General features: G+C 34.8%; 4 protein-coding genes across 4 annotated transcripts; all 4 read right to left on the bottom strand.

The window, feature by feature from the left end:
- Positions 1-29,070: 29,070 nt before the first annotated feature.
- On the bottom strand, positions 29,071-59,540 carry LOC113505858. The gene is made up of 16 exons (XM_026888699.1): positions 59,277-59,540; positions 51,193-51,845; positions 50,956-51,087; positions 48,704-48,882; positions 46,180-46,319; positions 45,696-45,832; positions 38,800-38,985; positions 35,610-35,750; positions 35,185-35,326; positions 34,730-34,930; positions 34,228-34,396; positions 32,680-32,881; positions 32,419-32,595; positions 31,320-31,485; positions 30,698-30,813; positions 29,071-30,594 (listed from the first exon to the last, which is right to left on the bottom strand). The coding sequence occupies exons 1-16, from the start codon at positions 59,323-59,325 to the stop codon at positions 30,085-30,087; spliced, it is 3,300 nt and encodes a 1,099-aa protein (XP_026744500.1). The 5' UTR covers positions 59,326-59,540; the 3' UTR covers positions 29,071-30,084.
- On the bottom strand, positions 39,159-41,355 carry LOC113505860 (cilia- and flagella-associated protein 157-like). The gene has a single exon (XM_026888701.1). The coding sequence runs from the start codon at positions 41,226-41,228 to the stop codon at positions 39,297-39,299; it is 1,932 nt and encodes a 643-aa protein (XP_026744502.1). The 5' UTR covers positions 41,229-41,355; the 3' UTR covers positions 39,159-39,296.
- Positions 42,672-44,810, bottom strand: LOC113505859 (cilia- and flagella-associated protein 157-like). The gene has a single exon (XM_026888700.1). It carries the CDS (start codon positions 44,713-44,715, stop codon positions 42,754-42,756), a length of 1,962 nt encoding a protein of 653 aa, XP_026744501.1. The 5' UTR covers positions 44,716-44,810; the 3' UTR covers positions 42,672-42,753.
- A 576-nt stretch (positions 59,541-60,116) lies between the features above and the next one.
- On the bottom strand, positions 60,117-62,271 carry LOC113505882 (esterase E4-like). The gene is made up of 4 exons (XM_026888739.1): positions 62,171-62,271; positions 61,927-62,083; positions 60,543-61,855; positions 60,117-60,322 (listed from the first exon to the last, which is right to left on the bottom strand). The coding sequence occupies exons 1-4, from the start codon at positions 62,206-62,208 to the stop codon at positions 60,157-60,159; spliced, it is 1,674 nt and encodes a 557-aa protein (XP_026744540.1). The 5' UTR covers positions 62,209-62,271; the 3' UTR covers positions 60,117-60,156.
- Positions 62,272-72,089: the final 9,818 nt, after the last annotated feature.

The following is a 72,089-nucleotide window of genomic DNA, read 5'->3' as shown; positions in this document are numbered from 1 at the left end:
TATTGTATGAATGGCCTTTATTTGGTCGCCAGGTATTATAATGTAGACAATTTATTATCTGCATAATGTTGGCTGAATGCCGCGAGGCGGGAATTCCGAACTTGGAACGTTCAGTTATTTAGTCTTTTTTTAAATGGCTTTGAGAGAGGTGAGTCTTGAATGCTTGGCTTCTTTTTCATAATACTCTTTTAGGCATGTTGAAGTATTTAAACTTGTATGTATACTTATGGGAGGTATCAATGACGTGTTGAATGAGTTTCTTTTTGTTTAATCCGAAAGCATTTTTTAATTTAATAAATATAAATTATTTTTTAAAATTATTAATGTATTTATCTATTCATTTGTCCTTTTGCAAGACTGCTGGAAGAGATTTCTTAAGAAATAAGCAAAACCTTGTACACCTCAAGTGTAATTTTAGGTTGTTTGTATACATAAATGGCAAATAAATAAATAAATGTTGAAGTATTTTCGAAGAATTCAATTTACTTATTTAATAAGCTCTTGATATTTTGCGGACTTTTTAGTCAAAATAACAAAGACGAAACGAACGACTGTTTGACTGGTAAAGAATTAAGCACTTTTTATTGCTACAAAAACCGATACATTTCTAAAATATAAACGTAAACTAGATAAAACTATGCAAGCATATCTGACACTCATCCAATAAACAAATAGCCATCCATCACTCGATTGAATCATCGCACATCGAACTTTTTCATCAAGCAGAGAGCTTTCTTACAGCTTTATGCATCAACGGATAACAAATAACACAATATGATATTAACTTCTGCAAAAGATTTTGAAAAAATATTCTGTAAGTGCTTTTTTTTTTTTGGCTTTTTGGAATTGGCTGTATGTTAATGACGGTCGTGTTCAAGACCTGAGAGAAAATTAAAATTCACCCGAATTGTGATGTCTTTGTAACAACAAAAGTTTAAATAAAACACGACTACCGTACTGAATTTATAATCGTTGTTTAACGTTTTCAGAAATATTCAATTCACTTGCTTAAGAACAAGCATTCAAGGATTACTTGCGTGGAGATAGATACCACGATATATCGTTTGTGTCCAAAAAAACGCCAATTTTCAACCTCAATTTTTATCCCAGATATTTTTAATAACCTTAATTACAGTGAAGGTTTTACTTTAGTTTGAAAAGTAGGTCAAAAAAGTAATTAATTTAAACGTTGCCTACCTAAAATTTCAGGTAAACATTTTGTTTAAAATAATCTGTTCTGAGATGCAAATTAAGATTTTTACTAAGAACTGTAATTAATTATTTTGGGGGAATCCTTATTTCACAATAATTTATTATGTCTCATAAGATTAATAATTATTAGAATGAATTAAAATAGAAGCAAAGAAATAATGAGACAAGATAGAAATAAAATACTCTTTTCAGAGATTTTTAGTAGGTACTGTTAACCAGTTAGACTAATCAGGATTCAGAAATAAACACCATACCTATGTACTAGGTCTTTTTTAACCCTTTATAGAAGAAAACAGTTCGTGTAAAAACTACGATATCGTGAAATATTTCAGTAGAAAAATCTTTGTAAGTAGGTAAATAGTTACAATTGTCAAATGGTACGGAATCCTATAAATATTTTTTGTACAATAGATTCTATCGACGTTGGTTGTAGTATGGTCGGAAACGAAAGTCAATGAACTAATCAGATATTTAAGCTAAGGACTTTTCAGTGAAATGCCTTTAAATAAATTTACGAAGTAACTTTTAAATTAAGTAATCTTTGATTGAGTGGGCTTTACCTGTACTTAAGGTCTCAAGGCTAATTGATTCGTTAATAGCCTGATAGCACAACTGAAACTCATTCTATTCTGTAAAACTGTTTTGTAAATTTGATTGTTTTAAACAGCTTGTGTTGCTGTCCGTACATATAATTCGTGCAAGGCGACAGTTATGTCTTCTAACCAATATCCCGCCGAGAAAGGCGAAGGAAATTACATTCTGATCCTACCTCTTTACGACACCAACAAACGGATTTTTCTTTTATTCTTCAGTTCAGTTTTTACACAAAAAACATTACAGATATTTTATAGAAATGTATGATTATATTGTGAGTATTATAGTATTATGAGTGAAAACTGATATTGCTTTGGCATAGCTTCTATATTTAAAACGTTAATCCAGTTAAGTCACATTAAAGTATCATGCTGTGTTCGTCATTATAAACAGGCAAACAGACTTCACTTTTCTGTAGATACGGCTGTAAGTTTTATATTTACCAGCAAAAGAAGTATCATAAAATGTAATATTTTTATTCATTTTCTGGATTCACTTAACTAGTTTTAATTTATGAGATCCTGAGCACAGCAGTAGGTACCTACACCTACGTACCTACTACCTAATTCCTGACTCCAAATTCTGCGTACTATTTCTATCGTTACGGTTATATGTTATTGGTATTTTCCTACCTGTTTCAATAAGTTAGTGACGGACCAATATCAGATCATAATTCAGCGAGTGACGATTCATGTGTACACTGTACAGTCACACTACGGTACAACTTTTCATTGAACGAGCAACAACTTTCCTTCAATAAATCATGCAGCATGTCAAAGAGTTGTGTTTAAGCAACCATAGCAGGGAGATGAATGTTTAACTCTTTAACCGTCTATAGCCCATGGCCCTCAAGCGCCTGTCCGGAATGATACGGGTCGCCTTTGAAATATCATTACAATTAATTTGTTGTAGCTTCTAATGGAAAATGTTCGGGCAGTCATTCTTATTTCAGTAGAGTCATTCATCAACATATGTAGAAATGTATCTTCTTTGAGTCATGCGGTAATGCAGCTCAGAAATAGTTACAGGAATTTTCTGGAAGCTGGCATTTTAAAGAAAGTTGTCAGTTTTACTTGAACTGACACTGATTATACACTTTTCCCGTGATTACAATAAATAATGGATAGCTATGAATTAGTGTGTCAGTGATGAAAAAGCATTGGAAAGCCCAAAGTGAGATAAATTCCTCCTGCAATATGATTGTTATTTAGAAACTACTATCATCGGCAATAACAATATCACTTTAAAAAGACAGAAACTTAATAAAATATGGTAAGAAAGACGGAATTCATCGCCTCGTGAGTTAATACCCGAGGATAAAAAGTGAAACTTCTACAATAATTTCAAGGAAACAAACCAACCAACCAAAGGCCCATCAACAGAAAGAACAATTCAACAATCATTCACGCACCCAATGAAACTTAAAAACAAGTAAAAATGTTAATTACTTTAAAATTAGGAGCTAAAAACTCCGTGCACTTAATTTTTTAAGCTCATAATGAGAGCGGTGGAGTCGAGGGGCCATTTGACACCATTGATCTGGATAAAAACGGTATCACCAGCCTCCTACAGTTTAGATTTAGGGGTCTTTATCCTAACTGTTGTTCTGAGTTGTTATTTTGATTTGTAATGTCGAAATTCTGGGTTCAAACCTAAATATTAGCTGAAACATGTTTTTTAAAAACGTTAAACTATAATGTTTGTTGGATTACGGGAAAAATATGCTATCTGTTTATCAAAGCATTTCCTACTTCCATTTTATTACATTTGTAAGATTCTTAGAATTAACTTACTGTGCAAACCGGTGCAAAAAAGACGAAAGCACATGATAAATTTATCCAAACGGGCCCTTAACATCTAACACCACATCCAACCAAATACTGATACGCAAATCAATTTCTAAGTATACACCGTTGAGTACCGGTTGTCACTTTCAGCCACTTCTTACAGAAACAAGATCAACTTAAATTGTAATTCAAGGAATCAAAGGAAATAACGACGACTTCTACCAATGAACTCAACTCTTCTAATAGAAAAACTCATTCCTAATACATCACCCGCTCACTACGCACTATCACATTTATTACTCATTTGGGAGTTGAAGAAAAACGCAATGTATCTGAAAGTCCCCTGAGGGAAGCTTTATATTTGGGTGTTGTCGCTTTTCAATTGACTTTTACGAGTCCTCGCGAAGATATGGGTGATACAGTCTATTTATTCTCAGTACTATATCTGTTTTACGATGAATAGGAATTGTGATGGCAATGGAGAATACTGTTTGAAAGTGGAGATTCTGATTGTTAGTTTTGTGAACGTGATAACTATTGAGTATTGGGCGCTTGTTTAGAACAATATTAAAAAACGGAGAAATTTTATTAATGAACCCTTTCCCAAATGTGAGCGATTCCGGTTTAAAATGACCAAATCAACTAGATCTGAAATGCGATGACTGATTGGTTGACCAAAAACCTAACTATTGATAATAATGTCATGAGGTTTGAAGACAAGAAGTGATCGGCTTCTCGTCTTCATCTAGTCGAAATTAGCGTTTTTAATGCTGCAAAGCATATTTGTACAAGCAAAATATGAAATTGTTTGCTTCTTCTTATTTTCGCATTACTGATTGACAACCCGATTGAGCCTTGCTTAACTTACAATAAAAAACCTTTCCCTGGTTTTATCACAATATTATGTTATTTGGTGATAGTAGCAAGTTTAAGTCAAACATAACCTAACATTTCATGGATCATACCGACAACCCGACATCGTCTTACCATATCGATATCTATATCTAAAGATACATGTATAAACCAAGGTTAGTTGTATAGAAATCAAACTACATGTTGAGGTTATATCTGAGCACGCTCCCAGAGGAGGCAGTAGGATTGCTTTATTTCTTATTGTAGGGACGGCACGCACCGAGCCTTAACTAGAGTTAACATCCATTTATGGAATGTAGCCTTCAAGATGCTTTTTCAGTTAATGTAGATGTACTTAGGACTGTACTGATGTACTTTCGAGCTTTTGAATAAGAAATGTTAAAATGTGTCTTTGTGCATTTGACTTGAATATCTGTGAAATCCCCCGCGAGTTTAATTTAATCCTTGTGATAGTAACAGAACGTTTAAGCTTTTTCTGAATTTTAAATCCCACAAAATTAAAGTGTTAACATGTAACTCTTAAACTGGTCTGATATGAGTACGAGCGTTTATGAGCGCGTTTGTGAGCAATAATCATTATTCATTAATGTACCATTAAAATTATGACGACCTCCGTGGTCGAGTGGCGTACGCACCGGTTTCAAGGTGTCGCTAGCTCTGCGGTCCCGGGTTCGATCCCCGGCCGGGTCAATGTAAAAATTCACATTTCTACATTGTCTCGGGTCTGGGTGTTTGTGGTACCTTCGTTGTATCTGAATTCCATAACACAAGTGCTTCAGCAACTTACTTTGGGTTCAGAGCAATGTATGTGATGTTGTCCGCATTTATTTAAATATCAAAATACTAAACTCAGTTTAATCGCAATACTTAATCTACGCTTGTCTCCGACACAAGGTAACCGGGCCGTCTAGTCTCAACCCATACGTACATGTATTTGTCACCTGTGTCTCGACGCATATTGTCAGATATCTCATCCACTCTGTTACAGAATTGAACATCACGATGAGAACTAGAAAAAAAATTAACTTCTGTCTCATTGAAATATATCCTGTATTTTTCATTTGTTTAGTTTTGGTCTTTTATTTCACAAAATGTTGAGATTTTTTTAGTGCCTGCTCAGTACACTTGAAGTGTGTATATGACCATTGCATTGTGAACAGAAGTATTTCATACATGCATTCCGGATAGCCGAGTGTTCCTCCGGTTTTCGGATGAATTATTTGTACCCACCACCAAGGATGCTTGTCCTGAGTTTGGGTGTCTTGTGCAGAAGATATATTTATGAAAAAAGAAATGTAAGTGAAATAAAATATCAAAGAAAAGGTTAACAAGTGTTCAATTGAATGAAAATATTACACTGAAAATATCAATAAATAAAACGAAAAAAAGCGAGCTAAAGCGCACTCACGCCTTATTTTACGAAGAGGTGATTATGAAGGAGATGAGGTCCGGAAATCTTTTGTTTTGCCTTAATTTTGTCGCAAGTCAGTTACTTGTCACCTATAAAATATGTTGGTTTCATACGTACTGTTTAAATGTATGTGCCAGTTACGGTTGCACCTGCTTGGCTGATAGCGAGCTTAGTCTAGCTTGAATAATGCATAAGTAGTTTTAGCTTCAAACTTGACCTACGTAGGTCTATAGCGACACTTTAGTTAGTTACCCTTAAAGAAAAATAATGATAGAATAATGGTCTTAGATGATTGCGTTCCTTAATAGTGTCGTATTATTTTCTTTTTATTATAAACATTAGCGGCTTTTAAATGCAGCATCGATTGACGCAATGGGACTCTGTTTGATAAATTTATTTCGAGTTAGCTGTAGGTTGATATCAGTTATAGCTGAAAAAAAAATAACCTTTAATAAAAAAAATACCCTTTATTAGCGTATAAAGGTGTACCCAAACTGTCAAATGCCTGCATACCAAATTTCATCTAAATCGGTCCAGATTTTTGGGCGTGAAGAGGTAACAAAGACACACACACATACTTTAGCATTTATAATATGAATGTAATCACATACCTTTATAGTATTTAGCTAGATCAACGAATAAAAAAACATTTGATGGGCTATATTTTATTTATATTTACTTTAACACACGGAAAAAGGTGACTCATAGCGTTAGTTTTCCACGAATTCGGTCTTATGTCAAGAGTCTCACCATCAAAAGACCTGCCTTTCCAACATAATCTAAGTATGTCTGCCCATTAGTGGAAGAAGCTTACTTTCATAAAAGTGAAAGAAATTAGGACACATTAATAATTCTGGCGAAAAATCTTTGAAGAACATGTTTAATTATTTTGTATAAGAGATTTGATATCACAGGTTATTAGTTAAACTGGTATAGTGATAAGGATTTTGTGAAATATTATTATTTTCATTATCCTTACATATTATAAAACAAAGTCCCCCGCCGCGTCTGTCTGTCTGTCTGTCTGTCTGTCTGTTCGCGATAAACTAGAAAAGTACTGAACGGATTTTTATGCGGTTTTCAACGATAGATAGAGCAATTCTTGAGGAAGGTTTTAGTGTATAATAAGTTTAGGTTTTGTGTAAACTGACGATATTACAGCGATATTAGTTAAACATGTCGGAAAAAATTAAACCATTCGAGAGCTTTCATCGAGAACGCTGCCAAAACCTTTTGAGTTACAACAAAACAATGTATGGCAAGTTTGTACCTCTTTAATAGATCTACAAAAAAGTCTGCGGTGGTATATGTCTATCTTCCAAGGATAACCCACAATAACCATTTTTATGTGTTTTCTTAATACAGTAAAATTATTGGTTACTTACGAACCTCTTTTTAACAATACAGTATTAATCCTTATCCAAAGAAATAAGTTAGATATATTATGCATGTAATATAGAACAAATTGCCTTTTACACTACCCCAAAAATGTTAATAGGTAATGAGTTATCGTAATATTAAAATCTCCGCGCGAGAAATTAAAAATCGATGAAACGTAGCGAAGATATCGTTGGCATCTATATACTAATTGTACTATATATTATATACTAATTACTATGTATATACTATGTATGTACTATGTATATACTAATTGTTTGTTTGATTGTTTGTTTGAACGCGCTAATCTCAGAAACTACTGGTTCAAATTGAAAAAATATTTTTGTGTTGAATATACCATTAATCGAGGGAGGTTTTAGGCTTTATGTATATCATCACGCTGCGACCAATAGGAGCGAAGAAAAAGTCATAACTTATATCTTCTAACCACGCAGACGAAGTCGCGGGCAACAGCTATCCTTATCCTTACATATTATAAAACAAAGTCCCCCGCCGCGTCTGTCTGTCTGTCTGTCTGTCTGTCTGTTCGCGATAAACTAGAAAAGTACTGAACGGATTTTTATGCGGTTTTCAACGATAGATAGAGCAATTCTTGAGGAAGGTTTTAGTGTATAATAAGTTTAGGTTTTGTGTAAACTGACGATATTACAGCGATATTAGTTAAACATGTCGGAAAAAATTAAGCCATTCGAGAGCTTTCATCGAGAACGCTGCCAAAACCTTTCGAGTTACAACAAAACAATGTATGGCAAGTTTGTACCTCTTTAATAGATCTACAAAAAAGTCCGCGGTGGTATATGTCTATCTTCCAAGGATAACCCACAATAACCATTTTTATGTGTTTTCTTAATACAGTAAAATTATTGGTTACTTACGAACCTCTTTTTAACAATACAGTATTAATCCTTATCCAAATAAATAAGTTAGATATATTATGCATGCAATATAGAACAAAATTGCCTTTTACACTACGCCAAAAATGTTAATAGGTAATGAGTTATCGTAATATTAAAATCTCCGCGCGAGAAATTAAAAATCGATGAAACGTAGCGAAGATATCGTTGGCATCTATATACTAATTGTACTATATATATACTAATTACTATGTATATACTATGTATGTACTATGTATATACTAATTGTTTGTTTGATTGTTTGTTTGAAAGCGCTAATCTCAGAAACTACTGGTTCAAATTGAAAAAATATTTTTGTGTTGAATATATCATTAATCGAGGGAGGTTTTAGGCTTTATGTATATCATCACGCTGCGACCAATAGGAGCGAAGAAAAAGTCATAACTTATATCTTCTAACCACGCAGACGATGTCGCGGGCAACAGCTATCCTTACATCCTTATCCTTACATATTATAAAACAAAGTCCCCCGCCGCGTCTGTCTGTCTGTCTGTCTGTCTGTTCGCGATAAACTAGAAAAGTACTGAACGGATTTTTATGCGGTTTTCAACGATAGATAGAGCAATTCTTGAGGAAGGTTTTAGTGTATAATAAGTTTAGGTTTTGTGTTAACTGACGATATTACAGCGATATTAGTTAAACATGTCGGAAAAAATTAAGCCATTCGAGAGCTTTCATCGAGAACGCTGCCAAAACCTTTCGAGTTACAACAAAACAATGTATGGCAAGTTTGTACCTCTTTAATAGATCTACAAAAAAGTCTGCGGTGGTATATGTCTATCTTCCAAGGATAACCCACAATAACCATTTTTATGTGTTTTCTTAATACAGTAAAATTATTGGTTACTTACGAACCTCTTTTTAACAATACAGTATTAATCCTTATCCAAATAAATAAGTTAGATATATTATGCATGCAATATAGAACAAAATTGCCTTTTACACTACGCCAAAAATGTTAATAGGTAATGAGTTATCGTAATATTAAAATCTCCGCGCGAGAAATTAAAAATCGATGAAACGTAGCGAAGATATCGTTGGCATCTATATACTAATTGTACTATATATTATATACTAATTACTATGTATATACTATGTATGTACTATGTATATACTAATTGTTTGTTTGATTGTTTGTTTGAACGCGCTAATCTCAGAAACTACTGGTTCAAATTGAAAAAATATTTTTGTGTTGAATATACCATTAATCGAGGGAGGTTTTAGGCTTTATATATATCATCACGCTGCGACCAATAGGAGCGAAGAAAAAGTCATAACTTATATCTTCTAACCACGCAGACGAAGTCGCGGGCAACAGCTATCCTTATCCTTATCCTTATCCTTACATCCTTACATATTATAAAACAAAGTCCCCCGCCGCGTCTGTCTGTCTGTCTGTCTGTCTGTCTGTTCGCGATAAACTAGAAAAGTACTGAACGGATTTTTATGCGGTTTTCAACGATAGATAGAGCAATTCTTGAGGAAGGTTTTAGTGTATAATAAGTTTAGGTTTTGTGTAAACTGACGATATTACAGCGATATTAGTTAAACATGTCGGAAAAAATTAAGCCATTCGAGAGCTTTCATCGAGAACGCTGCCAAAACCTTTCGAGTTACAACAAAACAATGTATGGCAAGTTTGTACCTCTTTAATAGATCTACAAAAAAGTCCGCGGTGGTATATGTCTATCTTCCAAGGATAACCCACAATAACCATTTTTATGTGTTTTCTTAATACAGTAAAATTATTGGTTACTTACGAACCTCTTTTTAACAATACAGTATTAATCCTTATCCAAATAAATAAGTTAGATATATTATGCATGCAATATAGAACAAAATTGCCTTTTACACTACGCCAAAAATGTTAATAGGTAATGAGTTATCGTAATATTAAAATCTCCGCGCGAGAAATTAAAAATCGATGAAACGTAGCGAAGATATCGTTGGCATCTATATACTAATTGTACTATATATATACTAATTACTATGTATATACTAATTGTTTGTTTGATTGTTTGTTTGAAAGCGCTAATCTCAGAAACTACTGGTTCAAATTGAAAAAATATTTTTGTGTTGAATATATCATTAATCGAGGGAGGTTTTAGGCTTTATGTATATCATCACGCTGCGACCAATAGGAGCGAAGAAAAAGTCATAACTTATATCTTCTAACCACGCAGACGATGTCGCGGGCAACAGCTATCCTTACATCCTTATCCTTACATATTATAAAACAAAGTCCCCCGCCGCGTCTGTCTGTCTGTCTGTCTGTCTGTTCGCGATAAACTAGAAAAGTACTGAACGGATTTTTATGCGGTTTTCAACGATAGATAGAGCAATTCTTGAGGAAGGTTTTAGTGTATAATAAGTTTAGGTTTTGTGTTAACTGACGATATTACAGCGATATTAGTTAAACATGTCGGAAAAAATTAAGCCATTCGAGAGCTTTCATCGAGAACGCTGCCAAAACCTTTCGAGTTACAACAAAACAATGTATGGCAAGTTTGTACCTCTTTAATAGATCTACAAAAAAGTCTGCGGTGGTATATGTCTATCTTCCAAGGATAACCCACAATAACCATTTTTATGTGTTTTCTTAATACAGTAAAATTATTGGTTACTTACGAACCTCTTTTTAACAATACAGTATTAATCCTTATCCAAATAAATAAGTTAGATATATTATGCATGCAATATAGAACAAAATTGCCTTTTACACTACGCCAAAAATGTTAATAGGTAATGAGTTATCGTAATATTAAAATCTCCGCGCGAGAAATTAAAAATCGATGAAACGTAGCGAAGATATCGTTGGCATCTATATACTAATTGTACTATATATTATATACTAATTACTATGTATATACTATGTATGTACTATGTATATACTAATTGTTTGTTTGATTGTTTGTTTGAACGCGCTAATCTCAGAAACTACTGGTTCAAATTGAAAAAATATTTTTGTGTTGAATATACCATTAATCGAGGGAGGTTTTAGGCTTTATATATATCATCACGCTGCGACCAATAGGAGCGAAGAAAAAGTCATAACTTATATCTTCTAACCACGCAGACGAAGTCGCGGGCAACAGCTATCCTTATCCTTATCCTTATCCTTACATCCTTACATATTATAAAACAAAGTCCCCCGCCGCGTCTGTCTGTCTGTCTGTCTGTCTGTCTGTTCGCGATAAACTAGAAAAGTACTGAACGGATTTTTATGCGGTTTTCAACGATAGATAGAGCAATTCTTGAGGAAGGTTTTAGTGTATAATAAGTTTAGGTTTTGTGTAAACTGACGATATTACAGCGATATTAGTTAAACATGTCGGAAAAAATTAAGCCATTCGAGAGCTTTCATCGAGAACGCTGCCAAAACCTTTCGAGTTACAACAAAACAATGTATGGCAAGTTTGTACCTCTTTAATAGATCTACAAAAAAGTCCGCGGTGGTATATGTCTATCTTCCAAGGATAACCCACAATAACCATTTTTATGTGTTTTCTTAATACAGTAAAATTATTGGTTACTTACGAACCTCTTTTTAACAATACAGTATTAATCCTTATCCAAATAAATAAGTTAGATATATTATGCATGCAATATAGAACAAAATTGCCTTTTACACTACGCCAAAAATGTTAATAGGTAATGAGTTATCGTAATATTAAAATCTCCGCGCGAGAAATTAAAAATCGATGAAACGTAGCGAAGATATCGTTGGCATCTATATACTAATTGTACTATATATATACTAATTACTATGTATATACTAATTGTTTGTTTGATTGTTTGTTTGAAAGCGCTAATCTCAGAAACTACTGGTTCAAATTGAAAAAATATTTTTGTGTTGAATATATCATTAATCGAGGGAGGTTTTAGGCTTTATGTATATCATCACGCTGCGACCAATAGGAGCGAAGAAAAAGTCATAACTTATATCTTCTAACCACGCAGACGATGTCGCGGGCAACAGCTATCCTTACATCCTTACATATTATAAAACAAAGTCCCCCGCCGCGTCTGTCTGTCTGTCTGTCTGTCTGTCTGTTCGCGATAAACTAGAAAAGTACTGAACGGATTTTTATGCGGTTTTCAACGATAGATAGAGCAATTCTTGAGGAAGGTTTTAGTGTATAATAAGTTTAGGTTTTGTGTAAACTGACGATATTACAGCGATATTAGTTAAACATGTCGGAAAAAATTAAACCATTCGAGAGCTTTCATCGAGAACGCTGCCAAAACCTTTTGAGTTACAACAAAACAATGTATGGCAAGTTTGTACCTCTTTAATAGATCTACAAAAAAGTCTGCGGTGGTATATGTCTATCTTCCAAGGATAACCCACAATAACCATTTTTATGTGTTTTCTTAATACAGTAAAATTATTGGTTACTTACGAACCTCTTTTTAACAATACAGTATTAATCCTTATCCAAAGAAATAAGTTAGATATATTATGCATGTAATATAGAACAAATTGCCTTTTACACTACCCCAAAAATGTTAATAGGTAATGAGTTATCGTAATATTAAAATCTCCGCGCGAGAAATTAAAAATCGATGAAACGTAGCGAAGATATCGTTGGCATCTATATACTAATTGTACTATATATTATATACTAATTACTATGTATATACTATGTATGTACTATGTATATACTAATTGTTTGTTTGATTGTTTGTTTGAACGCGCTAATCTCAGAAACTACTGGTTCAAATTGAAAAAATATTTTTGTGTTGAATATACCATTAATCGAGGGAGGTTTTAGGCTTTATGTATATCATCACGCTGCGACCAATAGGAGCGAAGAAAAAGTCATAACTTATATCTTCTAACCACGCAGACGAAGTCGCGGGCAACAGCTATCCTTATCCTTACATATTATAAAACAAAGTCCCCCGCCGCGTCTGTCTGTCTGTCTGTCTGTCTGTCTGTTCGCGATAAACTAGAAAAGTACTGAACGGATTTTTATGCGGTTTTCAACGATAGATAGAGCAATTCTTGAGGAAGGTTTTAGTGTATAATAAGTTTAGGTTTTGTGTAAACTGACGATATTACAGCGATATTAGTTAAACATGTCGGAAAAAATTAAGCCATTCGAGAGCTTTCATCGAGAACGCTGCCAAAACCTTTCGAGTTACAACAAAACAATGTATGGCAAGTTTGTACCTCTTTAATAGATCTACAAAAAAGTCCGCGGTGGTATATGTCTATCTTCCAAGGATAACCCACAATAACCATTTTTATGTGTTTTCTTAATACAGTAAAATTATTGGTTACTTACGAACCTCTTTTTAACAATACAGTATTAATCCTTATCCAAATAAATAAGTTAGATATATTATGCATGCAATATAGAACAAAATTGCCTTTTACACTACGCCAAAAATGTTAATAGGTAATGAGTTATCGTAATATTAAAATCTCCGCGCGAGAAATTAAAAATCGATGAAACGTAGCGAAGATATCGTTGGCATCTATATACTAATTGTACTATATATATACTAATTACTATGTATATACTATGTATGTACTATGTATATACTAATTGTTTGTTTGATTGTTTGTTTGAAAGCGCTAATCTCAGAAACTACTGGTTCAAATTGAAAAAATATTTTTGTGTTGAATATATCATTAATCGAGGGAGGTTTTAGGCTTTATGTATATCATCACGCTGCGACCAATAGGAGCGAAGAAAAAGTCATAACTTATATCTTCTAACCACGCAGACGATGTCGCGGGCAACAGCTATCCTTACATCCTTATCCTTACATATTATAAAACAAAGTCCCCCGCCGCGTCTGTCTGTCTGTCTGTCTGTCTGTTCGCGATAAACTAGAAAAGTACTGAACGGATTTTTATGCGGTTTTCAACGATAGATAGAGCAATTCTTGAGGAAGGTTTTAGTGTATAATAAGTTTAGGTTTTGTGTTAACTGACGATATTACAGCGATATTAGTTAAACATGTCGGAAAAAATTAAGCCATTCGAGAGCTTTCATCGAGAACGCTGCCAAAACCTTTCGAGTTACAACAAAACAATGTATGGCAAGTTTGTACCTCTTTAATAGATCTACAAAAAAGTCTGCGGTGGTATATGTCTATCTTCCAAGGATAACCCACAATAACCATTTTTATGTGTTTTCTTAATACAGTAAAATTATTGGTTACTTACGAACCTCTTTTTAACAATACAGTATTAATCCTTATCCAAATAAATAAGTTAGATATATTATGCATGCAATATAGAACAAAATTGCCTTTTACACTACGCCAAAAATGTTAATAGGTAATGAGTTATCGTAATATTAAAATCTCCGCGCGAGAAATTAAAAATCGATGAAACGTAGCGAAGATATCGTTGGCATCTATATACTAATTGTACTATATATTATATACTAATTACTATGTATATACTATGTATGTACTATGTATATACTAATTGTTTGTTTGATTGTTTGTTTGAACGCGCTAATCTCAGAAACTACTGGTTCAAATTGAAAAAATATTTTTGTGTTGAATATACCATTAATCGAGGGAGGTTTTAGGCTTTATATATATCATCACGCTGCGACCAATAGGAGCGAAGAAAAAGTCATAACTTATATCTTCTAACCACGCAGACGAAGTCGCGGGCAACAGCTATCCTTATCCTTATCCTTATCCTTACATCCTTACATATTATAAAACAAAGTCCCCCGCCGCGTCTGTCTGTCTGTCTGTCTGTCTGTCTGTTCGCGATAAACTAGAAAAGTACTGAACGGATTTTTATGCGGTTTTCAACGATAGATAGAGCAATTCTTGAGGAAGGTTTTAGTGTATAATAAGTTTAGGTTTTGTGTAAACTGACGATATTACAGCGATATTAGTTAAACATGTCGGAAAAAATTAAGCCATTCGAGAGCTTTCATCGAGAACGCTGCCAAAACCTTTCGAGTTACAACAAAACAATGTATGGCAAGTTTGTACCTCTTTAATAGATCTACAAAAAAGTCCGCGGTGGTATATGTCTATCTTCCAAGGATAACCCACAATAACCATTTTTATGTGTTTTCTTAATACAGTAAAATTATTGGTTACTTACGAACCTCTTTTTAACAATACAGTATTAATCCTTATCCAAATAAATAAGTTAGATATATTATGCATGCAATATAGAACAAAATTGCCTTTTACACTACGCCAAAAATGTTAATAGGTAATGAGTTATCGTAATATTAAAATCTCCGCGCGAGAAATTAAAAATCGATGAAACGTAGCGAAGATATCGTTGGCATCTATATACTAATTGTACTATATATATACTAATTACTATGTATATACTAATTGTTTGTTTGATTGTTTGTTTGAAAGCGCTAATCTCAGAAACTACTGGTTCAAATTGAAAAAATATTTTTGTGTTGAATATATCATTAATCGAGGGAGGTTTTAGGCTTTATGTATATCATCACGCTGCGACCAATAGGAGCGAAGAAAAAGTCATAACTTATATCTTCTAACCACGCAGACGAAGTCGCGGGCAACAGCTATCCTTACATCCTTATCCTTATCCTTATCCTTACATATTATAAAACAAAATCCCCCGCCGCGTCTGTCTGTCTGTCTGTCTGTCTGTTCGCGATAAACTAGAAAAGTACTGAACGGATTTTTATGCGGTTTTCAACGATAGATAGAGCAATTCTTGAGGAAGGTTTTAGTGTATAATAAGTTTAGGTTTTGTGTTAACTGACGATATTACAGCGATATTAGTTAAACATGTCGGAAAAAATTAAGCCATTCGAGAGCTTTCATCGAGAACGCTGCCAAAACCTTTCGAGTTACAACAAAACAATGTATGGCAAGTTTGTACCTCTTTAATAGATCTACAAAAAAGTCTGCGGTGGTATATGTCTATCTTCCAAGGATAACCCACAATAACCATTTTTATGTGTTTTCTTAATACAGTAAAATTATTGGTTACTTACGAACCTCTTTTTAACAATACAGTATTAATCCTTATCCAAATAAATAAGTTAGATATATTATGCATGCAATATAGAACAAAATTGCCTTTTACACTACGCCAAAAATGTTAATAGGTAATGAGTTATCGTAATATTAAAATCTCCGCGCGAGAAATTAAAAATCGATGAAACGTAGCGAAGATATCGTTGGCATCTATATACTAATTGTACTATATATATACTAATTACTATGTATATACTATGTATGTACTATGTATATACTAATTGTTTGTTTGATTGTTTGTTTGAAAGCGCTAATCTCAGAAACTACTGGTTCAAATTGAAAAAATATTTTTGTGTTGAATATATCATTAATCGAGGGAGGTTTTAGGCTTTATGTATATCATCACGCTGCGACCAATAGGAGCGAAGAAAAAGTCATAACTTATATCTTCTAACCACGCAGACGATGTCGCGGGCAACAGCTATCCTTACATCCTTACATATTATAAAACAAAGTCCCCCGCCGCGTCTGTCTGTCTGTCTGTCTGTCTGTCTGTTCGCGATAAACTAGAAAAGTACTGAACGGATTTTTATGCGGTTTTCAACGATAGATAGAGCAATTCTTGAGGAAGGTTTTAGTGTATAATAAGTTTAGGTTTTGTGTAAACTGACGATATTACAGCGATATTAGTTAAACATGTCGGAAAAAATTAAACCATTCGAGAGCTTTCATCGAGAACGCTGCCAAAACCTTTTGAGTTACAACAAAACAATGTATGGCAAGTTTGTACCTCTTTAATAGATCTACAAAAAAGTCTGCGGTGGTATATGTCTATCTTCCAAGGATAACCCACAATAACCATTTTTATGTGTTTTCTTAATACAGTAAAATTATTGGTTACTTACGAACCTCTTTTTAACAATACAGTATTAATCCTTATCCAAAGAAATAAGTTAGATATATTATGCATGTAATATAGAACAAATTGCCTTTTACACTACCCCAAAAATGTTAATAGGTAATGAGTTATCGTAATATTAAAATCTCCGCGCGAGAAATTAAAAATCGATGAAACGTAGCGAAGATATCGTTGGCATCTATATACTAATTGTACTATATATATACTAATTACTATGTATATACTATGTATGTACTATGTATATACTAATTGTTTGTTTGATTGTTTGTTTGAAAGCGCTAATCTCAGAAACTACTGGTTCAAATTGAAAAAATATTTTTGTGTTGAATATATCATTAATCGAGGGAGGTTTTAGGCTTTATGTATATCATCACGCTGCGACCAATAGGAGCGAAGAAAAAGTCATAACTTATATCTTCTAACCACGCAGACGAAGTCGCGGGCAACAGCTATCCTTACATCCTTATCCTTATCCTTATCCTTACATATTATAAAACAAAATCCCCCGCCGCGTCTGTCTGTCTGTCTGTCTGTCTGTTCGCGATAAACTAGAAAAGTACTGAACGGATTTTTATGCGGTTTTCAACGATAGATAGAGCAATTCTTGAGAAAGGTTTTAGTGTATAATAAGTTTAGGTTTTGTGTTAACTGACGATATTACAGCGATATTAGTTAAACATGTCGGAAAAAATTAAGCCATTCGAGAGCTTTCATCGAGAACGCTGCCAAAACCTTTCGAGTTACAACAAAACAATGTATGGCAAGTTTGTACCTCTTTAATAGATCTACAAAAAAGTCCGCGGTGGTATATGTCTATCTTCCAAGGATAACCCACAATAACCATTTTTATGTGTTTTCTTAATACAGTAAAATTATTGGTTAGTTACGAACCTCTTTTTAACAATACAGTATTAATCCTTATCCAAAGAAATAAGTTAGATATATTATGCATGTAATATAGAACAAATTGCCTTTTACACTACGCCAAAAATGTTAATAGGTAATGAGTTATCGTAATATTAAAATCTCCGCGCGAGAAATTAAAAATCGATGAAACGTAGCGAAGATATCGTTGGCATCTATATACTAATTGTACTATATATATACTAATTACTATGTATATACTATGTATGTACTATGTTTATACTAATTGTTTGTTTGATTGTTTGTTTGATTGTTTGTTTGAACGCGCTAATCTCAGAAACTACTGGTTCAAATTGAAAAAATATTTTTGTGTTGAATATACCATTAATCGAGGGAGGTTTTAGGCTTTATGTATATCATCACGCTGCGACCAATAGGAGCGAAGAAAAAGTCATAACTTATATCTTCTAACCACGCAGACGAAGTCGCGGGCAACAGCTAGTCATTATTAAAAGATTGAGATTTGCTGGTTCAGGTTCAAACTCGAAAATTACTTAGAAAAGAAATCAAAGTTTTTCATTTCTACAAAATAGGCTTCTGGAAGGCTTTTTAAACGGAAGGATCGGGAGGAAATAAATCATAAATTACTTAAAAAAATAAAATTTTACAAGTAAGTATTCAAGTACAATTTTCATTCCGACGTTACAAATCTAAACGGCCACACAACACTTCCCTTTCAACTCCTCACAAGTGTTAAAGTGTGAACCCAAATTATTCAAACTTTGTGAAGGATTCTTTCTTTGAACTCTTCATCATTTCCTCACACGTGTCCCAGGTTCGTGTACAACACTTAACCACCTGACCTCTGAAGAATATTCCTTAAGGAACGTAAGTGCTTGGAGAGCGTTTTTCCCGACAATTTAAGTCAAATCCGCATTCCTTTTTGCTTTTCGTGCATTATTTTGTTATGAATCTACAAAATTGGATATGTGAGCTGCTTTTGGAATCTAAGTACCAAGGTTTTTGTGTTTCTGGATAAAAAGAGTAGGCATGGTTTTTAATTCTTCTCTTTTCGTAATTTCTCTTAACTTCTTTCGTTATAAAATTTTATTCTTAGCCATTTTCCAAAGATTTAATCTTGGAACTATAGAAAATTATTCCAGTCTAAAAGTATAGCAGTGATGCATTTTGACCGTATAAATCCTTTCTCTGGACGTTACAAAATACGAGAACACTTAATAAGGCTAAGTGTCATAGTAGTGTAATTAGCAAAGCTTTCAAGTACTTAACGGACCAAGAATTTTAATTCAAGCTAAAAGTAAGAGTAATGGCGCCGTCCGAGGTTCTTATCATACTCGTAACGACCGGGATTCATCTCTCTGATGGTGTTAAGGGTTGTTTCACTGAAATATGTGAAGTAAATAAATGTTTGTTCTAGTGTTTATTTGGTATGCTTGTTTGCGTATAAAAGGAAAAAAAATATCTGCTTTCTTGTCAAACTGTTGGATAATAAAAGATTCATCATCATCATCATCTCAGCCTATAGCCGTCCACTTCTGGACATAGGCCTCCCCATACGTTCTTCAGCGCGACCGGTTCATTGCCACCTGCATCCAACGAGACCCAGCGGCTGTCACCAGGTCGTCAGTAATAAAAGATTAATCGAATATAATTTGAATAGGGTTTATGACAAGAATTTATCTCAATTAAGTTGCTTTTTACTAGAGCGTATAAAATCATCCTTAGATTTTAATGAACAGTTTTTTGTTCTCTAAATTGTCAAAAAAATAGCACAAACAGTTTTTAACAATTCAAACACAAATTCAACCAATATATTATTCATCCGAATCACTATCGTATAGGCCAAGAGCCATGAATCCCCTCAACTTTATATCCATAGAACACCGTCTTTTAGAAGAGTCTAAATAATTCATCACTTTATCAGTTAGGACGTAACATTTGGACCTCTTGGTCTATAGGGACAGTGGTCCTTGGCCGTAAATTTTGCAGGAATTGAAGGGATCCCCTAAACACCGTTACATGAAACTTTTGTTGTTCTTGCTAAGTAGGTTTTATGTTTTCATTGCAAATGTTCAGAGTTCCATAGGATAGAGTACTTTTGTGAAATTATTTTAAGGATAACTTTGAAATCCCTAAGCTTTTAACTGTAGAATGACGCAGTTTTGTTTAGAAAGTTTACTTAAATAATTATCCGTTTAAAAAAGACGAATATTAAATATCGACTGAGTATTCAACGTATTTTTATGTTGGCTAACCTAGAAGTGTGGGGTCATTATTAGCATTTTTTTCAACAACAATAATAATCTAAAACATGTAATTAGTCTTACATACTAATGACCTGAAAATAAATCAATATTATAATATTAATATTTCAATTTATCGACCACCAATCAATCAAATGATTGGTCTTTCCTAGGCCTTAATTTTTCAAATTCATAAAAACAGTCGTTGAATAGAACTAGACATACAAATTCCGTTTCACGCATAACACGATGATGGCTATAGTAAAGTCGAAAGTGCAATTTATTTAAACCGTTGCTTGTTCATGAGTAAAGCGTGAAATGGAGCGTTAACTAATTCCTGTAATTTTGCAAAAATGACTTCCATTGTTCCCACCATTCGTAACGTTGAGATAATTAGTTTACGGGAATATTACTTTGTGAATTACTGTTTCAAATTATTTATGAGGATTGAGATTTTAAGGAAATCTTTTATTCTTGTAGACGTTAATGTTCGGTTAAGGAAATGACTGGTGTATTGAAGAGAACCACCTTGTTATTTAGGTTTTTTAAAGCCATTTTTTAATATTGTTACCTATAATTTTACTGAGCGATTGTATGTCACTGAACTAGTAATAGGTTTTTTGTGAAGTTGCTCATACCATTTATTCGCAAATATGCAGATTCGTCAAGTATGTTCACTAGTAACACGTAACTATTTATCATGCTGATTATGCAACATAAGGTTACGCTCTTTTTACGCTCTATCCATAAAAAAAACTAGATGTCGTCTCAAACTCATTTTTCATTGAAAATTACCTATGATTTATGCGTGCCAAAACACTAATATTTTTCTCCATCATTTCTTTATAATACTTGCAGTAAGCGGTTGGCTAAGCAACAAAGTTTAAAATTGAACTTCATAAAGTTGCGAGCGAGGCTTGCTATGTTGTGGCGCGGAGGCTGCATCTCTGCTCCTCAAATTACCCACACTCAAGTTTGTCGCGTCAACAGTACTTAGATGCTTACTTTATAAGGGTGATATTACTGTCATTGTATATGTCTGGGTACCACCTCAAAAAGAAGGTAAGTTCTTCATCAATGGTGTAAAAAAAAGATTCGTGAAAATAGACTATTGAGACCTTTTTCAGTATTTTAACTGTCCATTTATTGATTTATGATGATATATGTACATATATGAGAGCATGATTCCGTTAAATTCACACCGGTAAAAGTGTGGCTTCACATATTAAATCCTTTAAAATTTCCTTTTCAATATCGAAGCATTACGACGATTTGGTCATGATTAAAATGTCAACAATAGATATTAAATGCTCGTAATGTCGGTTGAAAATCACAGCAACATAATTCATCGCTATTTTCATAATTACAGTCATCGCTGTAACGCCTAAATAGAAGGTGAATCTGAATAAACAAACTACTAGAATTAAAAACATTTTGATTTGGGATATAATTTGAAAAAGTAGCACCAGGATTTCGAAAGCCATGCACACAGAAAATTACTTAAGACCACAAAATTCATACAAATAACTTCTCACTCCCCTAATTCTACATGGCGATGTAATCAATTTCAAAAGTTAGCAAGTTGAAAATTGAATCGGGCTAAACATTGCTGACTTCGGCACTTTGTACAATCTCGTAGCGAGCAACTTCTAAACGTATCGGGAGTGCAGCCGATGGCATATCAATTACTTGATTTAGCCTTTATAATGGCGAAGAGGTGTTTTCATCAAACTTTTGTTTGGTAAAAAGTGAAAATGATGAAACGATTTTCCAATCTATTTTGTACGCAATCTATTCTATTATGCACGTTTGAATTGACGTGGATAAAACATCAGTTAAATAAGAAAAATAAATAAGTAAAGTCACTGCATAATATACTATTATTACTATTACTAGCTGTTCTGCCCCGTGGGTAGAAGATATAAGTTATGATTTATACCTGCCCTGTTTTTTTCACATTTTCCATTGTATCTTCGCTCCTATTAAAATTGGACCAGTAGTTTCTGAGATTAGCGCGTTCAAACAAACAAACCAACTCTTCAGCTTTATATATTAGTATAGAAGTATAGATAATGACGTGCAACAGTTTGTGGTTGAAGGACAGCTGAAAGAGTTATCCAAAAAAGTTTTTCCTTTACCAAAACTGTACTTACAAATGTTATTTTCTATAGTTATTTCTTTTACAAAATTTTAACCATTTAAGTTGCTAAGAGAAAAAATATACAAATCTTTTACGATCTACGTAAGAGTTAAAAACATATTCCATAGAATCCCGATCTAAGGGAAAATTAATGAATGCAGTTCAATCCGGATCGAAAGGGTATTATCTAAAGAAATTGCTGGACGGAGCGTAGTACGAGTTTACTATAGAAAATTAGCAACTACGGACAAGGAAATTGCTTTTTTAATCTGCGTAGAATTAAAATTTATCATGTCCAGTGTCTAAAGTAAGTTCGATGCGGTAGCTTAGTTAGCACATAGTGTTCTGTTTTGAAATTGGCAATGTAGTATGGCAAAGGAAAATACGTTCAAAGATGTTGAACTTACTTCAAATGGAAAATTAATGTGTCGGAAACGAATGAAATTTAAGATTCCTCATTATTTTAGTTTAATTTAAAACTGGTGCGCGTTTTTGTTTATAAAATGGAATGTATGCCACACACCCTTTATAGCGGTAAAAATAGTGTCATTAATAGTCAAAACTTATATAAGCCTGTTCAGTTTTTTCTTCAAGCAGAAAACATTGTTTCGCGCAGTCACAAATGTCTTAATGATTCTTATATGCAACTCAGACAACCAGCCCAATCAGCGTCACCTCAGATCATTGTACCCCCAGTTCAAATCCTCCATCGTCGTGAAGCATAAATCCCGTGTCATTATCCTGGCTCCTGCGTCTTGTGATCCTCTCTTGGTTGTAATTACGTGCAGGTGAGCGACGATTACCCCCCCCCCCACTCGGTAAACGCTTCCTGCTTGCATCCCGCGGAAACGATTTGTCCGGAGTACTTAGAAAGAAGGTTTTGGCTTGTGATGTAAGGTTAAGCCTTTGTTATAGGACTTAGGTGTCTTGAATGATAACTAATAAGTTTTAGACTACATTGATCAGTGGTTCCTTGCCATTTTTATTTACCATTATTTTAGATTTCGAGATCTTATGTTGGTAGCCCTGTTTTCAATGTATTGCTATTAGATAATGAATGCCTCAAAACATTATATTTAATGGAAGGAATTAAAATTATGCATATTTCAGTTCAAAAACAATACAAACATTTTACTGGGCATATTCCATGACATTAATATCTAAAAGATAAGGTAAGTAGAGTACCTACTTCGCAAAAGAGAATGTAAAAATGTACTAACATAACTGAGGAAGAAGGAAAGGAAAGATTCTTTGACTTTCATTCTTATTTCATTTAATAACTAAAGTCCATATTATAATCACAATATTCATACACCCTAACTATCCTATAACTCGAATCTCACGTAAATCTTACGGCCGGTTCGTTCACCTAATTCGTTTAGAAGCATACTGATAATTAATATATGCGGAGATTATTCCGCCTTTAATACTGCTGGCGTAGTTTGAGACGCATTCACTTTGAGTTTGATAAGCCTTGTGTAAGTTTTACATGTTAAATTACAGTTATATGGTAAAGTTATTGAAGTTTAAGAGTTTCCTTAGATCATCTTAACTGAATATTATGTATTAGGTACACGTTGTTTTGTATATTTTGATTAATAAGGTTATGAACCTTATTCGACATGATATAAGAAGACGAAGTCCGGCTTTTGATAAAGCATTTATTCATGTTGAAGTTTTGGGCTTATAATAAATATTTCATTGGTCAAAACAGCTCTAAATGAGAAATGTAGAAACATGTTGTCATATACGTACAGTCAGCTGTCAGTATAACTAAATTTATATTTGTGAAATATTATTATACAGGGACATAAAACTAATAATATAATCTAAGCATGATAATTATACTAGAACTAAAAGAATCTGCTATGATTTTAATGTCTTCTTTATTTTCCCTCAAAGTCTCTTCTTTGATTTTAATATCTTTATTTGTACACGATTCAGTATTATTATCTACCTGGAAAATCGGCCTACATGAAATAAAAACTTCTTGATTTAAATTTTCAAGTTTATTATTCCTAAAAGTCTCTTCTACAGTATTTATGTTGGTAATAACTGGCCATTCGTTGCCGCCAACGTTCGGGAGTTCATTCCGGAAGTAGCGCCTGAATTAGTTCGTCCGTTGGTCACATGTGGAGTTAAACTAACTGCTACTTATTATGCAGTGAGCATTCGGATTGTCGCGTTATAAAATATAGCGGTTTAGTGTATTTATAGCAGTGGAAGGGAATTTCAAATATGCTTTGTGTCACGTTTGTATCTGAAAAGTTCTGATGAGTCTTTAGTGATACCTCGTTGTTGTTGTCATATACTATTATTGTCTATACAGAATATTATTTGGCTAGAACTACGAACAAAAATATCTAAAGTAAAATTTTATGCAAAACCACAATATCGAAACACTCAATCGTCCACGTTTTGTGAAGTCCAAAAAAAAGCACGTACGTTCAATGCGCTTAAAATTTTTTTCAAGGTACAAAACATATTTGTTCTGTTACAATATTTAAAGTGTGTACCTATTTTTAAAATTATTTCAATGAAGCACAAACCACACAGCTCGACCTGAGTCTTGTTTCGTTCTATTAAATAAAAGTAGAAAATCCTCTGTTCATCTCTTTTCTCACGTTATTATAAGCTTAGAAAATGTATTATTTTGTATTCAAAGGTTTATGGAAATACCTTCCATTTATAAAATTTCCTTTGTAAATAATTTGCTTCTATTAAGAAGATATTAGGTTCCTCATTATGATACGAATCAAAATTTTACCAGCTCTCCTAAAATTTAGAGATTTCAGATTCCATTTGGAATCCAGATTTATTCACGAAATTTTCCTTTACAGAGTTTCATTGCTGTTCAAAATAACGAAGAATATTAAGGAAAATACATTGACGTCGGTACAAGCTATTAAATAATTAGAACAAAATAATCGTCTCTTACTATTACTAGCTCTATCTGTTATGATTTATAGTTAATCTTATAAGGAATGAATGTACTGATTTAACATTGTATGAACATAACAAATTAGTTCAGTTAATTTAAAACTATCATAGCGTTTTATTAAAGGAAGGCCTGAAAGGCAAGCAGAACAAAAACAAAATTGAAAATATCGTAAAGTCAAACTATCAGCTCCGAAGTCCATCGGAGCAAACATTTAACACACTCGTAACTTATTCAAAGTCCGGTCCAAAGGCAATTTCGCAGAGCTAATTGAGTACTGATCCCTCGACGGTGGCACAGATTGTATACGAAGCGAGGCCAGTGTTTTGTACGGCTCACCTAACTAAATTCCGAGGGTTTTAAGTAATGTGATGACGGAACTGGTGTGAACTGGGGAGATGGAAATTGACTATCTCTTTGACCATTGGTGGCGAAGGAACGTTTCGGCCAATGGGTCATCATAGGGGTGTAAGAGTTGGAGTATATGCTCAGTTACAGACTAAGCATATATGTAAATTATAAATGTAAATATTTTTTTTCATTTCTGTTCTCCATTCGTTTGATACTATTATATGTGCGGTAACCATATTTTGGATATGGATCGTGGCAGATAGGACAAGGAGTGGCCGCTTAACAACGCTTCACCATTGCTGCCGACAAGTTGTCAAATTCATTACCTCTCTGATAAGATTGAAAAATATATTATGTTCTAGGGCACTTTCTTTTTTTGTTTTGAAACAAGCTTAGCGTCTAGTCTAGAGACAACTGGTTTATTTATTATTGGTAGATCGATTTGGTCTTTCGAACAAAATCTACCCAAAAGGATTTACCTTTATTTTCCCCTTGTTTCCTTAAAGTGCACTAGCCGCCGTTGAACATGCATAAAATAGCAAAAGTTTCTTTAATTACTTTACCTTGTGTCTCTACGCAATCAGAGTAACAACCGTGGAACAGAATTCCTCTAAGCTCTCGAAATAGCGCTGCTGATCTCTGGAGAATGGACCAAATTAACGTTGCTCGTAAATAGTCAGGTAATTACTTTGTAAAGGCAATCTTAATTCTGTGTACGGGACCACTTGATGATGGTCAGCATGTTCAAAAGTGTATTGTATTATTGCAAGATAAAGTTGTTACAAAACGACAGATAGAAACCCTTGAAACTCTCGCATTTTATAACGAACTTACAAAAAAGTAGGATCTAAATTAGTCTGTATTTTTCTATTAGTTTACCTAAGAACATTGTACTGGAAGAAATAAAGCTCCAAACTAACCTTAATATCTACTAATGCATAAAGTTTCTCCAGATCTGGTAGGGTCAGCTTCCAGTCTCACCAGACTGATCGGAATCCAGGTATTTACGTGTGACTATTAGACCTGTATTCAATAGTGTTAACATTCAACATCAAAGTGATCTTAAAATAACACCGATATATCGTTTACATTCTATAATTTACGTTCGCACAGCTTTATTAAATTCCTAGCGAACCACCAAAATAATACCGATAGGCTACGCAGTACGTAAACCTATATTAAGTGGAACTATCATGGTTCACACAGGCCGAGGCATGCAACCTAATTGCTATGACAGGGTTATTAAATTCCTGTCTTTTTAGCTCAACGTAATGCCAAAAGATAAAGTTATCAGATGTTGATTAAAAGAGCGAAAATATACAAAAATGTTCGGTAAATTGCTGGCTGGCTGGTCATTAATTTTGAGATATATGCTTTGGCAAATAAAACAACAGTGGCAAATAAAACGATATTAGCTTTAGCTTATGAACGAAAAAAATAGAATAATTATATTATGGATATGGATTTAGCAAAACAGTATGTTTATCAGTTGTCTATATACATCTTTGCTGAGTTTCAGACTCGATGACGTTGTCAAGTGTGAGTCGGACTGGTGACTTAGGGTTACGAAAAAAAATTAAGAAAATATTGGCCACCCTTCAGATTTCGTACCTACTAAATGTAACGTGAACTCATTATTATTTTATTTACATTTTTCATTTATTTTGTATTCAGTACACTCAGCTTAAATGGTCACAAGGTCAAGGAGAACAGCCTGGTTCTGTTTTTCCCTTTGCTTAACACACTCTATAAATAGTTGTATGTCTTTCTATCCTTTCAGACGGTTTTTATAATTTCAAACTTTTAAAATTCGATCCTCATTAATAACTTCATAATACTTTGTTAGTGGCATCCTATACGATGGGCTGCAGATAAATTCTCGCTGGTATCTCTCGGAATAGTTTTATAGAGTTATGCAACTAGGTCAGCGGATAACTTAGATACTTGGCGTTCTCGCACACTTGAGGCTTACTTCTCAGACTCATTAGGAGATCACTCATTAATAATTTAATTACCAGTAGCAGATTTATCGGGTAGCTTAGTAAGTACACAAATCCAGCCACTTCCACTAAGAAAATACTACAAACTTTATGCCATGGTGGACTTCAGCAGTGTATGAAGGATTGCAACGCATTGCCATACCCCAACACAAAAACGCGGAGGACCTACCTATTGCCTACCCGAGGGAGTGAGTGGCCGTGAGGATTCCCCCGCTGTAACCAAAAAAAAATGGTGGACTTCAGCAAATAATACCTGATAAAAAGGAAATTTTGCGTAGTTACCTGATGGCCTGTTAGATATGTATATATACATTTATACCTAATATATGGTCACCATGCCAAACTTGTAGCTGTGAGCCAAGTTTCACGAATTCGAACCCCACGTAGGTTGTATTTGTGTGTTGCGCGAATGCTTGTTCTGAGTCTGGGTGTCTAAAATCCCCCGCGATACAAGGTTTAAATTCCTTACTGCGGGAGTCGTATAAAAATCATAATGACGACGAAAATATCAGCAGATTATAACCAAAAGAGAAACAAAATAAACATATCCATCTGTGGCGATTATTTACCATAGACTGCTATATTGAGTTTGAACACTCCAAATTTTACCAATAACATATTCACTGACTTTCGGCTATAAAATACAATGCCTTAACCAAGGTTTATTATGCATACAAAAAAATTAAAATCCGCATCAAAACAAAGCTTCGAAAGTCGCTTGGCAAAAGAAACCTCTCTCTTGTAAAACTAAAGAAAAACAACTACGAGTGTTCGCGTAACTTTTACAGCTTTACGTAAGTTCTTAGACCTCAAGTTAGTTTGACAAAGTTATAACTCTCGGTTGACTGTGACTTCAAGAGAACCTGTAATAAGTCATGTTTTTGTTCTCTACTTGTAAGTAAAGACAATGGTTTTGAAAAACTTTTCGTGTCATAATATTGGTACGATACTCCTCCGAAACGTTCCTAATGTTAAAAAAAAATTATTAAATCGACTACTACCTATATTTTTTCATACCCCTAATTAATAAAAAAAACAAAACAACAATTGCCGTGTCAGGTAGTTTTATAATATGGAGATTAGGCAACGTTTGTTGCGGTCATACGATCATACCCTGTCGCAAGTCCACCTCGCAGCTGACTGGTATGATTCCATGAAACTGAAGCTACATCAACAATATAGCTAAATAAATTCGGTGGAAATAAAACAATTATGTCAAATTACAAAATAAAACTGTATTTAATAGAGCTTACACAACTAAACATTAAAACAACATGTTCAACTAAATGTCGACACAAGTACTTAAACATAGAATAATATTAAAAACAATACAATCATGGAACTTATTACTAGTTTAATTAACTTAGTAAATGCAATAAATAATTGCAAATGCATACTATTTCATTTTGCAACTTCTCATTTAAAACTATTTATGAATCATTTCATTTTTATTCCGTATTCAAATTCATATTTTCATATTTCATGATTATTCACGTTTTGTGTTCGATTTTCATTAGTATAATTAAAAATGAAATGATCCGTAAATGTTTTCATTTCAGACTCAAAATAAAATCATAAAGCTCTTTGACACAAATGACTAGAATTTACTGACAAACAGTCGTTTCAAAATTATTGCACTGCCCGTAGTCAGTCTTCTAATTAAATCTTTAAAAATAATATATCATTGACTGAAATTTACTGTATACAAACTACACTTTGGCAGTATGAGCAAAGCTACGTAACTTTAAAGATTAAACTAAAAAGATAAATGCTGTATGAGAATCAGAAAATGCAATATTATTATACAATGCGTGTACATTCATTTACTTAGAATTTATAAAACAGGAATGGCTATACCACCCCATTCACGAATAAAAACGATGAGATTTATGTACCTTACTAATATGTTCATTCCTTTTTACAAAATCCAAGTATGTTACATTATGTGATGGCAAGTGAAGTCTACTATTAACACTACGAACGATTATCTTGATTATAAAACTCTATGATCTAATGTGACTACCTATCGGTTAAATGGTACAATGACATTGAAAAATACGATTTGATGATATGAGCGCTATAATATGTCGGATTTATTCACAGATTGGTCCTTACATTCAACTAATGAGAAACGGTAATATTTGAAATGAAATAAAAATACCCCTTGATAATATAAAACTTCAGTTCAAACGTCATCTCAAAATAAGAAAATTACAAGATTTGTGATGACTTGTAAAGATCGTTGTATTCGAGACTTATCCAGACATTTTTGTAATCTTTAAATAGTAGAATATACACAGGATATCGATACCGACTTAAATATCTAAGGAATGATATTCATTTAAATTTTCGGATTCGGAGAAATATAATTATCTTTACTTCCATTAGTAAGGGGTACATAGTAATTCTATCTATCAGTTTCCAACATCAAGATTGTAGTGGTATAGAAATGAAGTCTCCTAAAACTTACGTTTTAACATTATATTTATCAACAATCCTATTGCTATCTGGTGAATCATCTGCAAATTTTATTTCATTTGACGAATCTGAATTTTCATCTGCAAATCTTATATCGGCGAAGTCACTCCTTTTTAGTGTATCGGCATCTTTTTCTTTCGACTCGTGCACTCTTTTTAAAGTTGACGTGTCATATTCACTTCGAACCTCTTTTCTGTGAACCTTGACCGGAGACCGAGTTAGGGTCAAATCTTTCATTTGTATCGTCACAGGACTTTCAGCCTTCTTCTTCTTATTTCTCTTTGACAATTTGGGTGAATTTTGCAAGTCACTGATACTGAAGTTGAGCGGGTGTATTATGTTCCCCTTTTCGATGACTTTGCGAATCGACTTGATGGATTCGTTAGATCTGTTGGTGCGGTTGTCTGGGTTTCTCTTCAAGCCGCTGGGTACTGGCCTGTCTTCAGGGGACTCCGTGTTGCTACCAGGATCTGGGCGAAGATCTTTTGGCAGAACCTCCTGAGAATATACAATTTAGGTTACAAACTACGTACTAGACTTTTGTACGACTTTACGCTGTCATTATAGATAAAAATATTGTATCTGTTCTGATATTACTGACCTCATAAATGGGCGCGTTGTTCTCATCTAGCTCTTTCAAAATGTCACCATCTTCAAGTGGTGGGATCCACACGAGGAAAGCAGGATCCATTCCCAAATAAGAGCCAGGAACTGAACCTGCAAGAAATGACAATTCAGATTCTTTTTAACAAACTAAAGCTGGGATTATTGTTTGCGTCAAAGAGCATAAAGTTACTCACGACGTCAAAGCATTATTACTTTTTTAGAACTCATTAACCTGGAGGTATAAAGTGCACAATTTTAGAGTTCAGAATATAAACCTGTTCGTAAAACTAATGTGTTAAAGTAACTTTTACAGTAAAGAACGGAAACTCTTTTAAATAAAAATATTAAAGAGAATAAAAAAAATATGAATATTGAGTCAAAATAATTTTCATTACTACTTCATAATGAACTCATGGATAATGGATCACCCATCCATTATCCATGTCATGTCTTTCACAGTGCGATTTTTTTTAATATACATAATATATGTCTTGCTGAGCTAAAAGCTGAGATAATAAGGACGGCACATATCTGCACACATAACTAGCATTTTTAAATTAAAATTACTAACTTTACTACTACTAGCAATGAGAATATATATCGCCCGAAGATCTTACCAGCGTTGTTAACTTCGTAATCATAGTAGTCGATTTCCATTTCTGGGTGTGATGTGAGACTGAGATCGGACTTCAGGAGACGTCGGTTGCAGGACTCTTTGGTGTGTTTGGGGTTGTCGCGTATCCTGGCCGCTGACACGCCGCTGAGTGCAGGTGAGTACCAACCCTATGGAGATATAAAATCACACATTCATCAACAGCAATTAAATAGGTACAAATAATAAATTAAAACACTCAAACGTTTTTATTCGTAACATTATCCGATTGGAAGCGCTTTCTGCGTATTAAAATAATTAAGGTAAAACATCACTGTTCTTATATGAACGCAAAGGTTCAGATTTTTTGCTTTTGTGCTAACACTACGCTCTTTTGGATCTAAAAATAATGGTATTTTTTTAACAAAGGCCTTACATGGGTACTTGACGATGATAATAGCTTAATTTTACTAAACCCTAAAACAAAGGATCCTCGTTCACGCTTTCAGGAATTTACAATAATATTATTCTAAAATCCAGAGTCATAGTGTTTATTAGGCCAAGTCACCGTTTTCCGTCCGCGTTAACTTTGGCAACTCATACTGAGTCATCAAGATACAAATCACATGGGCCCAGAACACCGAGATCTTTATTTAAAGACACATCAATCACTCAGTCACCAGTTAATGCCTAAATTTTTCGTGACAATTTTCTCTCAAATATTTTTAAGCTTAAAATATTTTGCGTTAAAAATTTGGTTTGGTTGTCTTTCGTCATAAATTCACGAAGTATTAAGAATGCTGTTAAATATAAAACAAAATAATTAAAATGGTATTTATTTTAGCAATTTGCTTATTTTTCATTTTCTTTTTTCTCTTCTCAATAAGGTACTTAAATTTCTGAGATTTCAATTATTTTGGTATTTTATAAGTTTGTTCGACCTCGCTTATTTAATATAGGTGAAATTATTTTAGGTTTAACCTTTTACCCAGCTTTACAACACTATATATATTATATAAATACGTCTTTTTTAACTGCAATGCCTAGGGCATATTCATACATTACCAATGTGTAACTTATGTCTTCACAACTAAAGTCCATATTTCCATTACACTACCACTCACGTTGGTAAGCGTAGCTGCCGACGTTGACGACGATGCTCGGCTCTCACTACGATCCTTGTCCCACATGCTGTCCCTGTCTTTCTCGCTACAGCTGTCTCTCTCACTCATGCTGCTGACGCTGGTGCTCATTTCCACAGCCATGGAATCACTTGTCGACTGCTGGGGTGGCGACGAGATCTAAAGGACAGATAATTTTAGAATTTTCCTATTCTTCTTACTAGGAGATAAATTTGGTCTCTTACCACTAATAATTGCTCTTACCTGTGGCACAGCTACATTCGTCACTGATACAGTATGTGACCTTCGTAGAGGCGAGGGCGGTATGTTGCCAGTGACCGGGGCACTGCTCGACGATACTGTTTCAGGGGTCACGGTAGCTTGGCTAGCCACGCTGTCGCTACTGGCCACGCTCATGTTATCGTTAGCGTCTCCATCGTTATCTGAGCCGGCGTCTTCTTCATCCCTGTTTTTATATAGAGTAGTTATATATTAGGCGAGTGAACCGTGCTAGATTGTTTAAAATGTCATGAAATTATTTGCATTTTACAAAACGATCAAGAATTATTTCATAATTAAAATTAGTGTAAACTTTTTATCGTACTAAGATTTACACGTTTTAGACCACTCATAAAAAAACCTCTTGACACAAATGAAGTAGTAGGTAATAAAATTTTCTTACAGCAAACAATGCTATTTTATATATCAAACTCCAAAACAATAACTATAAAAAACATATTCTCAAAATCCCCCATACACATTGAGCATCACCCCAACATATCCTTACATCGTCAAACAACAATACTTAAAACAATTCATGACTTTTGGTAGCAATACGTGCTCAAACAATAGTCTCATAGTTGACGGCGTACTTACAAAGCGTTGAGTGCTTGTTAATTAATTATTCTTTTCGCCCACTTCAACGAAGGGTTCTCAGGAAATTCCGAGTGGACTTTAATGAAAGGCTAAGAATTTGAAAGAGATCCAAAGAGTCTGGATGGATTTATTCTATAAGTACAGTTTTACGTTTGTAAAGAGCCCTTTCAAAAGAAAGTCTCGGTACCCGAGTGATTAAGATTTTTGGAAGACTTGCTCTTTTAATATAGAAATTCAAGGAAGTTCTGAATTTAGTCGAGTCTTTGAGAATCAACAACTCGAAAGCGGGAAATTGAATTGAAAGAGAAGTTGCTACATATAATAGTTTGTTGAAAAGGAAAAAATACTTAAAAACGAATTTGTTTGTCACAATTTAACTAAAATAATCATCCACGAATTCTTGTGACTTGAAAACTCCGCGCGATAGAAGGGTCAAATTCCTGTAAATGAGAGTTGTTTTTGGGCGAGAAAAAATATTTTTAGATTGTTTTGCGATATCGGTCTAATAGAAAATCGTTGGAATTGCAGTAAAAAAACAAATGCTGAAACTCGTACGTTCTGGTTTAAATTTTTTCGGAAACTATATGCATTTTGGCACGCGACACAGACTAGCGAAGTAAAGAGCATTGTAGGTAAAAACTTTCAACCAACATATTTATTTCTTACATTTAATATCCCTACCTGTGTTTTTATCAAATCAAGTGAAATTTTTATGTGTCCATAAAATTGATATTATTTTGTCATTTTCTTATGCAATTATAATTATCATCACCGCAAACAATGTTCACAAATCACTCTTTGTTCACAGAGGCTACAACCAAACTGGAGTCAGTTACGTAGACACAATATACAAATGGATCTATAAGACAAACAATTAACAAAATATGAACTTTCCTATTACGATTTAGCATCTCTAGAAATTTTATCCCCACTCACCTCTGCTCTACATTCTCGGAGTTCCTGTCGGAGTCCCTGAGCCTGGTGTGTCTAGTCTTCCCCGAAGGTAAAAGCCTTCGCAGCGACACTCCACCGCCGACCACTTCTGATAGCAAAGTACTGCGGGAACCAGTCGTTGCTCCCCCCAGTTCCAAAGACGCTGAACATGCTGTAAAGAAATTTGAGGTTATCCTTTTGAAGTTATGCAGCTGTGAATCTAATAATCTCGATTTTTTTTATCCAATGATCTTTATAATTATTGTATCAGTGCAGGCTGTGACTACATCACCTAATTTCTTTTCGTTTTGATTTTTAAAACTAACATATTTTTCCCCTGCGTCTCCCGTGCGGTCTTCAAACAGGTCAGTTTTGGGTACAGAGATAAAGTTTAAAAAAAATCACGAGAATGAACCTATTGAACAGGTGGCTCATATTACGTTCGATACATAATGTTAAGTACAAGAAAAGACAGTAAAAAAGTATACGTATGGTTTGTATATACCATCACTGTCGGTAAGTGACTCCTTATCGGCAGCTCGCTGGTAAGCCCTGGTTCGGTGTGCTGAGTGCAGCGCGAGGCAGAGCGCGGCCAGCGCTGCGGCGGCTGCAAGAGCAACAGCGGCCCCGCGAGCGCCACCACCACTGCGCCACCACAGACCACCGCTCACTGACGCCCATGCCGCCGATGCGTTACGTATGGGCTCTATAATAAATTAATAGAAATGAAATGGACTGATACAAAATAATATATGTTGAATCTTTGGTACATATGGTGGCCAATTAATGCAGCTTGGTATGATTCTAGATCAGATATGAAGTGACTTCAACCCAGGCGACTTAAGAAATGCTATTTATAAATTCTTGTAAGACTAAAAAAGGACAGTTGTTAATTTACTTTTTTACATCACCTTGCATTGCAAAGCCCTCGCTTAAAATGTAATAAGAATGATTATTTACCAATTTGCGTGGCGTGCGCCAGGAATCCTCCAGCACACTTGTCGCTGGTGTCTCCAGAACGCAGCTCTACGAGGATGTGGCGTCCTCCTGCTATCTCCATCATACCGCTACCGTCGGTCGTGGTCTCCACGTCACCAGAAGTCTAAGATCATTAAACACTAGGCTATAAACATTCATAAATTTTAACTTTAGCTATGAACAGTTTTGGCTTTAAAAACCTTACGTGAAGAAAATTGATGAAAACTTCAGTAACTTTCATCACAGTAAGAAGACATGGGTTTCAAAGATTAGATTCGGAAATTGCCAACCAACAGTAAACTTGCGTGGCCACCTATACTCAAATCTTCTCTTTATGGGAGGAGGCCTTTGCCTAGTAACGTGTTATAAATACAACACTTCTTTAAATACCTCAACGCATTGCTTACCACGGCAGTACTATCAGGTCCATCCCAGGAAGCTAGGAGTGGGGATCCCAAAGAATCTCCATCACGAGCTCTCAGCGACTGGCCTGCACAAGGTAGACGAACTGCTTCCATACGCAGACGAACCACAAGGCCTTCTTCAGCCTAGAAAACGAAAACAATAAAATACAAAACGTCGTAATAAAATAGCCTGCATCGTGGATTTTCATAGTTTAGTTGTCATTGACTATTTCATATACAAAGTTTAAATGGTCCGCAACAGCTATTGTTTAAAAGGTTGAAGGTCTATTCCATTTCAAATAATTAAATATATTCTGAGCAGCTAATTGAAAACCCAAATCATAACATTCTCTTGCATGTATTTGAACCTAATTCTGTCGAATAAACAGCAACTTTTAATTAAAACGTAGCTTTAACAGATTGCGTCCAACGGAAACCGTTTAACAAAACCGTTTCGCTTCGGATTAGGGTGAGGTTTTACTGAAAACTGAGCGAGTAATCAAAGATCAACTGAAAAACTGAGCGAGTAAACACATCAACTGTAAGTTATTAAAATAGACGTATAGGCGAAAATAGCCTTAATAAAGATGCAGTTGAAATAGCGCCAACTTATGATAACATAGTTTAGTTGTCTGACACAGGAATTATTACTTAATGATTGAATAAACGATGAATTCCTTGTCTAATGGATTTAACACTTGTGCACAGTGGTCAAAATATTACTCCATGTTTTAAAGTAATTCGAGTGATTAAAATTAATCAGATAACCAAACATAACCATCTAGAAAACGACGGACGAACTTGATCAAATTCTCCAGCGTTATTCGAGTATTATTTTCGTAACATTTGCTGAGCGGAGCTGAGCGAGTACAGTGTCGCCTCAGCCTTACCGTATCCAAACTTTTGATTGAGAGCGTTAAACACTCGGGAATTGGTGATTTGAAGTTGCCATAACAAGTTGCTATGTCGGGGCTTTAAGATTTGCCCCAAACTGCCCAAGTTTTTCATCTAGTCATGTAACAGTTTCCAACATTGATTATAAAGTAGCCGTTTAAATTTGTTGTTTGATTGATCGTTTTGTTAATGCTTGTTTTATAATTATCGTCGAAATTATTAGGATTAGGTTGAATTTGTGTTACTCGGGCGGTAATTCTGCAATTTGTGGGTTAAGTATAGTAAGATGTTGAAATCCTTTGCATAAAAGTTTACTTAAACAGAGATCAAGAGTGGTCGAATAAAATTACTAGGTTTTGATTTTGTAAAGATTTCTAAGAAAAAAGGTTTAACAAAGGATCAAGAAAAAAATTCAGAACCTAAGCAACTTTCTCTACTAGAACGATTTTCTCAAAAGAATCAAATTGCTGAACTTTCTACAGCCTTTGTAATACACTGAATAGTAGCTATTAAAACTTCAGGAATTCTTGTGAAGAATTTAGATTTACCAATTTGGACTTTAGACGAAATAAGGCGAGATTTTGAACAACTCGAATAGTTTTGAAAAAGCTGTGATTAAAAGAAAATTATTCTTTGCACTGCTATAGAAAGATTTATCAAGATGATCCGATGGGAAAAAATACAGTGAAAAACCTATTCATTTTAGGGCGTGTTCAACAATTTTACGAGGTAAGATAGGCAGTTGCTCCTTGTAAAAAGGCTGGTACCTAGCTGCATCCAGTTGGACTGGAAGTCCACAACAAGATGCTTCGGAAAAGGCTAGAAGAATGGTTTACTGCCGCTTATAATATTTGTCGGAATAGCCCAACAAGTTTTGGGGAAAAATAAATAATTCTGATTTCGCCTTACAAAAGTCATTATATTAAAATAATCTATTGGACACCGGTTTCACAGACAACCCCTATTGAGTTCCAGATCATTAATTTTGCCTGTGTTTATCAATAATTCATAACAGTTAACTTTTAGAGAGCTTGTCAACTAATTTAGTTAAACCGGCACATTGCGAGGTAATTGCCTGTTGAGAGAGCAACTTGGACGTCCCGTAAACTGAACCGGGAACAATATTAGTTTGTTAAAATGGGTAGCGATCGGGACGGAGACCTTCGCTCCCAAATGGACAAGTTTTAATGACTTCAGAACGATACAATTTCGAGGTGCGTTTAGACTGACTGCTTTTTGATGGGCGAGTAGATAGAGAAGTAGGTATTGTATTTGTAAACAGAAAGCAAAAATAATGTGTTTAGTACAAAGGTCGCTGAAGTATCCTCGATACATTCTTATGCACTCTTTAAATAAAGGATCATTATTTCATAATATATGTGTCTTATAAATTACCAAATACATTTAAATAAAATACGCCTGAGCTGTTGAACAATCAAAAATTCTGGTCCGATTTACTATCTTGTAACAAAAAATACACCCAACGATCTTTTTCTATACTGTATCTGAATGTTTCCAGTGGTGACAAATACGAATACTTGGAGCATGTCAAGTAAATACTGAATATCAAACAGTCCCGCAACTGCGAACCTCAATGGAGCTACAAATAACCTGTCACATGGTTTAGCGACCACTTCAAACAACTTCGTTACGTCCTCTGCTGTCGTACGGGGATTGGACTTGGTTTTAATAAGAAACTTCTTGATATACCCGTCGGTGGACTGAGCCCATCTATTCCGTCGTTTTGAAGGCAGATTTTTATTTGCACGTGTTCCTTTGCCACCGGCAATGACGAACCTTTACACGTTAGACGATCAACTAGAGACAATAGGTACAAAAGAGAACGGACATAATGTTCTTGATAAAGTTTGAGACAGGATATATTTAAAAGTTTTAGAATAAAAGTTTATCTCATGGCGACTTGTTCTGTGAAGCGATGTAGTGCTCGAGGAAGCTGTGCTGAAATCACAGACTTGAGTGTGAAATGTTATTATAAGCCAGATTAGGTCACGGCGAAAAGTATTTTAGGAATTAAAATAAATGCATTGGACTTTACTTTTTTTTCTGAGAAAAGATAATTTTTGTCAGCATGAATGTTTAATATTACAATATTTTAAAGTCATCATTGTTAAATATGCTGAAAACACGTCCTATGATAACACTTCTTTCTTCGTAATTGTTGGTACCAATGTTTGGTATTTAATGTTTTTTAACCAACTTCAATTTTTCTTCAATTATTTATTTAACGTTACACATTCATCATTTTCCAGTCCCATCAAAATTCAATTTAAAAAATTACCTGAAGTAACCAGAATGATCTGGAAGGGCAAGCCCTCGCTGAGCCAGCTAATAGTCTCGCAGCGGGTGCTAGGTGCAGCACGCAGCCACATCTACACCTGGCACCGACTTCAGCCACCACCATTGAAGAATCTCCGGCCCAGGGTCGAGCGGCACACTCACAAGCCGCCAGCTCCACTGCCTGACCCTGGTGATAAAAATAATTATATTTTTGTTCTTTTATATGGATGACAACAGGGTCATAAGAAAAAGAACTTACACCAAAACCAGAGTCATGTAAGTAGAAGGTATGACAGAGAGTATGAATAAGTAAATTGCGACGAGCTATTTTTTTTTCAATTTAGTAAATGAAAGACTTCAAACATTCAAAAACTATAATAAATTAAACAGATATAATTCAAATTAAATCCATATTAAAAATAACTTTATACCCTACACACAGCTTCATGAAAACAAACTTGAAAAAAAACTTATTTAAAACTCAAACTAAAAATAATGTTATTCTGTGCCACCTTTTTCTTCTCCAGATTTCGAATCTGCAGATTCTCCTTGCCTTTCTTCTCCATCTTCTGGTTTACTAACATCAGATTGATCAGATGGACCATTGGATCCCTCCGTTTGGTCACTGGATATTTGTTCTTCTCCGGTATCTGCTGCGTCCTTTTTACTAGTGTCTTCAGCCTCCTTTTTACCAGTTTCTTCATCCTCTGCTTTCTCCTTTTTAAATGTTTCTTCACCGTGCTTATCACTTGTAATTCGCATATGCGACGATTTTCTTCGTTCATCACTAATACTCAAATGCAATTGCGATTGCATTGCCACTTGAGACATAGCTAAATCTCGCATAAGCGACTTTTGCATTTCTGCCTTACTTATGGCTAGCATCTTCTCAATGTCATTCATATCCTCAAGAGGCTCTTCACCCTCCGATTCATCTTGTTCACTCGAATGCAATGATGTTATGGTGAAAGATGGCAGACTTTCTTTAGGAGACTCTAACTCTTGATCTTCAACAGGTACCAGCTCAATGCTAGGTACGGTCTTGACACTGGCCAGCGATGTAGAACTACTCTTTTCACTACCAACACTGCGTTTGTCTTCAACTGACTCTAATGATGCCGCCAACAAACCTCCTGCAGATAGCATGGATCTTCTAGAAACAGGCTTTGGTGTAAAACCAAGATCACCTTTCTCATATATTTTACTGAGGGAAATTAAAGATTCCATAGATTCCGCTCTAAATGCGTCACGATATTGATTTATAACTTTAAGAATCTTCTTCAAAACAATTTCTCTTTCCAGTATTTCTCTCGTAGGATCCAATGTAGACCAGTGATCTAGTTTCAACGCAGCTTGTACGGCAAACGCGGAGTCTTTTAATATCTTCTTATATTTTTCTATTTCTCTGAGTAGCTTAGCAGTTTCTACTACAGATTTGTTTTGCTCTCCTAAGGACGCGTGTAAGTTTTGTTCCAGTATGCGGACTCGCAGTAAAAGATTTTCATTGTCTGTTGTAAGTTTTTCCATCTTCGCTTGCAGTTTTTCATTATCAAACTGTTTCTTATCATATAAAGCTTTTTGTTTCTTCACATCTTGGAAAGCTGCCGTCAATTGATCTATTACTTTAAGTTGTACGATACTTTTATTGATTGCTTTGTCTCGTTCTTCTTCAGCTACTTCCTTTGCATTACGAGCTGCTCGTTCATCCTCTCTAAACTTATCATTTTGCTCAGCAACCTTTGCTTGTGTCTGCAATAAACTATCTAATTGATTATTTAAAGCTATGTTTTCGCGAATTACTCGATGTGTTGAAGCCGCAATCCTCATTTCACTGGCATCTTGAAACTCCTGAGCTAATTGTAAAAGCCTTCCTTCCATTTCTCGTTTCAACTTATCTTTGCCAATCACAAACTTTTTTTCAGCCTCGTAAAGCATTCTTTTATATTTCATTTCCTGCTCTTCAAAAGAATGTTCTTGTCTATCAAATTTCCTCATTAGATCGTCTCTTATTGCTCTAAACTCTTCAAGCGTATTCAGTTTCCCAGCTAGTAGTTTATTTTCAGAAGTCAGTTGATCTTTCATAGTAGTGAAGTTCTTTTCTAGTTCTGTAACTGTTTCTTTAAACTGAGCTGTTTCGATTTCTCTTAGTTCCTCAAGACCTCTTACTTTCTCCTTCAGCTCTATATTTTCCTCATTCTTGATATTAAGTGTTTTTTTCAAATAGGCGATAATATCGGCTCTGTCCTCGTCGAGTTTATCGTACGCTTTTTGCAGTTCTTCATTACGAACTTCGTAATCAGTGACTGCAGATCTGAGCCGTGCTACTTTCCTATTGCAGTCAGCCAACTGCAATTCATACAAGGCTTTTTCCACCTCCGAGAAAACCCCTTTAATTTCATCATCCTTCTTTTTTTCTTTTTTAGGTGGCATGTCTGTTGAAGTATATTTCTAATAACAAAAATAAGTATTAAACATAATCTTTCTTGCACAATCAAAGAAATATCAAAACAAATGCATTGACTGTAGCATTGACGTTTTGCGCGACAACAGTACTTTTTATTTAAACAATGAGGTTGAAATTAGCTAAATAATAAAACCTTTTTGTAAAACTATAAATGTACTTTTAAAGTAATTCTAGTGGTGATGATTCATTATTAAACGGCGTCTGTTCATGATTAAGGACTCCGGTTGGCTAAAAAACTACTCTGGTGAGTGAACCTTTGCAGCATTAAATCATATTTTAATAATATGATTTATGTGTATAATTATATTATTTTACAGAATAGTTAACATATTTTTCGTGTTCGTTTTTATCCTTGCCGGCTATCATAATAATATGGAATATCCAGTCCGTCTAAACCGCACCCGACACCCTGAAGACGTACCTACATCTTTTAAACATTGACAGCAAAAAATCGCTTACTCGGTATTTTGCAAACATCCCTGTGATCATCCACTAGCCAGAAAGCCCAATACCGTTTTAAATTGTATCGTATTGACCTACTTCTTGGGTCTTATATTTCACTAAAACAAAATTAGCTCTAGGTTCTAGGTATTCGCAAAAATAAGAACAATTATCATATTATTAATATTCTTTATTAAAATAAAAAACTAATTATGTAAGCGTAAGAAAACAGACAAAGGATTATTTAATTATTATAACTAAATCGAAATTATTCATAGACACAAACTTATTTACAAAATCACCTAAGTCTAGCTTTTATTATTTAATGAACATAACAGGCCTATGTCCAGCAGTGGACAGCTATAGGCTGAGATGATGATGATGAACATAACAGTTATTGTAAATAAAAGAACCTAAATTATTTGAGACAGAATACTCAAATCTGTCTGTGTTGTAGGTATATAGATTCATATAAAATCAAACACAAATTATGACGAGTAAAACATGAACCTATAAAACTACTGAAAAACCAATCTTCGCAGTTTACTAAATGTAATGCAATGCAATGTGTGAACCCTAATGTCAAATGTGACCTTGATGACATACCTTGGCGCATATTCTCTTTCTCCATCTCTAATAACCGAATTACGATAGGAAGTGGAGTTAGATTTTTATTGAGAACACGAAGAGAAGAATGTACGTGGTTTGCCCATCGTACAGATCTACCTCGTGCACAGGGGCACGTCAGAAAATATCAGGGCATCATGCAAGGCCATAAAATATTCACTTTCTTCATGGCGAATGCAATTAAAATAAATAAAACTAAATACAAACTTGTTCTCAAAAAAAATACATGATACTTACCTAAATGTACCTTTTCTTATGTTAGAAATCAAAATAAAAAATAGAAAAAAAAATATTTTAATACGAAAAATAATTACCAAAAAAAAATTGTTGAAATTAACATAAATGGAAGTTAAAAAGTAAAAAAAGAATGCATTTAAAAACCTCACCTAAATATACAAAAGCAAAAAACAATAAAATAATTATTCATTTAGAACTTTTCTTCTTTTTTTCACCATCGTCAGATGCGGATTCATCAACATGCGTTGCGGAGTCTTTTGAATCACCGTCTTCTACTCCACTGAGCCTCACGTGGGGCTTTGTGTCAGATGTTGTATCTTCGTCAGTGTTATCGTCATTAGTGTCATCGTCGTGACTGTTATCGTCGTGACTGTCATCGTCGAGGCTGTTATCGTCATCACTGCTATGTGCTTCAGCTGTTTGTTTCGTTACCATTTCTTCATCCTTTGACTCTTGATCGTCGGCATGTGTTGCAACGACTTCCTTCTTTTTCACTTTATCCATTGCAACGTGCGTCGTGGACATTTTCAAAGTTATTTGAGAGTAAGCTAAATCCTTCATTAACGATTTCTGCATTTCAAGTTTACTTGCAGCTAACTGTTGTTCGATATCGAGTTCCTCGACTTCTTCGACAACTTCACTCGATTTTGAAGGCGGCGTTGTAGCCACAAACGATTCTAGACTGTCTTTAATTGATGGAGATGCGGCTTGTTGCACCGTAGGAGGTAACACTTTAATACTCGGTATTGTCTTCACACTTCCAAGTGAAGATCTTGACAACGATGCACCTGTAGGACTGACTTCACCTTTTGGAGTATCTTTCGTAGCCGTCGATAACAGCGCGTTTATTGGTGCCACTTGCTTCTTCGCAACTTGCTGTTTAGGTACAAAGCCCAGGTCACCTTCGTTGTAAACCTTAGTGAATGAAGCAATTGTACCCAAGGACTCTGCTTGTTCGACTTCTCGGTACTGAGAAACAATTTCAAGCAAATGCGACAGTAACACTTGTCTGTCCATAACGTCGCGTTCGGCGTCTTCTGTAGCCCATTGATCTAATTTCAAGGCCGCTTGAATGGCAAAGGCTGCATCTTTCAAAATTTTTCTTAGCTTGTCACGCTCTTTAGTCATTTGACAAGCTTCTACAGCGGCTTTATTCTGATCGCTTAATCTAGCATGCAAATTTTGTTCAAGTACACGAACTTGTAGAGCAAGATTTTCGTTCTCTTTTGTGAGCTTTCGTATTTTACCTTCCAATTTTTCGAAATCAAAATAACGCCTTTCGTACAAACATTTTTCTTTTTTAATTTCCTCAAAAGCTGCAGTTAGCTGGTCAATTATTTTTACTTGGATCACACTCTTGGAAATTGCTTTGTCTCTTTCTTCCTCTGCTAACTCTTGCGAAACAATAGCCCTTGTCATTTGGTCCCTAAATTGCTTATTTTGATTAGCTACTTTCGACTGAGTCAGAAGTATATTATCTAGCTCGTTGCTGATAGCTATATTTTCTCTGATAACTCGATGTGTAGACGCAGCAATTCTGAGTTCTGTAGCATCCTGAAAATCTTGAGCCAGTTGCAGGAGCCGAGCTTCCATTTCTTGTTTTAGTTTATCTTTGCCTATTATGAATTTCTTTTCGGAATTATAAATGATTCTTTTGTACTTCATTTCTTGATCTTTAAATTCTTCTTCTTGCCTTTCAAACTTTTTCATCAAGTCATCTCTAATGGCCCTGAACTCTTCTAATGTGTTAAGTTTGCCTGCTAAAAGTTTATTTTCCGATGTGAGCTGGTCTTTCATAATAGTAAAGTTTTTTTCCAGTTCTGTCGTAGTTTCTTTAAAGCGCTCATTCTCAATCTCTCTAATTTCTTCGAGGCCTTTAACTTTCTCTTTAAGTTCGACATTTTCTTCATTTTTAACGGCAAGTGTTTTTTTCAAGTACGCGATAATATCAGCTCTATCTTCATCTAATTTGTCGTACGATGCCTGCAGCTCTTCATTTCGGAGTTCATACTCATCTAAGGCAGTCCTGAGCCTCGCCACCTTCCTGTTACACTCCGCCAACTGAAGCTCCAAAAACGTCCTTTCAACTTCATTGAATGTTCCCGCTTTGTCCTCATCTTTCTTGCCTTTGTCTTTTTTAGGTGCCATATATAAGAATAGCAAATAAAATAATTACAAAATAAAAGTGTACGTAAAAAATGTGTTAAGCTTTGGTGAATGACACAAATATTGATAAACCGGTTGCTTAGGAACGTGTCTCCTGGCAACCGCTAACGTGTTACTGGCTTCTAATCAATAAAAAACAAAAACTAAATTATACAAAACGTAGTAATGAAATAATACTAACCTCCTGAAGTTAAATTACGCGATTTTATTATCTTTGTTAAATATGTATTAAGAATTCATGATTCAAACGTTTTTATTTGGTTGTAATTTGTTATCTGTGGCTTTTATACAGAAGATTTATCGTTTTGGTCGTGTTTTATTTACGTCATTTTGCTTTTTCTTGACGTTACGTTTGCCATGGCATTAAAACTGCGAGAGAGACACTACCACCAAAACTGTGGCAAAACATTGCAATAGCTAGATGTAATTAAAATAAAAATTTTGCTGTTAACGAATATGACTTTGACTAAGTGTATTTTAGGATGGTATCTTTTCCTGTCTGATATCTGTTCGTTAAACCGCTAAAAGACGGAGAGATACTCAGAGAGCAATTATTTTCGCGTAAATATTATTCATAAAAATGCTTCGCCCACAGCTGATGGCAAATGTATTATTGAAGATTAAAATGTAGTATACAAATTCTGTCTTATAAGATATTTTCCCCACTGAGAGCCGCGAGAGAGAGAGATGGGTTAAGCTAGAGACCGCCCTAATTAATTTGGTTTTTGAGTTTTCCATGCTCTTGAACTGAGCCTATTGTACTTTTGTACGTAAGATGACTTACTACTCGGCGTAAAGCGACATCCTACTTCCACAGGGGCATTAGTGTCACTGAAAGTGGCGGTTGCTTATGAAATGAGATGAGATAGATGTCCATGATGGATTTTGGGGAAAACTTTTTTTACCTGTGGGTCACATCTCTAGGATAGTGGAAAGAACGGTGGAAGCCCAGTGATACTTACTTCGCAGTACTTCGCCCCATACGCCGGCGGTGGGGAGTCGCAGAACCGATGTCGGCTGCGTGTGCGCGTGGAGCAGTGCGCTGGTGCCGGGCATGCTGACCACGCGGACCACGCACCCCAACCACCAGCACCGCCATCTTCAAATATGTATATTTATTAAGGTTCACTGGTGGATAAATATATGTAGATCCACATCTTTCTTCTAACGAAAAATAAGGCTTCTAAAGTTCGACAAACAATCTGTATCTTCTAAAATTTAAATTTCTATGAGAGCAATTGAGTCTGAACAATATTTCTCATATTTAATTTCCAAATCATTTAGTTCCATACGACATAAATTTAAGGATTCAGAAAGTATGTATTCTATGAAAAGGTCATAAGTCCTTTCAATAGTTTTCGTTAATTCTATTTAAGATCCTGCCTTCAAGAGTTGCCAAGACAAGCTAAGTTTGAGCTTGTCCCATTAAAAAATACTCTCGCTTACCTGATAGTGGCAGTGTTGGCAGACAGTCCATCCTCACGTCAGCGACTGCGCCAGTGACGGCTTGTGAAACATACACGAAGCAGTACTCCGGGTAGCGCTCGCTGAACAAGCGACAGTCGAAGGACGCTGTGTGCTGGCCTCTGAGAAAAAAGATAAGATTGATTTTTTTTCACCTGTCCCTTCGTCTGCTTGTCTCACTTCTCGATTTCCAATCAGGCTGTAATTATGCGCACATATTATCAAGATGTGGAACTGATCAGATAATGGAGGTGTAATGTGAGTTTTATTTTTAATAAAACGACAAAATGCTCGTTTAAATCGACCACTACGGTCAAAATCCTCATTGCATTTGGATCGAACCTGTACTCACTACTCGTGCATATAACCCTCACCTATAAACATACAATAAAATAATATCTAAACCGCGTTCCAATCACAACCCCTGTTGACAATTTCCACCGTCGGCAGCACAGGTAATGACTTCCGGCGTTTAAATTGATTCGATTAATTACTGCGATAATGTGTTTACATCTCATTAACTAAACCGAAAATGATTTATTTACAGCCTCTTTATTAATCGTATTATTTACTGCGTAACATTATTTAGGAAAGGGTTAATGAAATTGTAAGTTTAAAAACTTAAGAAAGAAACAAATAATTGTTTTTTTTTCTTCAGAAATGTAAACTGTAGACATTTTTTAACTTACGACCTCGAAACAATTCTGGAATTAGGGTGCGGTTTAACAAGTAAACCGGAGTCTGTTTGAGCTGAAGATACCCAGACTCAGGACAAGCATTCGTAGATCACACAAATTATTGTCCTACGCGGGGATCGTACAAGCGACACGTCGCGCTCAGTGAGATTGACGTGGTGACCTTAACCACTCAGCTATCCTTGCATGTATGGTAAATAGATTTTGTCTTCGGTATGGTTAATAAGGTCCTGATAAACTAAATAATCACTTGTTCAGCCACAAAATTATTCAAGAATTTTCTATCCATCATAAAATTTTTTGGCAATGCCGTATGTAATATTTAGAATTCAAATTCAGACTTTATATGGTTTGAACCAAATAAATTATATAATAGTCACCGATAAGCAGAGTATTATTTACCACTACAGTAGCGTTGGGTCAAAGCCGATTACAGCGACCGCAATATCAAGCCTAGCTGAACATTATTCTATTACGTATCAGTATTTAAATAACTTGCGGATTTTAGGGGATTAACATGTGTGACATGGATGCGAAATTATGTGGATTTGGTTAATAAAGTCGTCAATTATTTATGTTCTTTAATTTCACGGATCGATTTCGCGAGAAAAGACCCGGTCTTTTGGAAAGCTGAGTACGGGAACATTATGTCCATCATGAAGAGTCCTTTTTGAGATTTTTCATCTAATTGAAAGCTAATAAAGTTAAGATAAAAGATATTTATATTTGTAAAACATAAGTATACATACATAGTGTGCATGCAGGGTGTTAAAAAAAAGAAAAAGTAACCGTCATGTTTAGCCGTTACAGCATACAAATATAAAGAAAGAAAAAATGCACTTGATATTTTGAAATAAACATTTTAAACCTCTCCAAATTAACAATTAGACTTAAGTAGTAGCAATTAGAAGTTACGAGTTAACTTTGCAAGGATGGCTTTAGAGGGCTGACCAATGCAAAATATGTTCTATATTCTGTTAAATTGAACGTCAGCGTTCCACAGAAACAGTTAAATGTCAGCCCTATGTAGCTATCTCATTAATTCCAATCCATCACACAAAATTGATATTGGCAATACGGATCAACGTCATTATAAATAATTCCTCCGGACTATTTCCTATTGTTTTGCATTTGTATTTACCAGGAAATCGGATTGTACTGCCAAATGTAAGTGCACTATTATTAGATGTATTTAATTCACACACACATATGTAGGCAGTCTATGTATGACCAGTAGGTACAGAATTAGATTCCATCAAATGTTCACTAAGCTTGAAATTACGTGATAATGAGCCCGATGTGTACTCAGTAACGTGTTTGTTTATCATCAAGCATGTTTACCTCGAAGGTGTAGACTGAAATGGAGCATAATGTAACTAATATCCCTTGACGATATTACGGCTTGTGTATATTAATACAACAGTTTTTAGTAACATATTGTGGTGGTCATGCAACACCATCGATTTTAAAATCAGTACTCAAGTTTTTTTTTGTTTTATTAATGATTATTCATACTTAAATTATGAAAAGGTATGATATGAATCACACAGGCAAACCCGATAATCACAAGTGACAATTTAATCTCATTGAAAAAAGAAAATCATTTAGTCATAATCAGCCCAGAAATTTCCATTTCAACAATATTATGATCGGCTTCTAGTCTAACCGGTTACAGCTAAGTACCAGTGTCTTACAAGATGCAAAAGCTGATCTGATCTCCACAACCAAATTAAAAAAGCGAAACGCCCCCTATGAAAACTGAAAATTTTGGTCAAATTGTTGGATAATACGTAGAAGGTTTTAACCCTCACCTGCGCACCCTCCTCTCGGCGACGTACCGCAGCCTGTCGGAGTCTCTGCCGAAGACCCGGACCCTGTCGGCCCCCTCCAGCACGCACTCAGGGTACTGGAACAGCACCCTGACTCCGTCGCCGCAGGGAAAGACGGAGCCGCCGTGGACGTTCAATACGAACTGCTCCGACCAGTCCGCCTACAACCATATAACGGTATAAGTAAAAGGTTTCCAAAAACTGAAAGTTTCGTGAAGCATATATTATTTGCAATTACACACAAAGACAGGAATGTCTTTTTTAGGACTTGACCATGAAATAATATTTCAGCGGCTCAAATGCTTATAAACATTTCTGTCATAAAAAGCCTTCAATATTTTATTTACCACAGTCGATTTCAAATTTTTGTTCAGAGACTTTTATAACAAAAATTGAGATAAATCACATGCATTTCACCGCAAAATATCCATGATTGCTTTCCTGCACTATTCCTAGGAAAGTGGTTTCCAAGCTAATGGACGCATTTTATCGGCTAGTGTCTGAAGACGATGGAACTGCGCTGTTTAAGCCTTATCACGATCTTAGGGAAGTAAATGAATCCATTTTAAGACGTCTTTTTATAAGCTTCAGTCTAACTGGGGGTTATTTTAAAAGTGGTATTTAGGCGTGGTATGTACCTACTAATGAACAATCTATTTAGTCCTAAGACAGATGATTAAAATTAAAACACATACGCTTTTATTGCCTTTATCTTAACAATAAATTTTATATTATTTATCTTTATCTTAAAATCTTAAAAAAATACTATAAATGAATATGAGGATTGAATTAAAATATAAGAAGATTAACAGCTTAAAGTTTAGGAAAGGGAGTAAACAATATTTATACAATATGGAAATTATCCATGAAATGCTATAAAGCCGATAAGACTACACTATGTAATATAAAAGTATTTTAAAGTTGCATTCTCAAATGTGCGAAAATAACTTAGAACATACAGATAAACATAAATAATAAAGAATTATATATGATGATTTAAAAAGAAAAATAATATTGTAACAGTAATATGTCACCACAAAGAAAACGACATAATACAGAAATACGAAAAGTAAGAAAACAATAAAAATAATTTGAAACCCCACTTCAATAAAACAGATTATTTTTCCTCAACTCATTTAATATTCTAAGGAGTCCTGAAAAATATTGTGGCCACAGATAAAATTATTTGCGCCATAAAAATGTTGTAGACTCGCAATAATGGAACACAACACTTAAAACCAGGACCCATTTATTACACATAAACTTTTATGTAGATTGTAACTCTGAAGTTTGTGCCCGCCGCTGAAATATGATCATTTCCTTGCCACTCATCTTGATTTAAAAATACTTTAATCGTTTTCTTATTATTACATTTAAAAAAGTTTTATTAAGAGAAAATACCTACTCCCGTAATCAGTTCCTGTCAGGGCTCTATGATATTGACTAATAACACTAAGTCATAGGTGTTCTGGATGGAACAAAAAATGAAAGTAATATAGTTCGGAGGCACGAAAAAAGGGACAAGGCTGACTTAAAATACTTTACATAAAATTGATATATGCTTGCTTTATGACTTGCTTTCGTGGAAGTTAGACGTTGCTAAGGGAAGTGTAGTTCGCTTTCACAATTCGACACGAGCCGAGAGCACGTGGTACAGGGGAAGGAAGGACAAGTTGCAAGTAAGCAGTACTAATCTTGATCGATACAGTAAGAATTCAATTCAATGAAGAGCTACCCGTTAACGGCCAAGCCCCTATACTACATCCTGAACGTAAAAGTGAAGTAGCTTTAAACGATAACACAAAAGTATTTTTATAGGTCTGTGTACGGACAGTCCGTCCAAACGTCGGTTTTATAGCGAACCTGGCAAGCTCCGTAAATATTTATAGAGGTGTTCATTTGAAATGGCTTTTTATGAGTGTGAGAGTCGGTGCGGCTACATTTTGATTTCCGCCAGAAAACATTTTTCATTATTTTAAATAGCCGAGGATGCTCTTTAAATAATGAAATGTGATATGTTATTTATATTCATAAAATAATGTATTACCTGCTACTGGTAATACATTATTTTATTGATATATCTAAACTACTACGATACAAATATTTATTTTTGCCAAAAAACATTAACCAGAAAGAATCCCAAAACTGGCATTTCATCACAGTATTATGAAAATAGTCCAATACTAAAATACTCGTTATGTTATATCATAATATTTTACGTTATTGTTACGCACCTTGATGAAGGACGTAGCGAGGTCTTGCGGGCCGGCTGCTGCGGCCGGCCTCAGTGTGAGCGCGTAATCCCCCGCCTGGCCGAACAGCTCGCAACGCAGCGTCATCGTGCGACGACCCGGGAAGCCATGCATCTGTCACAATACCTGACTGTGTTTTATCCGAAATAATACCACCATACAATAGTTTTAATTCAATCATTATAAAGAAAAGTAATACAGTTATTAATGTTTCTTTACCTGTTCGGAATACAGGACATGCGCATGTGAGCTGGTGTTCTTTCCGTCACACAGCACAGCCCCTCCACTCGAATGCCCACAGTAGAGCAACTCCAGCCAGAAATCTGCACTCGACTCTATAGGAGTGCACACCACCCTCGGAAACTCCAATATAGCCATCACCTGCCTCTCAGGGTACGTCTGAATCTGTTCTGGAGTAACATCCAGGTTTGCTGTAGGCCACAACACGTCAAACTTCCATGACTTCACCACGCTATCCCCTGTCTCCATCAGACTGCCTTCACTAACGTCTCTCTTTATTTTCGTATGAGAATCATCATCACGTTTTAATTCTGTAGTATTATCGTAATCGGGTAAGTATGTATCCTTATCAGATATGAGTTCGAGGTAGTAAGTGCCTCCTCTTGAGAAGTAGCCGCAGGGTAGTGTCATGCGGTTCTCGGCGTCCAGCGCTAGTGGCATGGTAGCGAGGAGGGCTCGGCCGTCGTCGTCTTCGCGAGCGATGCGGACCTTGAGGCTGGTGCCGGAGGCGCCGTGCACGCGGATGTGCACGTCGCCCCCTAACGCCACCAGCGTTGAAGGTATCTCCACCCATACTTGGTTTAGATCAACACGATCTTCACTCACGTATGGATTTACAAAGTGGGCACCGCCTGAGAACAAAATAAGAAAACTTTTATATTAACTCCTAAAACATTTTGTTGTTTTTCTGTAAACACATAAAAAACAAAATAAATAATTATCTGTTAATTAATTATAACCATAGTCAACACCGATGAATTACCCGCAAAAGTTTCAAATAATTTCGAACTAATATTATTATGAAAATACCGACTAAAATTCTATGCACACAGTGTACTCTACAAAAGCTTTGGTATTTTAAAATACTCAAGCCTCATATTAAAAGTGAAGTATTCTTCAAAATAGCTTAAAAATGCACTCTGTGAGCTTAACAGATTTATGAAGAAAAATATTTCGTGGAACAAAATCCTTTGATGGAGAGAAAAATCTATTTTCACTGAGATACTCTTAAAGAATAATCAGAGGCATAGCTTGGGAGAGTTTCTTTAAATGTTGGGTATACAATTTAGAAATGTATTTTTGATTATTATATATAGACTTATGTTACTGTTGATTACTCGTTTTATATTATATTGTATTAACAATGTCTTATTCTTCTTGGTGAATTTAATGTTGGTACCAATTTTATTACTTTGTAAAAAGAAAATAATTGTGTGTATAATTAAAGAGTATCTTGCCAGTCATGCTAATTAATTTGCAAAACTAACAAACAATCTTATCAAACGCCTCTTAGCAATTTCAAAACAGAAATAAAGTCGTGAGGCACCTTATTTTCAAACGAGTCTGTCGAAATAAAAAAACGGAAAAGGATGAAAATCCAGCTTTGCATTAGTTTGGCAACTTCGTCCAATACTGTTGTGAGAACCTTATGTCTGTTTTAATCCTTATTAAAACACTTTTTCAGGGAATTTTTGACGTAATAACTCTGACAAAGCGGCTTAGCTCCGAACTAAAAATGTTTTAATGTATGAGTATCATGCGGCTTTCGGTTTACTTCTAGAAGTCTGCTGTCGGAGATTATAACACACTTATTTTGTTCTAGTAGAAAAAAATGAATAGTTTGCAAATATAGCATCTACTAAAATAAATAAAATATTAATGAAAAAATATCCACAAAAGAAAATTATTCTACACCTTGCCTTACCACAATAGTTTTCCTTTAATAAGACCATAAATTGTTCACATCTTCGATACAATTAAGATACGATTTGATGGGCCATTACAACCCAATACACTCAAGTTAAGATACGCTTAAATACCTCATTTCACCTAAGTATGTTTCAAAACCGTTTAAAATATTCAAAATGCATGAAGCGCGATACACCGTACATCAGAATTTACATATATTTTGCCATTAAATGCAAATGTCGGATAACGCGGGTTACGGAGAGAGCTTTCCCTCGGTATTATGTTTGCAAGAGCTCTAATTACGAAGCCTTTGTGTTAAACGAATAACATTATAATGAAGTTGTGTGTGGGCAACACTTTATTTCATGTTTTTCAGTAACAACAATTCAATTTTGGGAGTCGTGTCGCGTTAAGTGTAATAAAAAAAAATTAAAAAAAAATATATTTATTAAAAAAAAAAAAACATAGTTCACATTACTTAAATACATGTACGAATACAAATGACTCGGATGTAAAACCAGTAAAAATATCTTAATAGTTATAATCATAGGAGTTGAGTTAATCTACACCAAGACATAATAATATACGAGAAGGATGGTCTAAAGATAATATAGGGACACCCGAACTAGGTTTGTTTTAAACCTGTGTTTCGGGTTATCAGTGCAAAAAAATGATTGATGGATATTTTAATGTAATTCTATCACTTAATTGTATTATAAAAGACTAAGCAGGACAAGCTGTCCTGAATTATTTAATTACATTACCTGTACTTATTATAATAATTTCTAAGCTAAACAGTTTATTGTAATATTTCTAGCAATTTTTCCGTATCTGAGTAATTGAGGGACTGTAAGTATTCTATTACCATTCTATTACACCTATTTAAGCTTACACTATATAACTTTAGTAGCCTGTTAAATTTGTTATATAAATAGGGTCCTTGAAATAAATAAAATCTGTTAGTAAAAGCATGTTGCGTTTGTGGGTTAGTGCAAACTAAATCCTTTCTTCTCTTGCCGGAAGGTACCGGGCTGAAACCAATTTCAGTATGCTGGAGTCGTACTATATGTAGAATAAATAACTGGCGTACTGTAAGTACTTTGCATTCCCTGTATAACTGGTGAGTAGGAAACCTGAAAGGACGAAAAGTGGCGACCTTTAGGATTGCTCTTTGAGCACGTTCTAGGGGCAAGATAATAGATTTAGATGCACCACCCCATGAGTCTATGCAGTAGGTAAGAATGGATTGGCACAAAGCCATATACACCTGGCGAATTAGATTAAAGTCTGCAATGTTGCGTAAGTGTTTAAAGATATAGATTAATTTACGTACTCTGGTGCATAATGAATCAATATGTTTACGGAAATTAAGGTGACTGTCAATAGTGACACCTAGATATTTAGTATTGTCAGTTTTTACTAATGTAGGGCAAGCGCATGCAGTCGCCGCGGACGCGCTCGTATTACACTTATGTGCATAAATATTTAGGTTAGTAGTCGACTTATTACTATTTCTCATTGAAAATAACATGTAATTTGTTTTATTTGAATTTAATGTTAGAATATTATTGTTAAGCCAGTTAGACACTACATTAAAACCATTTTGGGCATTTTGATAGACCTCATCCTTAGACTTACCTGAGAACACAAGAGCTGTATCATCAGCATACGATATAATGACACCATTTTGCAGAGACAAATTGCACAGGTCGTTTATGTAAACTAGGAATAAAGTAGGTCCCAATATACTACCCTGGGGGATTCCGTAACTACTGCTGTTTAGTCCCGCACTTCTATATTGACCAATTTTTACGCACTGCTCACGGTTATTAAGATAGTCCGAGAATAATTTGAGCTGTGTTCCTCTTATACCATTTTTTTCCAGTTTATACAATAACAGAGAGCAAGCAATGGTGTTAAATGCCTTGGCAAGGTCTAAGAAGATCCCCATTGTGTACATACCTTTATCTAGACTTGTACATACATAGTTAGTTAGCTGATGCACCGCTTGGTTAGTTGATCTTTTTGATCTAAAGCCAAATTGGCGATCCAAAAGCAAATTATTGCTCTCAAGATATTTAATAAGCCTAACGTTAATTATTTTCTCCAAAATCTTAGAAATTCCTGATAGAACTGCAATTGGTCTATAATTGGTAATATTGTTTTTGTCTCCGGCTTTAAAAACTGGGGTTACTAAGGCTTTTTTAAGCAGATTAGGAAATATACCGTTCGATAAACATAAGTTAAATATGTAAGTTAGTGGAGGTGCAATTATGTGCTTGAATCTTTTTAGTACGCTATTTGGGATGTTATCCCATCCAACGGCACAAGAGTCTTTTAAACCATCTATAATACTAACAACCTCTTTAACGTCCGTATCTAATAACACAAACGAATGTAAGGTATTAGGCGACATATGTGTAGTTTGTGGACAAGAATTTCGGGAATAATTTTCAGCTAAATCTTTACCCAAATTGACAAAATAATTGTTCACTTTATTTGCCGCTAGTATTGGAGTTACATCGGTTGCTAAAAGTTCTAGAGCAGAGTCTGATTTCTTACATCTGAAAGTGTTACTTTTAACAACTTTCCATATCAGCTTACTGTTTTTGCCGGCTTTTTGTATTTGAACTTTGTCATATTGGGTTTTTATCTTTTTCAATAGGTTATTACAGAAATTCCTGTAGCGTTTGTAAGTAATGGAAAGCATCTCGTTATCAGGTGCAAGTTTTAGCTTTTGGTGAATAGATTTTACCAGATCGGGTAAAAGATAAAATTGATATTTTATTTATTTGTGGAACTTTTGATACGCTGACTTTGCTATCGGCTTGTTTCTAATTTCCATTGATGAGACATGAGGTTACGTAATACCTTAATGCAAAAGGTATCGTTAAAATTTGTGTGATAAATCAGTTTTTTTTTATAAATTATATCTTTTATAACAACTTTAATTTTTAATACAGCATTAAATCATTTCTTGCTTCAATTAAAACATGAACATGAATATTAGTCACCCATTTCATGCAACGAGTAAAGCCGCAAGCAGCTATTCTCAGCACCGACGCATTTTTTACAAGGATGTAGTAATGATTAAACGCTCATCTGTTTAAAAGTTTTCTGCTACTGGAAATAATAGCTACAGGAATAATTAAATATAACTATGAGTGAGCCTTTCTTAATCTTCTTTGATGATTAAAATGAAACTACTCCCGTATTTATAAAAATCCTTGATTCGCGGCCCGTTTCATAAACATTTAAGCAACATGCTCAAATACACCCAGACTCAGGACAAGCATTCGCGGATCACACAAATGCTTGTCCTATGCGGAAATCGAATCCGCGACACGTCACGCAACTTACTTCAAAGATCATCACTGTCATCAGAACATCATCAAAACTTGTTAACTTTGGTGCCATACTGAAAATATAACCTATCTCTAATTAAAATCTCTAGAGGAAAGCCAACATTGCGAGTGTCCAAGTGCAATTCTCGCAAATATTGGATCATCGACACCTCTTAATTGGGAACTGTGTTCACAATGTTGCAATAATATTTTTTCACTGTCATTTTCCGAAGTTTCCAGTATCAGGTAGGTGTAGTTAAGCTGACAGGGAATACGTTGGAGGTGGCCCAGATGAAGCAGCGTTGTGAGTTCCACATTAACAATATTAAGAAACCCCATCAGTTGTACGTACCTATGTGTATATATTAGGCTATAGTGTATCAAAATGAAATGAATTTTAGTAAAACCTGAGGTGGTTTATAACTTACGGAACCCTGCAACTAAGCCCGATCCTCAGGCTGAATATTATAAATCGGGTTACCAACAATTTAATTAACGGTTGTTACTGTCATAAACTACATGTGTGATCATTTTTTTGGGCAAATTTGTATTTCTTTAGATAACATGTATGTATGGAATCAGTGAGCAAGTCCGACTCGCGCTTAACCGATTTTATTAACTAATTATAATGTGAACATTTGCTTACACAGGGCACTCAGAGTGCAGCTAGTTTTCATGAAGCTAAGCACAATGCTATGAGAATTTACTTAATTAACAGAACAAAGAGCTTTTGCAAAAACAACGAAAATTCAGAATGTTTGTTTCTATTTGCCCACTTTTCTCGTTTGACCAACATTTTTTTACCAAAACAAGGTAACTTCTGCTTACAAACATATTTCCCTGGAGGCAGCGTTACATTGCAAATAATTTTCGTGATTTATTGAAAGGTATTGATCATTTTCATCTCGAAAAACCTAAGGTGTTTCAAAACGTGAGTTACGGTGGAAAATACAATAAGCAATATACACTAGGATGGAAGTAGAAAAAAATATGCTGGTTTTTTTAGAAAACAAAAAAAAAGAAAAATCGATACAGAGGTAGTCTGGTAAAATCTTCGTCGCAGGCGCTCAGTCTAATGGCATAAATAAATCTGCCATTTCATCAAAGTACAGTTTTAAAGCAACAGTCCACGAAAAATGCTTTTAAAGAGAAAATTTCGCAAAATGACATCCGTTTTACAGGTTCGTTTTTCCCATTTTTCGTGAGATTCGCAAAAAGGATGCATTTGCTCGAGTCTTATTGTAGCTTGCTGCATAATATAAACAGCTAAGAAATCCTCGATTTAGCTGGAAAAAGGGAATTCTTAGCTTCCCTGAATAAAACCAGACATAATTGATGTCTACAGCGTCGCTGCCGTCAAGATGTTTTTCTGGTTAAGGAGATTTTGAGAAAGGCGAATTATTTTAATGCGAATCCAAAATGATTTCAGTTTTAGGAATAATTTGCTTTGAAAATATTTTGATGATAAGTCTGATTGTATTATACATAGACGGTTAATAGTTACGTGATATATACGTTTATAAGTCAATAAATACTTAAATATTAGAGTATAGATGCTTTTCTTGCATTTAGGTTTTCTCATATAAAAACCTATATACTTGTAATACCTATATTTTGAGAACAAGCATGCACTGCCGAATGTGTGAGTGAATTATTACATAGCTTTTAGGGGAGTATTATTAAACCATGTAACTTGTATTGTCCTAAGTCTGGATGTCTTTGTGCATGTGACTTGCATGTTCATGAAACTCTCCGCGACAACAGGATAAAATTCTGAGAACCGAAAAAATAATTGAAACTTGAAGATGAGGGCCAACTTTGGTCTTAAGAAAATCTTTTAATATATATTTTTTTTCTTCAAAAACATTATCCTCATACAATATTGCAAAGTGTTTACAATTTAAATAAGGAAATCAATGTCAGAAGAAAATCCATCGTAAGTTCAGCTGTCTTATGTATTCGTGTATCGAAGTATTATACTTCATTTCATAAAAAAACCTTTGTATTTAATGCACTTTTATGTACAAAATATTTTCGTGGACTTTAAAAACATTTCACAAGACTTCGCCTGATAATTTTGAGAATTTGATCCGTTATTAATAGAATGGTATTCAATTACAACGACCTTTTCGTTTTCGTGGAACTCATATAAATAATACACGAATTTGTCACCCGAAGCTCAATAAAATTGAGAACGGGAACAATTGAACTTAAATTATTGTTCCAAAAATTCCATTAACTGAAGTGAATACTTATATGATTTCCAATATTTCCATGTAGGTACGTGTATTATTATCGTCGCAATCACAGAAAGAACAGCTTCCTAGAATGAATTGAATTTGATTTGGGGTGGTAATAATAGATATCACGTGTTTTGTAAGCTATCTCATTCGTATTATTACAAACGGAGTACCACGGGTTCTCCCACGTAATACCCAGTCCCAAGTAATTGAAGGATACAAAATTATATGGATAACAATTTTTGGATTAAGTTTTTGCCACGTTTTTGTAGTTTTCTTGTTTGTTTTTTTCGTTGCGGTTGGATATTCGAAACTCAATTTTCAGGCATTTCAAGATAAGCTAGCAGGCTGAAATTTTTAGGGCAGCTTCAAACCCGATGACAGTGTAATTTACAAATATAAAAACGGCTGGACCAATTTTGATAAAATTTTAATGGTGACATTTAAAAACATGGGCTAAAAATTATGTTTTTTTTTTTTACTATATTTGTTATTATATTTTGGTAGGTTCATACTCTATTGTCATTAAACACTGGTTTATTTAATAAATGTTTTTTTTATTTTATTAATTTGGTGTAAAGCGTGATTGTTGTAACGTTTCCTAAGCTACAGCGCTTAAGAAGCTTTTATTCCCAACGATTTTCATTACAGAATTCCCTATGTCCTTCAACAAAGATGGAAATCAAATATATCTCGTGACCCTGCACAACGCCACCAAGTCAGTATGGCTGTGTGTCTAGTCTAATAAAATATGATCATGATCAATCATGAACATGATTGCGTGTCTCACCTGCTATGAGTAGCAGCCGCAGCAGAGCGGCGAGCGGCGCGCGGCTCATGCTGGGTCACCGCCCCATCAAACCGGCGCACGCCCCGACTTGCCTGAAACAATGGAAAACCAACCTTATGTTAGTCAAAATACAGTCAAGTATTACTTATGGTAAGTACCTAATTTCCGTATAGTAAAATAAATATAAATGTAATTTATATGAATTTTCAGTGTGTTTAGTTGCAATGTACTCATGTAATAAAAAAACAAAACATGCTAATTAACCTTCAAAATGTTTTTTAACAGTTGTACAAATGCTTCAAGGTTGTTTTCAAAAACTGAATTTGTTTGATAAATATAATTCAGCTGCTAAATAACGCACTAGGTACTTTAATAGTTAGCTACTTATTTATAGTCTGAAATTTATTAAAAGTTTGAAACATTTTTTAAAACTGTGTCAAACACGACAGAAGGTATCATAGCCTCACTTCGGTTCTGACATCGACTAGGTTAAAAAAACTTGAACAAAATTCTCTATCCTTTATTTCAACTCATAATCACGGCGTTTTCCTGTAAAAACAATGAAAACTGTCTTCAAATAATAAAAAACCTCCTCTCGTTGGAAACTCTTTGTTACTCTTTATGTCTTTATAGTATTATAATTTCGAAATCTAGTCCTAGGGTTTAATATTGTTAAACTCTTTTAAGTGTTTGTACAGTTTATCTAGCTGAACCCACGGTAAAACAAGGAGCTGACTTTAATATTACGTGTAGGGTTGAGTAGAATCGTCGTCTATAACGAACATAGTATTCATCGGTTATACACAACTATATTTATGAACTTTTAATAAAAGGCACATAAACCAGTGAAAAATAAGTTTATTTCAATGCTCGTTTTAAATTAGAACTTCAGGCCAACGGTATCGTAGATCTTCTTCCAGAAGCGGACGTGTTCCTCGTCGGGATTGTAGCCCACGGTGAGGTTGGCGTCGATGTTCACGTAGGCCAAGCTCTTCGTGTCGAACTGAGGCCACTGGATGCCAAACGAGGAGTCAGGAGTCGGATTGCTGTTGAAATAAATAGTATGCCATAGTAAAACAAAACACAGAACAATTGGAATATAACCGAGTGTGGGATGATGCACCAATGTCATTATTTCGCATGTTCTGGTGGACCATTTGCAAGTCCAGAGAGTGACACAGCCAGGGATAACAGAAACTGAAAAATAAAAATAAATCTATGTACCTAGCGGATGAAGTGGGATATTGAAAATTTTTTTCCACTTACCCGAACTTAGCAAAGTTAGTAACTATTTTCGGGAAGATTTGCACCAGTCTATATTCCTCGCTATCTTTGGTTAGAGTGAAGTTTAACATTTTTGGATCGAACTCATGGAACAGTTCTTCAAAGTGCGCCACTCCATCAATTCCATAGTTATTCTCGCTGTACATACTCCTACTAGTTCTAATAGAAAACTGATAGAAAAATACTTTTCCAACTTTAGGCCATCTTCTGATGAACCTATGCACGTCATATACCAAGCTGACGAAACTGTTAAAGGTTACAAACTCAGCCATATTTTCTTCGCTAATATCTTTATCGCCAAAATAGAACTCTCTTATAGACTTAGCAACAGCTAAATTAACATCAATAGGATATTTAATTAATATTTTGCTGGGAACTAACATCTCTGGGTAAGTTTTGTAACGGTTTATGTATCTAAACGGTTTAGATACGTAAAATGGAATCATAATCAAAGCTTCATTCGAATTATAACCCATCATAACATCTGCCGTATTTACTTCGCCAAGGTCAAGTGATTCATAAGGGTCTTTAGTTATGAACCTCTCTTGTCCATAATCACCTTCGATTACCGGTGTGAATGGAGTAAATTTGAATAGAACTTGAGTAATCTCTTCAGCAGCAGCGACATAACTGGTGGTATTGAGCAAAGATCTAACTGGCACAGTTTGTAAAAAGGCGAGAATGTCATCCTTATTCTTAGTTCGCATGGTTTCATCAAATGACTCAGCAAGCACATGTGCTCGTTCTATGGATTTGTGTTCTACAAAACAGTCTATGTCTGGAACTCCACTTTGTAATATAGCTCTATTGAATAAACCTTTGGACATTGGTGAAAGTAAGTGATGACCAACCGAAGTACCGCCTCCACTTTCTCCAAAGATGGTAACGCTCTTAGCATCGCCACCGAATAAATGAATGTTCTTTTGCACCCATTTAAGCGCTAGCACTTGATCTTTCAATCCTGCGTTTCCAGATACATCTTTTGTTCCTAAGTTAAGGAACCCTAATGTATCCAGTCTGTAGTTGATTGTAACGAGAACAACACCATTCGGAACAATGAAATCGGGTCCGTATAAATCATCATTTCCAGAACCGAATTTTAACACGCCTCCATGAATGAAGAACATAACTGGAAGAGGTTTTTTTGGTTTCATATTGGGGGTGTAGACATTTAAGAAAAGGCAGTCTTCATCTCCGGGGATGTATATGTTGTTCAATAAATCAACTTGAGGACAAACTGCTCCGTGAGTTGAAGCATTTCTGACTCCCTCCCATGGTTCTGGTGCTTGCGGTGCCTAAAAATAGCAAGATTACAGTCACTTGTTATAAAGTAACGACAAAATATTTTTGTTTTGATAATTTTTACCTTGAATCTGAGTTCGCCGACAGGTGGCTTGGCGTAAGGGATACCTTTAAAGCTGAAATATATTGAATCCCCTGTGACTGTTACTAACTCCTCACCAGATAGCCATCCCTGTGCTACTTTCACCAAGAGCTCATCGCAGGATACACTTTGAAGAACACTGATAAAATAGAAAAGCAAATTAATATGTTTAATTGAAAATTTGCGAATTATATAAAAAAATATGATTTTAATTCCTTGAACGTACCATATAGCAAGAAAACAAATCGCTGAAATAGTTCCCATCTCTGCACTATTCCCCTGAGGCACTTTTGCCGTGTGCCGCAGATATTTGGAACTAGCGATCTCTACGGTTGGCCGCTTTTATTATTGTTCTTAATTAATGCATACTTATACATCACTTTTTATGGTGTGTCTGTCATTAATTTTATTTTTTACTATTCACTTCTATTATAATGTCTTTTTTTTTTGACGGCAACGTATTCTATTGTTTCCTGTTTTTTTGGCTGAATATGTAGATTTAGAATTTACAAAATGATCAGACGTTATAAATAAACTCACTGGCCTCTCCTCATGAGGATGGGTGAAGTTTGAGAGTGCATTGGATTCCATCTGCTCCTCAAACGAGAGAGACAGATCGAGATCAAGCGACTAGTAATCGACTTTCGTCACAACAGTCATTTATTTTTACTATAGTTCAGTCAGACGAACATAGTCGAAGAATGTGACTAGTCTAACTTATTAAGTCATTAAACAAATAGGATATTTATTCAGCTTAATAAACGCTGTCAAAGGCGTTGTTAAAATTCATAAATTAAAGATTATATATACTTTTTGGGTTTAAACTTATGAATCATACCAAATAATTAACAATGTATCTAAGTGTTTGAATAAAGTATTGTATAGTAGTAGTAAGTAAGTTATAGATATATATAGAAAGTTTCATAATAAATGACTTTTTTTATTCTTACTATTATACAGTTGAATTATCATAATTATAAGTTAATTATGCCTCCTTTATGTTTATACGCTTTAGACGAGTTACACAGCTGGTGAACTGTACTTAATTAATGCGAGATTGAATGAAAGAAAGGAAGCAAAAAAAGCAGTGAAAATAATATTTCGTGAATTTGTCTCATTTGAGGCATAATTTTAAAAGTCTTGTAGATTTTAATTTTTGTAAAGGTCCAACTTTTGTTCCCAGTGGGACCCCAAATTTGTATATTTTTTTTTACCTTTTTTCCCGTATTTCTACAAAAATATCAAAGCACGTCGCTACTTTGATTATTCAACTTCGTCATCGTACTGTTTGACAAAGGAATTCCCATTGATTCCCCATTAATTCACAAAAGGGAAAACTTTCTTATCATAACATGAAAGATGGGACTTCAAGATTTTTTGCCTTTGTACAAGTAGCGTCTGATGCTTCGTAATCAATGTAATTCGGGGTCGCGGTTGTTTGGAGGCTTTTGTATGGGCCTATTATATACTGGTATTTACATAATCAATGTGATTCGTATACACGGGGAACAATGTTGATGCTTGTATGATTTCCCCCACATTTTCCTTATCTGATTGGATGTTGTTATCGGCACTCTTCCTTTTGATGTCAAGTGCAATTGTATCTGTTGTCGTAGGAGGTAGATGTGACATTGTTTTGTGTTAGTGACGTTGACGACTTTTATGTATGAGTACTTGTTTCACTACTCCAAGAATTTGGTGTATTCTTCTGCGTAGACTAAATGACGAATACTTGGCCTCAGATGCTGGATTTTTAATTTAAGTGATTTTAGCCTTCGAGGTTATAAACATGGGTCTAGTTTAACTCGCGACACTGTAAGTTCTGGACAAACAGGACAAAGTAAAACAATTTTTCAAAAAAAATGATAGTGAAACAAATTGGAAATGAAAAGCCTAGCGACAACGGTTTATGAAACAGAGCCTTGTGAAAGACGGACGTATAATCCTCCATTTTCACCTTTTACATGCTTATTTACATGAATATATAACTCGACTTGAAATATTATTACAAACATTTACATATAATAACAGTCACCCAACAGATTTAGTACACGTGTTGTATCACTCGGTACATCATGCCGTCAAACTTTACCGTGCACAATAACTAGTTATTACAGCATATTATTACTTACAAACGTGTATTACCAGACTAAAGTCACGTACACACTTGTCACGTCTCGCATTTATGTTCTGGTTCAGAGCGGCACTCACCGGTTCTAACCGGAGTTTTCCGGAAAATAAACGCCTCGCTGCTATAAGAGCCCGTCTTATGTTTAATACAGGTGGAATTTCGTGAACGCAAAATGAGCAATTTAAATTATACAAGTAAATTACACTGTTAATAATAGTTTTAATAAAACTTCCTTGGGATGAAATTTAAGATTCTTAAGTAGCGGTTGTTGAAAGCCAGATACTGTCGCAACTTTGTACATTATTGAAAACTAAGTATTGTAGTATTTACATGATAATGTTAGAGCGGTGTGACAGTATCTAACGTAAATAAAATTTCGGCTCTCAGTAATCAAATTAAAAATTACACTCAAAGGAAAAAGAATAACAGCCGGAACCCACAAGTTAATGTGACTTCTGAAACACGGAGGAACTCGTTATGACATAGATGGTCACCCATCCATTTACAGACCGTATCAAGCGTTGTTTAGATACCTGTGATGGATCAAATTGAAGTTTCGTATTTTCCTCTTCTTAATTAAAAATATATGTATATACGTCTTTAAAATAACCCTTAAACGTACCTATATAAACATTGCTGGTCATCGTAAACCTTCGCATTTCCCTGATTTATTCAAGAACAAGCAAACAATTTCATTCATCGTATCGCCTCGCTAAAATATTCAGGATCACGCGTACGTCACTTAGTTCAATTTCCTCGGGATTTTTTACAAAAATTCTTTGAGAGCGGAGAGGTTGTCGTTAATAAATACTTGTTATAACAAGCTTAATCTCTGACTACAAATTGTACGACTGTACAAATTAGAAGGGGGATATCGTATTTGTTAATGCTGCGTTTTTTGGAGTTGGAGACAAAAAGGTACATTTATTGGGATCTTTTTTAATACAAGAAATGCTTAGCTTTGTTAATGTTTCATGGTTAGGACAAAGTGTTTTGAAGCTGATTCTTCGAAGGAAGTAAACAATACTTACAAAAGGAAAAGTCATAAACTTTAATTTTATTTTAATGTTTGATTCGCCGTTATTTACGAAGTATGATTGTCATAAATGTCTTCATATCACATTTAAGAAAAGAGTTCAATATTTTATAATGCTTATTTAGATTAGATTAGAATATTCTTTATTGTACACCATGGAATTACAGTAGTGATTCTTAATACATACAATGTTAGGGTACAAAGGCGGTCTTATCGCTAAAAGCGATATCTTCCAGACAACCTTTGGATGGACAGGAAAATTATCAGTATGTACCGAGGTAGGTGGTGCACTATTGTTAAAAACATGTAAAGGTATACACAAACAAAATGAATACATACAATAATCAGATAATCAGTGTTTATGATGGCTACTTTAAAGAAAGGAGATGGTCTTTTACCAGTTTTTTAAAGGTGCTAAGTGTCCTTAAGTAAGCCTTTCTGATTGTTGAAGGAATCTTATTTACATACTCAATTAAAAAAAACAGTACTTTTCACATTTTTTTCAACATTAAAACATCTGGTCGAACCGTAACATACCACGGTACAGTAAATGAGGCATTAACAATTCATACACAAAATACATTACCGTGTACATTTTTGAAACGGTGTGCATTCAGACACGCGACTTATTTATGTTCGCCTTGTTAGGGTTTATTAAAATTTTAAAACTACTGTGTTTTAGGTAAGTATAATATAGGGGATAGATTGTAATTAAAAGATATAAATGTCGAAGAATATACTTTAATGTTGTTATACTCCGTTACTTATAAATTAAAGTTATTTATTTAACAACATTTTTCTCATATTTATCGGAATTGCTCAACTCAAGCTAGTTCTTGTACGAAATCTTATAAATGAAAATATCCAATCTATTCTCAAATATGAATCCAACGAAGATGCTAGAACGCAACAGACTTCTTTTCCACGAAAATTCCATAAATTCCTGAACCGCATACAATTAACTCTGAGGCCTTCGACATATTGTTTTCGGGAGCTTGCCAGTACCAGTGACAGGGGTCGTGTCATTGTCCGTCACCCTCTCATTCTCGCGTCAACCTGACTTGCTTATGAAGGTGGTGAACTATGTTCTGGTTGGTACCGAGACATATTGCGTTTTAGTTAGAATTCTTGTTTAAGTGTTTGAATATTAATTGGTGTTATCTGTCTAAGAAGGCATTGTTACTGTCATTCATGATGCTTAAGTCATTTGTCATTTCGATTTTGACCTTGGAAAAGCTTTATTGCTTTACCAGCTGGATCAACAGTCATTTTTATCCGACATTTAATATATTTTTTTTAACTTCACAAGATTTTTTGTCCTTACGTACAATACAATACAGTCAATACTGGTATAACAAAAACAATTTTATTCTCTTCCCCAGAATCAGCGTCAATAAATTCAATAAATCTACATACATCTTCTTTTCGCCTTACATTCGCAAGCTCCTTATAAATGCACCCCGGTTGTTAGGAAATACGTGAACTCGTAAATATACCAAAATAAAAAATGTTGGGGAGAACGGGCCCAAAGAGGATATTCAATTATTCCTCGCCTTTACTTTAAACATTTTCTGGTCTATTGAGATTGATATCATAAGAAAATAATGTATATTTATGAGGTTTTGGTACGGGGTAAAGCATTAGAACCTATTCTTGCAAAAACTGACTCCATAATTGCATTTGGCGATCGTAAGGTTGGGAATTGATCTTGAACACGTCTTTGGAGGTTAAGTTACTTCAAGTTATTACAAGCTTCAAATGTCAAATTCCACCAGGCGTGAATAGATCTAGACGATATTGGACTTAAAGACATTTGGTAGGTATACACAAAGGAAATTAATTTATAAATTCGATTTTCAATATAACAAAAAAATAAAAAGAGAATTTTTGAAAGATCCTATTTCACAAATATTAGCTTTTCATAAAACCGAATGAATTTCGTAGAGCACTCAAAATAAAAGCACAATACAACCCATTTTTTGTATTATTTTGTGTAGAGGAATTAAAAGCTAGACGGTACAATTGCTAGTTTAAAGTGCGAGTCTGTGTTATTGATGTAAACGTGATGTGGTGAGTAATGGCCAAACTTCACTCGCTCAGAGAAGTGCTGCTGATTTGTGGACGCTATATCTCATAGACTGACTGTAGGGTGCAAGTCAGGAGAAGAGCGAGAATACCATCACTCCAAGGAGGCCATGTTCTATTGCTTAAAGTGAAATTATTGCAGTTGTGGAAGAGAGTCACCGAGGATGTTAGGAGCTCGTGGTTCAGCTGTAACTATTAATAGTTAAGCTGCACTTGACGCGGTCGGTCCGTAGATGGGTGAACATCTTGGTTATAACAAGTTCCTCATTGTTCATGATGACTGGGTATAAAAAGAAAAAATCTCATTAGTCCGTTAGATAATTGAAAAGTATGAGACACGTATTTCTTCCTTTTTCAAAAAAACTAGAATTGACAAAGATTAACTGCTTTAAAGTTTAGGAGAAGGGGCTTGTGACGTAACGTACTACATGCTGGCTGAGCTACATGGTTCTCTACATACACCGCAGTGTGTCGTCTCTCTCTCGCATGTACATCTGCAATAGTCTCAATTCATTGGTTGTTGATGCTGTTTTTGTACAAGCGGGACTCCGTTCTTCTCAGTACTACGGTCTGTCTTACTTGCACACATGGATTAAATAAGGTTAGAGTCCATAATACGAGCACAGGTCTTAGAATACGTCCATGCAAAATAATTCCCACTTGTTTCGAAGAAGGTTGATAAATTATTCATCAGGTGTTTTATCAGTCTTCACCGCGGTTCTATAGACGGACCATCTGAATTGTCAGATACAAATAGGATCTAAGAGTTTGATACAACTACGGAAGAACCGATTCCGTAGCCAGCTGGTAACAAAATGTGTTTTTCCTTTCATTAAACCGAAAAAGATTGGCGTTACAAGTTTGATGTGTATATTTATCTGTCTCTCTGTGACATCATAACTGTCGAACCGATGGAGCGATTTCCATTCTGTGTGTTTCATATATTTTTGAAAGGTTAATTATGTGCTAATTATTGTTCTTAGACATTTTTGATAACATCAGTTAGCCATAATATTAGCGTTAGCATAAAATCCAGCTGCACAAGGTTGCAAATCAGCAAGCTATTTAAAAGTCGTCGGGGTGAAACTTTTTACCGTCGGGTGGTTTTAGAATTTTTCTATCTTTAGCGCTATTGAATGAATGAATGAATATTCTTTCTTGTTCATCACAGAATAACGGTTCAACATAAGGTTTTTTTCCATATTTACAACTACAATTTAGAGTTAATCTTGTTCGGTCATATGACCTTCAGATATCAGTACAGTCGTGCACGTTTACACTGGCTGTGAATCTGTCTGCATTATATTTGGCTGTAACCCAAATACTACCGCAAGCGCATCACTTTAATAGGATTAAGTGCAGAATAATTAATGAGTTGTCTTAAATCGCTTTCAATATTGCTCCTGCAATCTGTAAACCATCTGCTGTTCATTAAAGTGCGATGAAACGGTTGAGAGGAAGATTGCTGTAAATTCAGACCCCTCGAGTACCTATATAACAGCCGGTAGCCGGCAGTTTTGTTGGAAGATAATTAAACAGATTTTGTTTTAGCTAGCTATGATGATTGAGAACTAAACCACTAATATCAGAACTATGAACTGCTCGCTACAATGACAATCATTGACGAAATAAAATGATCTTTATTACTAATGTCATAAACGCGAAGTTTGTATGAGTATGTATGAATGTTTGTTCCTCTTTCACACAAATTCACTGAATGTATTTAGACGGAACTTAGTACATGGAAAGTTTATAACCAGGATTAGCACATGGGATAGTTTTTGTCCCGATTGTATGTTCCCGTGGGATCATTTTCGATTAGTAGCTGACGGGCCCGCGGGCACTAGCTAGTACTGAATATATTACAATTTAATTTACCCTTCTTTATTAAAATTCTTTAAAACTAAACAAAACGGACATTTCCCAAGCTCAACTAAAACAATAAAACCCTCAAATAGATTGCAAATATAGAGTCCTCGGGCAAAGTTTTAAAGGAGTTTTGCAGCAAGTTTACCGGTAATGTTTTGATAAAAATACAATTTGCCCATCGCAGCTTTTCTTGTCCACTGGAAAAAATATATTTTATGCTATTATTTTGTAAATATTATACTATGTTATGATAATAATTTGACGATGGATAATTGAAATAGAAAGAACTAAACCATGTTCAGTAAACTTTTCATCCTATTTTTATCTCACCAAATGAGCATAAAATTAATGATTTTACCTAAAATAAGTATATAAAGGAATGTTATTTGTATTAGGGACTTGGTTTCCACGGAATTTTTCAGTCGAGCACACACTAATTTAAAAAGGTCTCTCGAATGGCTGACGTATAGATATACTCAGTAAGCATAAATTCAAACCCGTCCGTCAACAAAAAAATACTCATTTGCATATTTTTATAAATCTCTCGAAAATTGCGTATAGTCTGTTTTAGTCGTGTCTCGTAAAGCCTACATATTCTCTGTTTCATCAAAACTCTACAACATAGATTAAAATTAGAGGAATGTTTCTGCTTACCTAGCCATATTACTTGATGCAACTAGTGTTGTAAAAGTTATTCGCTGCCTAATGCTCGTCGATTTTGACATAATCATTATATCTAAAATATTTGAAATTATTTCGAGACCTTAGTGTTTGATCTTGACATACTAAAAAGCGGAGAAAAAAATGTATTTTCCAGTTGATAATAGAATACGTCTCGAACTAAATAAACAAGTCGCTAAACGACGACTCGTTAGTCGACTTTGCCCGCAATCACAATGATTTTTTGTGTTAAATTAATTTTGGTGCCTTTTTAGTTGTATAATACAATAGTACATTATCCCAAATGATTTTGGCCCTAGCGACCTGGATAGAACGGCCTCAGGAGCGGTTTAGAGATGATTTGCACTAGATGGGTGGCAGGAGCTGAATGCGAGCAGCGGACAGTCCTATGACAGCTAAGTTTAAAAGACCTTCAAACAAAACTTCAACGACTTGCTTCTAAATACAAAAACTTCTTTTGTACATCGCTAAAAGTCTGTGTCTCAGAACACTTCATGAGATTGACCTATAGTTATTAGTAAAGTTCATAATAGTTTGGAGTCAGAGCGAATCATTTATTTAGAAGGATTCACTTGCTATCCTTGTTTTATGTTCGTAATGTTTTAACTTAATGTATACAACTTCTTCGGCGCTTGGATTTATTAGAGTAGCGGGCAATGAACTACTGTTATGTTTATTCATAGCTTTTAAATTAAATTGCTTAGAACTTGCCGGTTTTTGTTGCAGGGATAGCTCTATGTTAGCTCTATATATTATTATGATTTCATTGAAATTAGGATATTGGAAGACAACTAACAGTCTATTTCCATAGGTATTCCATTTCACTTTTAAAGCTTTAAAAGGAATAGCTCAAAACACTAATAGATACTCGTATCAATATGTTATATCGCGATGAATCGAGACTTCATTTTGATAAATCGATTATTCTGATTTGAATTTGACAGTAGGATAGTGTTGCTATAAACAAATAATGGTAACATAAAGCGACGTATAGGGTCCGACTCGATCGATTTGAGCCTATCCCGTATCACAACACACTTCATAATTTTCTCTTATGCATCCTTTGGGATACATGTGATGTTTCAGAAGAACAAAATAAGACAATTAAGATAAAATCAAGCTATTCACTAAGAGATAGGTACATACGGCATAACATCAAACTTACATAAAAGTGTGTACACATGATACTAAATTAACAGAATTACCGTTAAGAACTCTCACCTAGTAGCTACGGCTGCGAATATTATATCGTGTGTAAACACCCTAAGCTAACACACTCGGACGACGCTTTGTCTCGTTACGAAGAGTTTAGGGTTGGCGAATACTTGATTTTCTTGAACAAAGGCTTGAGCAAGATCTAAACATTTAAATTAATTTAACAATAAACATTTTTTTTGTATTTGTAAGTGCTTATTGTATATACAGACCATTTCGCGTGATATGACAATGTACTCGTATGCAGACATAAGAAGATAAGGTCATGTTTTGATATAATACTTTCAGAGTTCACATAGTGTTGTCGCGGGTTCGATCCAAAACAAGTATTTGTGTGATTCATGAATGCTTGTCCTGAAACTTTGTTTCTTTCTGCATGTGACTTGAATGTTTGTGGAACTCTCCACGAAACAAGTCTTAAAATACGGGAGTTGTTTTTTTTATTCAAAAATCTCATTAAGGCCAGCTAAAACGCTACATAGTAAAGAATTTTATCTCGATGAGAAGAGCAGCCCTGTATAGCCTTGAAGGGTGCTTAACGCGACCCCTCGCGCCTGAGACCCAGCGGCTTATTTACATAAACATACGAGTATGAATGACCGTTTGCTGAAGGAATTAGGATACAATTTTGGTGGGTCTAATCCTTTGGATAGGCCAGCACGTGTATTAAAACCTCTTTATACAGAACTCTTGCTAAAGTCGAAGCGAGACAGACACGCGAAATATATAGCACCATCTCTTTTCCACAATGTTTAGGACTTCGGCCTGCAAAGTAGATAATACGGACATTGAAGATAGTGGATATAGGCTGAGTATAGAACGCGGTATTAAGGGCAAATATAATGTTAGTACCCCAAAATGGAAATGAGGGACTAATTGGGTTTGAGAAGGAATTATTTTGGTTCTTACGTTAAGATTGTGGCCATAATACTAAGCTATTGAATTAGTGTTACGTAATGTTTTATAATACTGCTGAGTAGCTTCAGCTTAAGACTTCCTCCGTGACATATTTGACAAATGTTTCTTATAAATATTTTTTTCCTGAGGTCAAATTTATTTTATCATTCAACCATTTTATTTAATTTTCGTGTTGCACATACAGTATGATCAGCACATGTATCAACAGTG

This window comes from Trichoplusia ni, chromosome 27 (genome assembly GCF_003590095.1).
Source record: "Trichoplusia ni isolate ovarian cell line Hi5 chromosome 27, tn1, whole genome shotgun sequence".
NCBI lineage: Eukaryota > Metazoa > Arthropoda > Insecta > Lepidoptera > Noctuidae > Trichoplusia > Trichoplusia ni.
The sequence above is the reverse complement of the archived record's forward strand: the minus strand, read 5'-3'. Positions and strand labels throughout refer to the sequence as shown.

Bases quoted from the DNA above. Each gene is read 5' to 3' on its own strand.
- LOC113505860 (XM_026888701.1), bottom strand. From the start codon at position 41,228: ATGCCACCTAAAAAAGAAAAAAAGAAGGATGATGAAATTAAAGGGGTT.
- LOC113505859 (XM_026888700.1), bottom strand. From the start codon at position 44,715: ATGGCACCTAAAAAAGACAAAGGCAAGAAAGATGAGGACAAAGCGGGA.
- LOC113505858 (XM_026888699.1), bottom strand. From the start codon at position 59,325: ATGAGCCGCGCGCCGCTCGCCGCTCTGCTGCGGCTGCTACTCATAGCA. The intron at 46,320-48,703 runs GTGAGGGTTAAA...CTTTTTTCTCAG, and splicing joins GCCGAGAGGAGGGTGCGCAG to AGGCCAGCACACAGCGTCCT. The intron at 32,596-32,679 runs GTAAGAGCAATT...TCTGTCCTTTAG, and splicing joins CGAATGTAGCTGTGCCACAG to ATCTCGTCGCCACCCCAGCA.
- LOC113505882 (XM_026888739.1), bottom strand. From the start codon at position 62,208: ATGGGAACTATTTCAGCGATTTGTTTTCTTGCTATATG. The intron at 62,084-62,170 runs GTACGTTCAAGG...CTATTTTATCAG, and splicing joins ATTTGTTTTCTTGCTATATG to TGTTCTTCAAAGTGTATCCT. The intron at 61,856-61,926 runs GTAAAAATTATC...TGCTATTTTTAG, and splicing joins TCGGCGAACTCAGATTCAAG to GCACCGCAAGCACCAGAACC.